We start from the raw sequence: 68,697 nt of genomic DNA, 5'->3' as shown, positions 1-68,697 counted from the left end.
GCATTTTGGCGACTCCACCCGCGACGCGCATCTCGGTGCTCACCATGCTGCGCGCAGCGTGCACGATCCCTTGCTCCCCGCGTGCTCGGTCCAGCTCGTTGTGCGCGGTCCCGGTGCGCGCGGTCCCGGTGCGCGCGGTCCCGGTGCGCGCGGTCCCGGTGCGCGCGGTCCCGTGCGCGCTCCCGGTGCGCGGCGCGCAGTGCGCATCCCAACAGCACCACCCAGCAGCGCGGCCGCGCTCTGCAGCGGGACGGGCGGGCGGCTCCCGGAGAGCACGGGCGGCGTGGAGACGAACAAAGCGCTGAGGGAGCGGCCGTGGGGGTTTGTGCCTGCTCCGGCCTCACCCGAGAGCGGCTGGTGTTGTGTTTCTCCCGGGAGGGGTCGCTTCCTCTTGGGCATCGCTTGGGAACACGAGCCAGAGCTCTGTGTGGCAGCGGGGGCCGTAGGATTTGAGCTTAGGGTGGGAGTGGGCATCACAGTACGGGGAACTGGGTGTCCCAGCGCCACCAGATCCCTGCTGGTGAAGCCACAGGCTCGGTGCTGCTCACAGCAGACTCCAGCTTGTCCGCTCAGGCTGGTTCACCCTGTGCTGAGCTGACAAAGTGCTGGTGTAACCAGTCACTCCATCACAGCCTGATCCACATCGTGGTACCAGGCACAAAGGACCCCACACGACACTCTCAGCATCATCCATCTCAACCATTCTTTGTGATTTGGAGAGCACCTGGCCCCCACACAGACCTTTCACTCCCTTCAGCCCCGGGGACACTGCACACCCCACAGCCCTGCACACGCCTTTTGCGCTGTGAGACGTCACCACAACGTCTCCAATCTTTTATTGCTGGGGTGAATCATTTACTGGGGCAGCCAGCCTGTCTGCAAAACCCTGGTGACAGCTGGTGCCAGCTGAGCACAGCCTCCTCGAGAGTGTTTTGAGGTGTTTACCCTGTCGTGTGGTGGGGTGATTCCCCTCCTTGGTCAGGAGAAGGCTTCAAACCTTGTAGCGATGCTGGGTCCGCATGGTGAGGTGACAGGGATGTGTAGGTGACACAGCCACCTGGACCAACAGCCAGGCTGTCTCCTGGGGCCATAGGAGGAGATGTCACTTCCTCACACCCCAGGGTGTTTTCTGCCTGTGACGCAATCCCGGGTGACTGTGCCATGCTCTGGGCAATCCTGCAGGGATGAGGAGCTGTGCTGGGCCCTGGTCACACCTCTCGGGCTCAATAAAATACCCCGGGGCAGAGCAGGCAGTCAGCCCCGCTTCCTCTGTGGGGAAATCGAGGCAGAGCCAGGGCTGGAGGAGGTGGGGCTCAGGGATGTCCCATGTCCTGCTCTGGGCCAGCTCGGGGGTCACCCTTGGAGCCATCCCCAGGATGGGACCGGCATCCAGCCCGGGTGTTCTGGAGGGGCTGGAGGTCCTTGTATCAGTGATGGGCTCTGTGATACCTGTCCCATGGGTAGCAAACAGGCTTTGCCCACCAAATTCCAGCTGCTTCAAGGTACATCCACACATCGGTGCTCAGGAACAAATTCTTTGCAGAAAGTGAGATTTTTGCTGCCTGACCAACAGCGGTACCACTGCACCAGGTGCCAAATTTTGTTTCTCCCACGGTGTGCGTTTCCCTCTGGATCTTGCTTGGGAGCAGGGCAGCATCTTCTCAGCCCAGCGTGTCCGGCAGCAGCCCCGGGCCAAGCCCGGAGCTCTCGGCTCCTCCCTGTTCCCCCCGCGCAGAGAGGAGCGCGGAGAGGAAATTGCTGCTGACGGAGCTGCGAGCGCTGCCGGACTGGGGATGACTAAGTTTGGCAGTGCTACCTGCTGGCTGTTTTTCCTTTTATGGAGGATTTGAGCGAGCCGCTGGAGCAATTCTCCGAGAGAACCCGAAGGGATCCACCCTGACCTTGGGGATGGGCACTGCCGGGTTGGGGAAAGGGTGGCTGGCGAGCAGGGTGGGTCGTGAGACGCTGGGGCGGCGCTCGGCTGGGAGAGGCGGGTTTGGACCCCCCTCGCCCATCCGGACGGGGCACCCGAATGTTTTCACTTTCTATTTTAAGGCGCTGGACTCTGGCCCCGAGCGGAGGCGCGGCCGCGGTGCCAGCAGGGGCGCGTGGCTGCTGGCACCCTCCGTGCCACCACCTCTGAGGCCACCCTGCAGCTCACAGCCATCCCACCGAGGCTTTCCCACAGCTGCTGGGGTGAGGAGAGAGGGTGAGGGGGATGTGTCTCTGCGGGGGGACACCCCACTGGAAGGGGACACTGCTGCAGGGGTGGAGGCATCACCTGCTCAGGGACCTGCTGCTGCAAGGTGACGGTGTTGCTGCAAAGGGACACTCCTCGGGTGTGGGGGCACAGCTCTGCTCCCCACAGCTGCTCCATGGTGCTTAGATGGAAACGGGGCAGCCCAGCCTCGGAAAGTCCCCAGCCGGTGAGAAAAGCAGAGAGAGAGAAACAAAAATAGCACCTTTCCAGTGACTGTGGCTTGCAGGGACAGGACTGGGCTTTGGCCAGGCCGGGCCATCCCATAGCCCCCAGCCCGTGTTGAGGGGCTGGGACTGGGTTCCTCAGCTGTGTCCTGCATTCTTTGCATTATTCTCCTTTTTTCTCCTCCTCCTCCACCCCGGGGACAGCTCTCAAACCTCTCCATTTATGGACAGGAGGTTAGGTCAAGTGGGAGGGTGAGGGGACGCCCGGGTCCCTGGGGAGGGACAGGGGTCCCACGTGGTGCTGGGAGCTGCCACCACCCCTGGAGGCCACAGCTACCATGATCTGTGGAAAGTTGAGGGTCACCTGGGCATTGCCCCTGGGATCTCCACCCTGATGCCCAGTGCCACTGGGACCCCCACCCAGGGTGGTGGTTGGGGTCACCCGTTCCCCCCAGGATGCAGGAGCACCACAAGCTGCTGCAAGCAGATGGGGAGAAAACAGATCCTGCAGGAGGGGAGAGATTTTTCCTCTTGTTTTATTTTATTTTGAAGCCAAAATCTGCCAGTTTGGGAGCTGCAGCAGCTGCACCCCGCCCCAGGGGGGAAGGCTGGATGTGTCCCCAGCCCCAGGCCACCGAGGAGTCACTGGGGCAGGGTGAGATGACTCCGAAGCCACTCCAGATGATGAAACATCCTGACTCATTCAAATCATTAATATTATTAAAAAAAAAAAGAAAGAAGTAATGACTCAGGCAGCAGTACTCTGCCATTGGGTGGTGACAAAGTGGCTGCTTGGGGTTAGGTTTTTGGGGTGGATTTTCCCCCGGTCTATAATAACACCTTGGGGTGTTGCTGACAGCAGTGAGCTGAGGGAGAGGCAAATACCCAAGGAAATGTGCTGCTGGGGATCCTCCCCCTCTGCCATGCTTTAAAGGATGCTTTAAAGGACAGTACATGCAAGCCCCTCCGAGCCTGGGATGTCCCAGGTTGTCCCCTGGCTGGGGAAGGACAGTGGCACCTTGTGGGGAAGGGTGAGATGAATGAGTATCAGCTGTTTTTTGGTGTTTTAACAGGCCTGCAGCCCCCTGGTCAAAACTCCGTCCCTGTGGGCTGGGGGGGCTGAGGGAGGGACCCAGGGAACTCATCCCTGCACCCTGTGGGGGCTCATCGACCCCTCCCCAGCTCCTGGCTGACTCAGCCGTGCGGGATTCCCACAGTTTCCGTCAGATGCTGCCTGGAGTAAATGGGGAAGAGGTTTCACAAGCCCTGGTAATTAATGCTAATTACAGAGCAGCGACATGGGAAACATTTCTTCCCCAGGTGTCCTTCCAAAAATGGTTTTGTGCAGGTGTGGCACCATCCTTCACTTGTCATTAGCTCTGCTCCGCCTGGGAGAAGGTGAAACCTTCGAAGGCTGGGACTGTGGGAACGGTGTGACGGGGGATGTTCCCCACGGCCCCGCGGGCGCCCGGCCCGGCTGCGGCTGCTGGCAGCTGGCTTTGGCTGGAGGGCAGGGCCCATGCAACCCCGGGTCAAGGCAATCCATGGGGAAAAAATACCCTCCGACCTCCTTGAGCAGCATGACTCCTCCTGGCAGCTGCTGGCAGAAAAATAAAGCCATGGAGAAGGGGCTTGGAGTCCTTTTTTTTTTATTATTTTTTATTTTTTTTATTTTTTGTGGCTTGCATTGGAGGGACAATGACATCCCCCTAGGACCAAGGGCTCATGCTGAGAGGGGTTGAGCTTCTCTGAAGCTTGAAAAACTTAGGCTGAAGGGGTTTAAAACCTCTTTTCATCTGTTTTTCTTCTCCTCACTGAGCTGCTCATGCTCAGACCCTCCAGGTGGGATGTATTATAAATAAGGAAGGGTGAAGGTGAGCTGGGAGAGCTGAGCTGCAGAGCCAGCTGGGATGGGCTGGGAAAGCCTCCCCTGCCCTAAAACATACTGCAGTGCATGGGCTGTAGGAAATCTCTACTTCCCTTTATCTGGATGGAGAAAAGAAGTTAACAGGAGGCACAACTGGGCAAGGTGTGGAGGAAGGGACCACTTTGTCTTCTCTGGCCACAGTGACCAATGGCAGAAATCCTGGTCTGGACTATCAGTGGCAGAGAAGTGGGGTAGAGGTGAGGAAACTCTTTCCATGCAGGCTGTGGTGTCTTCATCCCTGGACCCTGATTTTTGTGGAAGATTGAGCAGTGGGAAGCAGCTTGGAAGTGATGCAGTGATGCCGAGTGGTGGTGGTAACATGACCTTTAATGGTGACAATCAGCCACCCTGGATGGTTGCAGGGACTGACAGCTCTGTTGGTGTCCCACAGCCCCATTTTGTTGTTTAAAATTGGTCTTTGAATTATGGGATTTACATCTCCACTCAAGGATGGCTGTGTCCTGTTTGCCTTAAAGACTTGAGACTTCTGGAGCAGAGGGAGATGAAGAGGCTGGTCCTTTCCTGTTTGATGAAGAAGAGCATATCCCAGGCTGGAACATATTTATTTAGGAGTGGAAACAATGTCAGAAGACTTGGAAAAAGCTCACAGAAGAGGAAATCAGATGGGATTAAATCCACCCAGAGCTGTTTTCCAGGCCATTTCCATGCTTCTCCCAGTCCAGGGGCTGTAGGTGCTGCAACTCCCTGTCCCTTGGCCAGCCAGGGTGGGGACCTTGTGACAGAGCGGGGCTGGCAGGCAAAGCCTCATTCCCACTGGGCTGGTGAGCTGGGAAACCGGTCCAGGCACAGGAGAAAGCCTCCTCCTCCACAGGCTCACAGCGAGCTGTGACTGTCTGTGGGGTTTTCAAATAATCGTGACTTTGCTGTGCTGATTCCTTTTTGATGTGTGCAGACTTCTCCCTCTGACTTTCCCTTTGCAGATTTCCCTCGCAGCAAGGGGAGCTGCTGTATCCCAAGGGATGGGGCTTCTCCTGCTGCTCCATCCTCTCTCCTGTCTGAAGGTGGGGAGGAAAAGGGCCACGCCAACCCCAGTGCTCCTGTGTGCGAGCCAATTCCCCCAAGGATGGTTGCTTTAATGAGATGTCACAGCTAATGAGTCTGCTGGCAGAGTGCTCATGGAGAAACGTGCTGGGAAATGGTAACGCAGCAAGTCTCAGCCTTGGGACTGTGCAGCTTTCCAGGCTCTGCCCCATCCCAGAGATGGGAATCCATGGGAGCTGGGTGAAGGACCTTGTGCTCCACCCAGCTTGCTGGCAGAGCCCACTCACTATCAGGATGTGATTGGGTAAAAGGAATAAATTCATCCCAAAAAAAGTGGGGTGGCCAGCAACCAGCCAAAGCAAATATTGGGAGATCCCAATACACCAGGCACCAGTGCAGGGTTCATTAAGTGGGATTGGTGATTTATGGGAAGAAATTCATGCTTCTGGTGAGCTCATCCTGCACTGTGAGGTTCTCCTTGTCCACAACCCAAAAAAGAACATCAAGCTGCCAGCGGATCTGAGGCTCTCCTTTACAGCAGCTGGGCCTGAGAGGCACCTCAAAATCCCCCTGAGGAGTGAGCGTCCAAGTTCCCTCTATCCCAGTACATGGAGGCTGGGGGAGCTCAGAAATGTTTTCACTGCTGAGCACGGAAAGTTCTCTTGGAAGCAATTTATGCCCTGGAATCTGCTGGGAGTTAACACACAAAAGTAACAATGGGAGGTTGGGGAGGGGGCTCCTGTCCCTCATTGTTCCTTGAGCTGATGCACAAGGGAGGGGAAATACAGAGACTTTTCTCTCCCTGTGCCTGCCCCAGGAGCAGGGATTCAGGATGAACAGGGTGCAGGATGATCCAGGGCATCCATCCCATAGGAGGGCACCCCCCCAACTTGTACAGGGCAGAGGAAGGAGGAGATAATTTCTGAGGTATATTCCTGGTGAATTTAGGTTTACAAAGCGATGAAGGGGGGCAGAGGGCCTCAGCTGCTCTCTGGTTTCCGGTTTCTGCTGCCTCTTGCTCCAGCTGGTTACCGCAGACAGGGCCAGGTTTTGCCATTTAAGGCTGATTTCCCCAGGCTGGGCTGTGCCGAGAGCTGCCTGGGACAGTCCCTCAGTGTTAATTAAAATGTGTGCCCAGAGAGATGTGGGTCCTCTGCTCCCAGAGGGAGAACCCTCACCATCCCTTTGTCCCATGTCTTCTTTCACTGATCCCCAGCAGAGGAAAGAGCCAAGGGAAGGGGTCTGGGTTCATCTGTGGACTGATGTGCTCGGTCTTGGATGGGCAGGACAGAACCTTTCCTGGTCCCAGAGGTGGCAGGTTCCAAGCAGAAGGCTCTGGTCCCATTGATCTGGCCCTGAGTGAGGGACACAACCTGAGCAGTGCCAGGGTGGGGCTGCCAGGACTGAGCCCAGGCTGTGCTGGCCTGGAGCTGCCCCACACTCTGGGCTTCCTCATTCCTGTCACCACAGCTGGTTGCCTTTTTCTTCCTCTTGCTTGTCCCCATCTGCCCCACACTCTTGCAAAACACGAACAAGGGTTCCCAGAGAATGAGATGTGCTGTGCAGCCGTCTTGCAGCCTTGGGCAGTGATCTGGGAACTAAAAGGGCTCCTGCAAAGCCCCATAGAAAAATCACTCCCTGTTTTTCCTTCATGCTGGCTTGCCTCTTCTTTGGGCTGAGAAACTGTAGAGTGGCCACTCTTTGTGTCCATCTGAGCCCCTGGTGGCCTCTGTAGCCACCTGGCTTCCTCTGCTGCTCTGTGCTCCAGCAGTGGAGGAGCTCTGGAAGCCACCTCTGCAACCCCACACTGCTCTGGCTCTGGCATGGGGAAGGGAAAAGAGCAGGAATGTGGAAAACTTGACCCCATTTATCAGTAAAGGCTGGAGGAGGGAGAGGTGTGTTCATACCCCACCCTGCTCATGCCAGCAAGGGGTGCCTTGGGGACACCTGGGCCAGGGAGTCCCCAGGACTGTGCCATTGCTTCACCAAGTGCCACCTGCAGCTACTCGAGGTTCTAATGGCACTCCAGTGCATTTTTCAAATATTCTCAGAGCTGATAACACCTCTGCCTCTCCAGAGGGGCTCAGTGCCTGCCCAGGCACACATCACCCACAAGGGACAGCAGAGCGGGCACCCCAGGGTGACACAGGGACCAGAGAGAGCAGAGCTCTGCAGTTCTCCTCAGGAGCAGGAGGGAACCTCACAACTCCCTCAGCCACCTGAGTCCCACCACAAATTCTCTTTCCAGATCTTCACCCCACAGCCCACCTGTGGGATGAAGATGGATGTGACCTCGCTAGTCCCAGACCAGAGCAGGTGAGGAGGGAGCAGGGTACCTTCATGAGTCAGGGGAGTGACAGCCAGTGCCTGGCACCCAGGGCTTTGGTTTGCCTTTCTCCTGAGATCTTATCACCTGCCAGCAGGAATGTGTGAAATGAGCCAAACAAAGCACATGTGGAATAACTGTCTGAGTGAGGGATGGAAACTTTGGGGGCAATGGGCTGGGAGGGAAACGAAATGCAGAGGTGCCCCTGCACCTAGGCTTTGTGATGGTGCTCTCCTCCCATGCTCAGTCTGTGTGTGAGTGGACTCAGGATGATATCAGAGGGATGATATAGTTGCAAATTTTCTGGCTTCTTCCCAGGTTTGCTGCAGAGCTCGATGTGAGCTGGACCAGAGGGGCTCGTTGGGAGCAGCACCACCCTTTAGAAAGCCTGTGTTCCCTCTGTCCCCACTGCCAGCCCACCATGAGTGGCATCCCCCCACTGCTGCCCCAGCCATATGGACCACAAACAAACCTGGCACCAGACAAAAACCCCCTGGCTCTCCTCCCAGGCACCTGCTCTCCAAGGTGGGGAGAGAGGGATGGTCACTGAATTTCAATTCTGGTGGTTCTGTGAAAGGGCTGAGTGCTGTGTAAGCACTGAATCACCCCTGAAGGTTTATTTAAACTTGGAGGAGTGGATGGGGCATTGACTAGAGCAGGCCCCACTCCTCCGTCACTCTCTCTCTGCCTGGGGAGAGCCGCTTGAGTCACGGCTCGGCACCGGCTGTGCAAACAGAGCCGGGGGCCAGCCCGGGCAGGGATGGGGCTGGGACAGGGCCCAGAGCAGTTCCTGGGTTCCTCTGCATCCCTCCTTCTAGGAACAGGCAAACCCTGCCTCGCCCATTCATTCCCTGAGCATCCCTGCACCTGCAGGGACAGGAGCTGGCGCAGGTCTGGGGTCACTGGCAGGGTGGGGATCCCCACCTTTGGGTGCACCCACAGCAGCACCAGCACAGTGGTCAGACCCCTGTGACTTGCTGCTGGAGGTAATGGGGGCTAATGCCCCAAACCCAAACCAGAATTATCTGCAGAGTCACAAGTGCTTTACATCATCTGGTATAGTCAGGAGAAACTGAGGGCAATGGCCATCCCTGCTCTCCCTGCCTCTGTTTCTCACACAGAAAACAAAGGCAGCATTATTCCCACTCTCTCCAAGGTAGGAGAGGTCACCTCTGTCAAAGGCTTGAAGCCCCTAGATGGAAAGTGCCATTAGCCTGGCAAAGATCAAAGCGAATTTCCCGGCATGCTTGGGCAGCCCAGGATCTGTTTCATTTCCTAGGTACGAGTAGAAAACTGCACCCAGCTGCTCCCCTGCCTTTATCATTAGAGACCAAGAAAAATCAATTCTCAAAGTAATTAAGAAGCAGTTGAAAATGCACCATATGGCTTGGCATTGTGTCATATAACACCTGTGGGAGACTTTTGCCAGGACAGGTAACTGAACCCCCAGGAGCATCCTTGAGGGAAAGACCCCCCCTTGGAGGAGCATCACAGCCAAGGGGTCATTCAGTAGCATTTGGGTGGCAATGGGGGTGGTGTGAACAGGGCCAGAGGGTTGAGACATGCAGAAAAAACCCAGGGAGAATCAGCCTTTTTCTCTTCCCCTTCTGTTTTTAGCTGGAGGAAATATCCCCTGAAACAGATGCCAAGCCTGGCTGGAGGGGAGGGCTGCTCCACCACTCTCTGTCCCTGCAGGGAAGCTCCAGCATAGGTTTTAGCTTACACCTGTCCCTTTGCTGTGGAAGAAGAGGACTCCAGAGATGGCCAGGGTGCAGGGCTGAGGTTGGGAGCCTGGCTGGCATCGCCTCAGGGTCTGGCTGTGCCGGTGTAATCGTGCTGTGCTGCGGAATGACCTTGGGCTGAAAACAATTCCACGCTCGGGCCTCACAGGCTGTTGCTATCAAGGTCAACCAAAACAGCCCTGGCAGCACGTTTAACCAGTGGGGGAAGGGAGGGCTTTGCTCTGCTCTGGCCTGGCCACCGCAGCCCAGGGAGGGTGAGAGGGTGGCAGGGCTGTGGGCACCAGGATGGGGCTGGGCAGGAGATGCCAGCCGGGGCACCGCCTGATGGATGCTGACCCAGCTGCCTGCAAGGCTGGGAATGAAGCTTTGACCTCCTGCTGCCTGTGTGAGCTGGGGGACCCTAGGGACAGCATCAGGATCTGGAAATGCTGGCACAGGATCAGCTCAGGAATACACACTGAAAGGGCTGGGGAAGACATGGGGGCACAGAGAGACAAGGCTGGAGGCAGCAAGGACAGGCAGGGCTGGAGAAATAGGTGGGAAAAAATCTTCAACCTCTCCAGCAAAGTCCACTTATCAGGGACAGCAGGCTGTAAACCAGGCATGTGTGCCCTGCCACCACCTTCACTACCTGGACAGGGCTGGGCCCTTTCCAGCAGCCTCGGCACAACCTGGCACAGGTTGTTTGTCTGTGCCTTAAAAATGGAAAATGGTGAATTTCTAGAGTTTTCCAGCATGATACAATGTAATGATTTTCATTCCTTCCTGTGAATGGGAGGGATGGTCGATGGAGTTACCCCTTCCATGCGGATGCAGCAGATGAGGGGAGAACACCCTTGCACATGGAGGTCTGTGAAGGGAAAGGCTGTCCTCTCTGCAAAAGGACTGATAGATCAGAGAGAGCTCAAGGATCAATACAAAGGAGCAGAAACCTTGGGGAGGGGTGTATGAGAGTGGAGAATGATGCTTAAAGGGGGAGAGTCGAGTCTGCAGCTTGTCAGGGATGAGCTGGCATCAGGGATGCAACGCAGCGAGCCAGGGAAATGTCAGGGGCTGTTTTGCTTCAGGTTTAATGTTGAATATGTTCCCACAAAGGGGGAGGTGGGGGCTGCAGTGAGGCCCCTAACATCTCCAAAGGGAGTGAAGGGCCTGGGGTTTCTGCTTAGATTTTACCTCCTGCAAATTCCCATTACAGCTGATGCTGCAAGGAGAAAATTGAAAGAGGAAGGTGCTGAGATGGTCCCTGTGCCTGTGAAATAGGGGATGTGGTCAGCACCTTTCCTTCTTCCCCTTGGGGAGTGGGAAGGGAAAGGCAGTGCTTCAAAAAAACCTCCACGATTTCTGTGCGAGGGTGATTCAAAGAGACTCGGTGGTTTCAGAAGTTTCTACCTCTCTTCTCATTGTCACAACAGCAGGAGGGAGAGAAGGGAGGCCTGAGCACATGACAGAGTGAGAGATGGAAGAGCTGGCACTGAAGGGGATGTGCAGAAATCCAAGCGAAAACTCCAAGTCCAAAAACTCCCAGGAATATTTCCCCCCTTTGACCCTCCTCTCCCCAGAGGTGTGGCAGATGCCATCCCTGCACGGGCAAAGGGCTTCTGCTCTAGGGGAAGGGCTGGGAGAAGCCAGAGGAAAGCAGAGCTCACATGTTGTCCCGCAAGTGCAGCGATTCAAGCCCAGCCATATCAGCTGGCGAAGGGCAGGAGGATCCTCCCTCGGATAGTTTTGTCCAGAGTCAGTGTGAGCCGAGCACCAAGGACAAGCAGGGAGAGATGAAGCAAAACATGGGAACTTGGGAGCTTGTGATGTCTGCCCAAAGGTAACACAACAGCCAGGAAGCTTTTTGCTTGGTTCCCCTTTCTCTTCTCGCAGCTCTTGCAACATCCCAGAAGAGATTGGGAAGAGAGCCCCGGCCACAGCCAGGGAGTTGGCCTGGCCACCACACAGTGCTGAACATGGTGACCAGCTGGTGGCTTTGCTGTCAAGGTGTCTTCAGCCTGGGAGGAAGTGGTGGCACCCAGCCATGTGCTGGAGGCCACATCCTGCCATCCCACCAAGGCCAGACCTCACTGCCCCTAAAACCAGGAGACGCGAGGCCGGTGCTGCTGTCCTCCGGATGCTGGCGGATTGATTGCCCTCTGATTCAGTCCAATAATCAAGAGTAATTGCCTGGCAGTTCCCCCCCCCGCCTAATGGGCTGTCGCATCGTGGCTCCCCAGCCTGGCTCCACCCAACCTGCTCATGGGGATGCAGCAGAACATGGCATCCCACCCCTCTCATGCACACCCCATCCATCTGCCCATGAGCCCTGGTGGCCTCTCCACCTGGCCCTGACCTGATGTTCCCCATCCCAAACCCATCACCCCAGTGGTACTGCTGGACTTTTTCCTGCTTTATCAGCACATTCATGGACCACTCTTCCCAGCTGCAAGGGCCATCAGCTCTACTCATGCCTTGTGGCTCCCCTTATTTGACGTATAATCTTCTAATTAATAATCAGCCTTTTCAAAGAGGAATGCAAACATTAATTAATTCCCTGTGAGGCAGGTAATTAACACCAATGACTCCCATTTTACTGCGAGGGAAGCTGTGATAGACAGATCTTGCATGATCCACATCGAGGTGACAGAGGAATGACCAGGCAAAGACAGCTCCACTCCAGCATGGCCCTGCAGCAGCCCTAGGCTGGCTCCCCTTCCACTGAGGGCTTCCTGTGGGCACTCTCCTGGGCTCTCTCTTCTGTATCACTGTGGCCATCTCCAGGGAGGAGGGGATGGCATAATCCTATGTGGCCTGGCAGGACACACACATCACTGTGGCCATCTCCACGTGGTGGGGACGGCCTGGTCCCAAAGCGGCCTGGCAGGACACGGCCGTCACCATGGCTAACTCTGCCCTGTGGGATGAGGCACGGCCCTGGGGTGGCCCAGAAGAGCCCACAGCTCTCCTGGCCCTCTGTACCACTCCCTCCAGAGCACCCACCTGGGTGCAGCTGTGGTGCTGAATTTTGAGGCATCTTCACCAGGACAAGGCACTCCTGGGGAAGGCGATGCCATCCAAAGGAAAAGGGTTTTTCTCTTGTATTCCCATCCAGGCCTGGTGTCCCATTGCCTCCCATCCCCCCAGGTTACTGCAAATCTCCATCTCAACAAGCTGTTGCAGGTTCCTCAGGCTGCTCTTTGTTCATCCCACAGCAGGAGTAATGAACGGGGAGGGGGGGAATAATGCCTGGGTCCCCTTCAGTGAGACCCACACCAGCAGTCTGGGGAGGGAGCCCCATCCTCATCCTCACCGTGATCTCTGCAGCTCCCTGATGACAAAGAGCTTGCTGGCGTGCCCTGCAAGACCTTGACTGCAGGCCTGATTCCTGCCTCTACGATGCTGGACAAGGGGTATCCCATGGAGAACAGGCATTTTCAGCCTTTTTTTTCCCAGATAATTTTTTTTTTACCTGTCACTACTGTTTTCAAACGGCTGAGATTACACATGCAAGGTCCCCACGCTGAAGTCTGTGCGCTTCCAGCCGGCAACAGATTGCGAGTGGCTGCTGCTACTTTACTTACAGGACTGCTTAATTAACTTGATTAATCAGCCCGTGTTCGCACAACACACTGGAGACGCAAAGCCCTCTGGTTGCTGCTGCCTGCTGCTCTGCGGCCGCTGCCCTCGCCTTTATTCCCGACCGGTGTTGGATGGTCACAGACAAGAAGGGAATTGCAGAAAGGCAGCCTGGGCTGGAGCAGCCACGTCTCCTACTCCAGCAAGGTTTGGATCAGAGGACAGAAACAAATATTGCTCAAATCTGACCAAACCACTGCTCCTGTGATGTGCCCTGCCAGCACGGGGCAGGATGGAGAGCACGGGCCCCTGCTTGACTCGATGCCTGAGCCAGCGGAGCGTTCCCTTCTCCCAGGTCCCGTAGGCACACGGTCTTTAATGGTGCCCGGCGGCGCCGGCGGCGTTCCCGGTTGCCCGGGCGGGTCCAAGGGCCGAGGGCCTGCTGGCGGCTGGCAACAGCAGTATCGCCGCCGTTCGCTGACATCAGCAGTGAACTTGGCCCCGCGTCCCGCTCGTCCCGCTCCCGGCCGGGGTCACCGGAGCCCGCCCGGCCCAGGGGTGCAGGTGACGGGCGCTCCACGTGCCCCACGCCCCGCAGGCAGGGCGAGCAGCACCCCCGGGATCCCGCACCGCGCTGGCCCCGCGTACCCCCGGGGGGCTGCATCCGCCCGGCTCCCACAGAGACGGGGGAGAACGGGCCGGGACCCCCACCCGAGGGGCTTTGTGTGAGGGCTGGGGTGGTGGGGGCTGCACGGGGGCACCGGAGCACCGCGGAGAGCGGCGGACACAAGGCAGAAGCCCCGTCCCCGCTGCAGCCCAGTGACACCGGGGCCGCGCCCCCACCCCAGCCCCGTTCGCTTCCCCCCCACCCCAATATTGTCCCCCCTGTCGGGGCGGCGGGGCGGGGCGAGGTCTGGGGGGCGTGGCCAGGCGTGGCCAATCGGAGCGGCGCACTCCGAAAGTTTCCTTTTATGGCGAGGCGGCGGCGGCGGCGGCCCGATATAAAGCGCGCGCGGGCGGCGGGCGGGAGCCGCCGCGAGCTCTGCCTGCCCTCACCGCGCGCGCGCCCCGCTCCCGCCGCCGCCTCGCGCCCGCCCCGGCTCCGACCGCGCCAACTCCCCAAAGGTGAGAGCGGCACCGCCACAACGGGGGCTGGGGTAGTAATAGTGTTCGTGAGAATAGTAGCGAGCCGGTGTTGTTGTGGATATCGGTGTGATCGGGGTTGTTGGGACACGGCGCGCCCTTTGTGCGCTGGCGGGGTGGCGGCCCCGTAGCGCGCTGCCGCGTTTTAAGGGATAGAGACGCAGCTCGCGGTTTAAGGCCGGTTTTGGGGGTGATGCTTGCGGAGGGGGGGGTCGCGCTGCTGTTACCCGTGGGGCTAATCCGCCCCGTAAGAGGATTGCTGATGCGGACGGGGGGAGCGGGCGGCTCGGATGCTGTGTCCCGGGAGCGGCGGCGTGAACGGGGGGTGCGGGGCTTTGTCTGTTCCGCGGAGCCGCCCGTGCTGGGGTCGGGGCCCGGGGGCGTTGTCCCCCGTGAGGAGGGGCGCGGTCCCCCCCACCCCACACATACGAATAGTCTCGGTGGCTGTTGCTTGCGGGGAGGGGGCGGCACGCCCTACACTGGGCGAGGCTTTGGATCGGAACAATGCGGGGTTGGGGGGCGCAGGGGGACCCCCCCGTGTGCCCGGAGCGCAGGTGCAGTCGGGCTGCCCGCTCCGGTTCCGACTACACTTCCCAGGCTGCCCGTGCGGGGCGGCACATGTGCGGCAGCTGCCGCCGCCCCCCCGGCACCGGATTACACCGGCGCGGCCGGAGCCGCCGGTGCTGAGCCTGGGCGGGCGATAATTGCATAAGACGCTGGCTCTAATCCCGCCCTTGGTGCCGCCGGTCGATGGGGCAGAGCCCCGGTCACGCTTGACTAGTGGGCTGGGCGTGGTGGCCAGCGCTGGTCGTGCTGCGGTTCCTTGTAGAGGCTGGCTGAGGCTTTGGGGGCTGTGCAGAGGGGTCGGATCCCGCTGGCTGTGCCTGGCACACGGCGGGCACTGGGCGTGACCCCCTAGGCTGGGTGGGCGCGTCGAGCCCCGCTGACTGGCGCTGAGCTGAAGCTCAGTGGCGGGGCTCTAAGGAGAGCACCGGGCGTGACCGGCGGGGCTGTGCGGAGGTGTTAAGCCCAGCCAGCCGGCTCAAGGTGGGGCACCGGGCGTGACTGGCGGGGCTGTGCGGAGGCGTCGAGCCCCGCTGGCCGGCACACGGCGGGGCGCTGGGGTGTGGCGGCCACGCCCGCCCGCTCCGGGGTGTGGCCGCCGCCGTTCCCCCGACAGCCGGTGGCGGGCGAGGCGCGGCGCGCTCCATCCATTGCCTTTTATGGTAATAATGCGAGAGGGCGCAGGGACTTCCTTTGTCCCAAATCCGCGCAGTGCCGAAATCTGGGAGGCGTCGCCCCCTCTAGCGGGCGCCGGGTGAAGCGGAGCGGCGCCGGCAGGAAGGAAATGGGTGGGGAAGGCCTTGGCGGCATCGCCTGCGCTTCCCGCCATCGCCTTCCCTTCCCGCCTGCCGCCGCGGGATGGGGCTCGGCGTGTGAGCGGGGATGCTCATGTCTCCTTCTCTTCTCTCCTCCCGCAGCCAGCCATGGATGACGATATTGCCGCGCTCGTTGTTGACAATGGTTCCGGTATGTGCAAGGCCGGTTTTGCCGGGGATGATGCTCCCCGTGCTGTCTTCCCATCCATCGTGGGTCGCCCCAGACATCAGGTAGGTGGCTGGTTTTGCTTGTGGTCTAACAAAAGAGCGTGGTTTAGGTGGAAGTGGTTCCTCTAGAGGCAAGAAGCCCTTGTTTTGGCTTTGTACCATGAGAGGCCTGTGTGCTGCAGCACAGCTGGTGGGGAATGCAGCCTCCTGCAGAGCCTTTGTGTCGTGTGTGTTGGAGCAGATGACTGGATGCCTTTCTTGATAGGGATGTGGCAGCAGAGGGACAATAATTGGAGACTTAGTTTGGGAAAAGGGAGTTATTCACTTTGGAGCTGTACTTAACTATGTGGCCTTTGTTTTGCAGGGTGTGATGGTTGGTATGGGTCAGAAAGACAGCTACGTTGGTGATGAAGCCCAGAGCAAAAGAGGTATCCTGACCCTGAAGTACCCCATTGAACACGGTATTGTCACCAACTGGGATGACATGGAGAAGATCTGGCATCACACTTTCTACAACGAGCTGAGAGTAGCCCCTGAGGAGCACCCTGTGCTGCTCACAGAGGCTCCCCTGAACCCCAAAGCCAACAGAGAGAAGATGACACAGGTGTGTAGAACTCTGCAGCTTGGAGCTACAGAGCAGATAATTGCTGCAGGCCAGCTCTTCTCTTCCATGTTGTCCTCTCTCCTTCTTCACCACTATTCTCCCTTTTTGCCATCATTACAGGGTTTTCCTTTCCTGACCTGAGTCTCCTCTTTGCTGGACCTTGACAGGTTTTGTTTGCTCTTCTAAGCTGGCTTTCTCTGAGACTGAACTAGCAACTTGTCTAACTGCTGTTTCTGACTAGGCACACTAATCCATTTACAGCTCCTGAGTGACTGTCCTGTAGTTTACTTGGCATTTGTTTTGTTCCTTGCTGTGATACACGGATGGGTCTGTGGCAGTGGGATCCCTGCTTGGGCTGTGACCTGGCAGGTGTGGGTGGAGACCAGGTGAGATAAGCATGGACTTTGAGGGGGAGCATAGAGGTGCCTCTTATCTAGGGGCAAAAGTAAAACCACTTGCATGGACTTGGTATAGACATGTAGCAAGAACCCTGTATTATGCTGTTGACTCAACCTCTCCTTTTCTCTCCCTAGATCATGTTTGAGACCTTCAACACTCCAGCCATGTATGTAGCCATCCAGGCTGTGCTGTCCCTGTATGCCTCTGGTCGTACCACTGGTATTGTGATGGACTCTGGTGATGGTGTTACCCACACTGTGCCCATCTATGAAGGCTATGCCCTCCCTCATGCCATCCTCCGTCTGGATCTGGCTGGCCGTGACCTGACGGACTACCTCATGAAGATCCTGACAGAGAGAGGCTACAGCTTCACCACCACAGCCGAGAGAGAAATTGTGCGTGACATCAAGGAGAAGCTGTGCTATGTCGCCCTGGATTTCGAGCAGGAGATGGCCACAGCTGCCTCTAGCTCTTCTCTGGAGAAGAGCTATGAACTCCCTGATGGCCAGGTCATCACCATTGGCAATGAAAGGTTCAGGTGCCCAGAGGCCCTGTTCCAGCCATCTTTCCTGGGTAAGTCCAAGTTTGCTAGGATACTCTGTTGTCCCTTAATGTTCCTTCTGTGAAGGGTGACCTGGAGACCATGGCAGTGAGGTTCCTTATTTTATTGCTGGTCTGTAGCAAAGCTTGTGCTACCCACAAGTCAGCCCCACTTCCTACACAGCTCAAAGCTGTTTGAGGAGCTTGGGTCAGTGGAGCCAGTGGTTGAGTCTGTCCCAGCCATGGCTCTGTAGTGCCTTCCTGCTGAAACAACTGCTGGTCTCTTGGTTGCTTGTAGTATCTCCTTAGGCTTCCTTGACTCTGTCTGAGCCCTTGTTGACTTGAAACTTCTGCTTCTTCACAGGTATGGAGTCCTGTGGTATCCATGAAACTACCTTCAACTCTATCATGAAGTGTGATGTGGATATCCGTAAGGACCTGTACGCCAACACAGTGCTGTCTGGTGGTACCACAATGTACCCTGGCATTGCTGACAGGATGCAGAAGGAGATCACAGCCCTGGCACCCAGCACAATGAAAATCAAGGTAGGATGGAGTTGGGGGAACATCTCAGCACCCCTGTTAGGCTGAAATACACAGCATGTGTAGAGGGATGACGGTATGCTGGAGTCCTGCTGCAAAAGATACAAACCATGTCTGTCTGGTACAGCCTTAATGGCCTTGGGCTGGACAGGATGGCACCCACCCAGCTGCATGAATAATGGGATTAGAGTAAAGACTGGCTGCATAGGAGGGAGGTGGTTGTGTGAGGCTGTGTCTTGATCCTGTTTTGGACTTCATGGTATCTTAAGCAAGGTTAGATAAGGGAATTAGGCAGCTCCATCTTGCAGGGCTGTGCGTGGGCTGTGAGCGTAGCGTGCTGCTGTGTCTGACTGGTTCCTCCTCTTCCCTGCAGATCATTGCCCCACCTGAGCGCAAATACTCTGTCTGGATCGGAGGCTCCATCCTGGCCTCCCTGTCCACCTTCCAGCAGATGTGGATCAGCAAGCAGGAGTACGATGAATCCGGACCCTCCATTGTCCACCGCAAATGCTTCTAAGCCGGACTGTTACCAACACCCACACCCTTGTGATGAAACAAAACCCATAAATGCGCATAAAACAAGACGAGATTGGCATGGCTTTATTTGTTTTTTTTTTGGCGCTTGACTCAGGATTAAAAAACTGGAACGGTGAAGGTGTCAGCAGCAGTCTTAAAATGAAACATGTCGGAGCGAACGCCCCCAAAGTTCTACAATGCATCTGAGGACTTTGATTGTACATTTGTTTGTTTTTTTAATAGTCATTCCAAATATTATAATGCGTTGTTACAGGAAGTTACTCGCCTCTGTGAAGGCAAAGCCCAGCTCGGAGGGAGTCCACCAGTTACAGCTGGTGTTAGGTTATAATTGCTTGTCTGTAAATTATGTAACCTGACAAGTGTCTTTTTGTATCTTTCCGCCTTAAAAACAAAACACACTTGATCCTTTTTCTCTTCGATTTGTCAAGCAAGCAGCCTGTGTTCCCCAGTGATAGATGTGAATGAAGGCTTTACAGTCCCCCGCAGGGTCTAGGAGAAGTGGTGCCAGTATGTGGGGGAGGGAGGGGCTACCTGTACACTGACTTAAGACCAGTTGAAATAAAAGTGCACACCATAGAGGCTTGACTGGTGTTGGTTGTTGATTTTCTTTCCTTTTCGTGCCATTTTTTGACAGTTGCTCCCTGCTCTCATCTCACCCTGCCAGGCTCCACAGCTCTGCTATCAGGCTGGGGGGGGATGCTGGTGCTGTGGGGCACAAGGCAGATGGCTCTGGGTGATTATGGGGAGGGGTAGAACTGGGCCTGCCAAGCATGTGGGTCTCTAAGGTTGCTTTGGGCTGGAGTTCTCCAGATACTGCCAGTGTGTGCAACAGGGAGCTGCTGGAGGCTCTGGGCTGAATAGGGGATTAATTCAGCTGCACCTTCCCAAATGTTCTGTATGTGTCTCCCTCGGTGTTCTGTCTTGTGCTGGACTGATGGAAGCAAGCAGGGTGTGCTTATGCCATAATCAAAGCAAAGCAGCTGCCTCCTTCCTCCACCAAGACTCCTTTGACTAGTGTGCAGCTCTGCATGGGGCAGTGTCCTTGCTCCAGGTGTCAAAGCTTGCCTGTCCTGCTCCCAGTTTGCCTTGGGAGGAAGGCTGGGTTCAGGCAGGGAGGCTCATGCCCTGACAGTGTGGTGGCTGGGTGGAGCAGCTTTCGGGTGAAAGCGAGAGAAAGTCCTGTGAAGTGGAAAAAACTGACTTCAGAGAGCAGGGCTACTGGAGTGCTGCACGGGTGGGGCTGGGAAAAAGGTGCAGGGAGGAAGGAGGAAGCTTAGGTTTCCAATCCAAGTACCTGCCTCCAGCTCAGCCTTTGCCAGGAAGGGCTTACTTTGGCCTCACTGTCTCTACCCATCCTTTGAGCTTCCAAACATTCAGCCTTGTTTGATCAGCTTCTCTGGTTTTGTGGAAAAGAACAGGGATGACCCTTACAGAGTTGAGACCCTGCTGGGTACAGCAATGTCCACAAGCCCCCAAACCTGGAGTCACATTTGTGGAATGGAGATAGAGAGGATTGAGGCTACTGGGTCAGGAACCAGGAAAAGCCAAGCCAGGTAACACTCTTGCTAGCTCAGGGAGACCAGACCTGGGAGTGTTTTCAGAAGTGAAGCTTCCCAAGGCTCTGCCAGCCTTGTCTGCCTTTGAAGAGCTAATAGCTGTGACTGTGTCATGCTTGAAGCACATGAAAGGCAGGGAACAGGCTCTAGTTCCTCTTTAATCCTCTGCCTGGCCTGTTCCTGCTCTGGCATTGTACTGTACTCAGGGCAGACCTGCCGGTTTCTGCCCCTCATCTCCCCAGGTTCCCTTCTGAGTGCAGTGGGAGCCTGGCAGGGCTGGAGGTGCAGACTCTGGGCTGAGCTGATGAGTACTGGAAGCACCAGTTTGCAAGAGAGGAGGTGAAACAGGTTGGAGCAAGGTCCAAACTGGGTTTATAACCTGAGGTCTTGGGGAAATGGTGTGAGGAGGAGGCAATGGCAGCTCCTGGGGAGGGAGCTGGTGGGAGCAGGGAAGGAAAAAGGCCAGCAGCCAAGAAGAGATGACAGCAATAGGGAAATTGGGGTGCCTTTCTTCAGCCTTTTCTGGAATGGTCACTGATTGCTGTAGGAAAATGTGCTGAGACACAAAGAACAGAAGAAACCGGTGGTGGTGAGAAACCAGTGAGCAGCAAAATGCCCGGGGCTGAGGGCAGCTCAGGTGGGCAGAGGTGTGAGGACAGGGAGACTGGTGCAGAGCTGCTGGGCACAGAGCAGCTGGGATGCTTTTCATGCTCCAGAGCCAACTGAGGTACACTGTTAGTTAACACTTTGCAGGCCTTTTTCTCCTTTCTTCCCATTTCACTTGCTGTTTTGGGTAACCAGCCCTTGAATACACTGAGGCTGAGCCTTCCACAGCCCTTCCTGATGTCTCTTCATCATGAGGCCATGGTGTGCACAGCCACTCTGCAGGCTGCTCCAGCAAGGCTCCATTTATCCCTCCTCTGGGCCATTACATGCTGGAGAAAAGAATGTGGTGCCGGGCAGGGACAACTGCAAGGATTACTCACTGCTCCCAGCTCCAGTGAGCACGAGAACAGGGAACCAGAGTGGTTTTCTGTCAGGAATGTCAAGTGCTGGAAGAGAGGGGACTTTTTAACCACAGTTTTTCTGCTGTGGAGTTTCAGACAGCTCAATTCACCCCTCACTGTTTCACAGAGGTAGGGAAATGCTGAGAGGCCTGTCAGGGAAGGCAGTAGAGGAGACATGTCCTGGGTTTTTTAGACTCAATGAAGTTGTGTAGGGAATGTGGGGAGACCAGGAGCTTTAATATGTTCACCCATGGTCCAGGCTGAGCATGTCCCCCTGTCTGGCTTAGCCATGTTGATCCAGGATACCTCAGGCTACAGAGATGGCTAGACTCGGCTCTAGATCCTTCCAAGTCACCCAGCCTTTTCCTACCTCCCTGTAGCTGCCCCAGGAGAGATGGCTCAGTTCAAGGAAGCTGAGCAAACATGTTTTATACCCTTTCTTCCCTCAGAGTTCCCAACTTTCCCTCCTGCTGGAGACAGTTGCTGGCACTTCACCTGCAATTAGCTGATGACCTGGAAAGTCACCTCACTGAGCTGCTTATGGAATCAAGCCACCGCCGGGAATTAGTGATGTCCTTGGCAAAGGAGATGGTTGCAGCTCTCGGGATTTAGCCCTGAAGGGCCTCATTGTCTCTCAGCTGTGTCAGGGACAGTTGACCAGAAACGGTCTCTGGGTGGGGAGGGTCCTGTTCTCTCATTAGTGAGCATGTGCTCCTCCAGGAGAGGTGCCAGCTGGCTGTGTGCAAAAATCCCAGGGAATCTCAGAGCATTCGAACTAAACTGGCCTCCTTGCACAAGTCCCCTTGGAGGATGCAAAGCACCAGCTTTAGAAAATGACCATTCCAAGGTACTCGTTCAGGGACAGGTCTGTGGTATTGGCTGTCCTTAGGGCAGGAGCAGTCTTGGTCTCTGAGGTTGTTTGCAGGACTGCTGACCTGGAGCCTGTCCTGACTTGCATTACACCCATCTATAATCCACTTTAGCAGGCCTTACAGTATTAAACCATATCAGGGATTGAGAATCACTTCCAGCAGTGGAGCTAGCAATCTACCCAAGCACACCAAGTGCTGTGGCTGCTGCAGCCCAGTTGGGCTGACAAAAAGTTATTTAGGCTGTGTCAGTCTTTAAAAGAATCAGAGGAGAGAACTGAGGCAAGACTTTCCAGAGGAAAAAAAATAAAATCCCCAGGACAGACTAGCCTTGAACATTGAGATATTTTGTTTTATACAGAGTAAAATATCTTGATAGTGATATTAATTTGTTTGCCTGTCTGGACTGGGACAGCATGATATGTGCCTGCTTTGTTTGGGCTAGGAAAACGTGTATTGATTGTAAGATGACCAAAGTCTACCCACATGAAAAGCATTCCTGAAGTGAGGAACAGCGAGGAGGGTTTTCCTCTATCACAGTCTGGTCTCACAGGGCCATGAAGAGAAGTGCCAGAGTTCAGTGTAGATGTTCAATCGCTTCCTCCTTTACTGCCCACTTCTGCCTCATGTTCAACCTCCGTGTCTGATCTGCACCAACACACTGCTCATTTATTTGGTGGATCACAAGTCCAAATGCAGCTCCTCTTACAAAGCCTTGTTTCTCCTCAGGAACCCCTTACACCTCCCTCTGTTCCCAGTACTTATTTGGGGTTGTCAGCTGCTCTCTGGTCCCTGTACGCCGCAGGGCTGGAGGGAGCCCATGGGTACTCTAAGCACCAGCTGCTCCAGCCACCCTGCTCTCTGGGCAGGGCCTTCCCTCTGCCTTTGGGACTCACTGATGGTTTTATTTATCATTTGCATTGGAAATGCAGGTCTCCTCCACCCTGGTCTCTGCCTTCCCTGGTGACTGCAAATATGGTAGGTTGGTATTTTTCCCAGATGTCAAACGAGTCAGTCTTGACTGAAAGGCCTCCGGATTTAATTTGTGATTACCTTTTATTTAAGTGAAACACATGACAAACAAAGCAGGTACAGATCCTCTACAGTGGTTCTCCCTCATCTAAGAGTTAAAAATGGTTTTCGTCTTTGACTCCAGAGCTCTCTCACAAGCCTAGAAGCAAAATACATAATCAAGACTTGAGGCACTTGCTATTTCTAAGTGAAACCCCCAATTTACCCTTAATGTAATTCACGGCCTTAAATGGCAACAATCAAGCAGGAAGAAAATAGCAACTTATTCATCTTCCTTTATGGGTCATCTTTAAAACACATTTTCTATGAACAAAATTCCTGAAGCATACACGTAACTGGAAATTCCAGGGCTCTGGTCCTGTCTGTACTTGAGATTTTGGATAGGAGCTGTGTGGAGCCACACTGCTGGAGCCAGCTGCTCTCCTTGGACATGGCTGTGTGCAATGTGGTCACAGCAGTAGTTGCAGCAGCCCTGGTTGATTCTGCAAGGCCCTTTGCACATCAGTGAAGGGTAGGATGGTGATACTGGGAAAAAATTCTTCCCCATGAGGGTTGTGAGGCCCTGGCACAGGTTGCCCAGAGAAGCTGTGGCTGCTCCATGCCTGGAAATGTCCAAAGCCAGGTTGGATGGGACTTGGAGCTACCTGGGATAATGGAAGGTGCCCCTGCCTGTGGAAATGGGATGGAATGAGATGATCTTTTAAGCTGCAATCCAAACCATTCCAGTGTTCTGTAGTGTGACCAGCAGGACCAGGACAGTGATTCTGCCCCTCTACTCACAGCTGAAGAAGCCACACCTCAAGTGCTGTGTCCAGTTCCAGGTCCCTCAATCCAAGAAGGCCTTTGAGGTACTGGAGTGTGTCCAGAGAAGGGAAAGGGGCTGAGGAAGGGTCTTGAGCACCAGGAGCGGCTGAGGGAGCTGGGGAGGCTCAGCCTGGAGAAAAGGAGAATAAGGGGGGACCTGCTGGCTCTGCACAACTTCCAGACAGGAGGATGTAGTGAGATGGGTGTCAGGCTCTGCTCCCAGGGAACAGCGGACAGGATGAGAGGAAATGGTGCTAAGCTGTGACAGGGGAGGGCCAGGCTGGACATCAGGAGAAATTTCTTCACAGAAAAGCTTGTCAGGTATTGGAAAGGGATGCCCAGGTGGGTGCTGGAATCACCGCCCCTGGAGGTGTTCAAGGAAAGCCTGGACATGGCACTCAGTGCTGTGGTCTGGCTGACACGGTGGTGTTCCGCCAAAGCTTAGACTCGACGAGCTCAGAGCTCTTTTCCAACCTGAAGGATCCCGGCGTTTTCTGACTCCATGGAGCCGCCACTCCCACCATGGCGGCGCCGCCCTCAAGATGGCGCCGCGCCGCGGCCGCGCCGCGCTCAAGATGGCGGCGCGGGGCGGGCGCTGCCACGGAACCGGGTCATGGCCGCGCCGGAAGAGCCGTGAGGCGGCCGGGCCGGCGGGAGCGAGCCCGGGACGCGGCCGCTGCGAGCGGGGCCCGGCGAGGCGGTGGCGGCTGCGGCGGGACCGCGCGGCTGCCGCCATGTTCCGCTGCGGAGAGGTGAGTCGGGACTTGTGGGGCTCAGCTCGCCCCCCGCTTCCCCTCCGCACCGGCCCCTCGGGGCGCCGGTAACGGGGCTGCTGCGGGAACCGGAGCCCTCAGGGCGGGAGCCGGGCTCGGGGGCAGGGAGGGCGCTCGGCGGCGGGGCTCGGGCGGCGGAATCGCGCTCGCAGGGTGTCTCCGGGGGGCTCAGGGGGCTGTGAGGTGGAGCAGCCCCGCTTCCCCTCAGGAGCTGCCCTGGCGTTAGTGCCGGTTTGGGCTCCGGTTTCGCCGTTAAGGTGTGAGTGTGTTGCACAAGAGCTGTGGGTGATGTTGGACTGCAGTGTTGGTGTGTGTCTGTATGTGTAAACAGATATATATAGCTGTATATATATGTATATATGCATGGTTATATAACTCTTAAGGTTATTGGAACGGGTGGCGCTTGGAGGAAGGATGTAGAAAGAGATTGCTGTGATATATTTAGGAGAGGATCATGGACAGTCACTTTTCCAGTTGCAAAGTAAGTAGAACAAATGGAAATGTTAGCCAGTGGTGAAAGGCCGAGTGAAAGTACCATGGTTTTGTATGAAGTTTTGCAGTACCTCCATATTCTCCTTTTCTTTTTCCTCTGTTTTTTTGGGTTTTTGTTTGTTTTTTTTTCCACCAGGAGGTTGTTAGCGAGGAGAGTGAGGAGGAAAGCAATGGAGTCAACTTGATGGAGTTTTCAGATGAGATCCTTCTGCACATCCTCAGCTACGTCCCTTGCACAGACCTGGTCCTGAATGTCAGGAGAACCTGCAGGAAACTCGCAACACTTTGCCTTGACAAGAGTCTAACACACACGGTTCTGCTTCAGAAGGACTATAAGGTGGGTTCTGCTTCTTCTGTTAGCTGTGAAGACAAATCTGACTGCTGGAAAACAATGCCAAGAAGTAGAACTTTCCAATGTGCATGGATAAATAGACTGCTCCTGAGCTCTGAAGTCAAATACACAATAGGCTGTTTTCTAAAAGCATTTATTTTCCAGGATGCTTTGTTAGAACAGCTGTGTGCTCCCTTAGTTATATAAAATACTGTCAGTGGAGACTTGACTTCTCCATAATTCTTGAAGCTAAAATGAAAGTAAACATGACCTTCTGTTTGTAACTGTGGTTGTGTAAAGTTACCATTTTCTCAAAATATGTTTTCCATGTTGTTGTGCAAAAAAAATCTTGTGTGTGTTGCTGTCAGGCATGCAGTCAGCAAAGCCAGAAGTTGTGTGCATATTATAACAAAAATAAAGCTTGGAAAGAAAAGATGATATATTCAATGGGAACTGTATCAGTCAGTGCAGGCAGGGGAAAGCCCGCTATGCTCATTTCCAAAAGAGGAAAGTGAATGGAGAAGAATGGAAACATTCTTCTTTCAATTTGAGTTTCTGCACATAGTCAGTTCTGCTGAAATAGCTTTGCTCTAGAAAATGGAGGTGGTTTTCCCTTCCACTCTCAGCTCCTGAACTGTCTGTAATGCAGAGCTGCAGAAGCAAAAGGAAGTGTAATCCTAAGAGGCCAAGGCATGGCAGACTGAGCTGCCAGCAGTGTGATAATTCTTAGGCTGTGCTGCCCTCCCCAAACCTTTGCCATATAATCCAAGTGCCAGCCACTCTTATCCCCATCTCCAGCTGGGAAACTGAGTCAGTGCCCACCATTGCCGTATCTCTCACTGAATGTGGTTTTGTCTGGGTGCAGGTAAACAAAGACAAAGTGAAGCAGCTGATGAGGGACATTGGAAAGGAGATCTACCAGCTGAACATGGCTGGGTGCTACTGGCTGCCCAGCTCCACTATCGACCACGTAACACGGTGCAAGAACCTGGTCAAGCTGAACCTGTCCGGGTGCCACGTCACCTCTCTGCGGCTCTCCAAGATGCTCTCCACGCTCCAGCACCTGCGCTCCCTGGCCATCGATGTGAACCCGGGGTTTGATGCCAGCCAGCTGAGCAGTGAGTGCAAAGCCACCCTCAGCCGCGTCTCGGAGCTGAAGCAAACGCTTTACACACCCTCGTACGGTGTCGTCCCGTGCTGCACCAGCCTTGAGAAACTGCTGCTTTACTTTGAGATCCTCGATCGCTCGCGGGAGGGGTTTATGCTCTCTGGGCAGCTGATGGTGGGCGAGAGCAATGTGCCCCATTACCAGAACCTCCGCATCTTTTACGCCAGGCTGGCTCCTGGCTACGTCAACCAGGAGGTGGTGAGGCTGTACTTGGCAGTACTGAGTGATCGGACACCTGAGAACCTCCATGCCTTCCTCATCTCTGCCCCCGGCAGCTTTGCGGAGACGGGAGCCACCAAAAACCTCCTGGACTCCATGGCCAGAAACGTATGTCTGGATGCTTTACAACTGCCCAAAGCCTGGATTAACGGCTCTGGGCTCCTGCAACACTTGAAGTTCAACAACCCTTTCTACTTCAGCTTTAGCCGATGCACCTTATCTGGTGGGCACCTGATCCAGAGGGTCATTAATGGTGGGAAGGATCTTAAAAGCCTGACCAGTTTGAATCTCAGTGGCTGTGTTCACTGCCTGGCCCCGGATTCCTTGTTTCGGAAAGCAGAAGATGACATTGACAGCAGCATTTTGGAAAGCCTTGTAGTGTCTTGCTGCAACTTGAGACACCTGAACCTCTCTGCAGCTCACCATCACAGCTCTGAAAGCATAGGGAACCACCTGTGCCAGCTCCTGTCCAGACTAAAGCACCTACTTTCATTAGCTCTGCCAGTCTGCTCCATCACAGATGTTGCTGCAAGCGCAGAGAAGCCTCCCACCACACCTAATTTGGTTCCCCAAACATTCGGAAGGAAAGTTCGGATTGGGATACAGACATATCCAAGGAACTTAGGGGATCAGGCAAATCAGAAGATCGAGTCTTCAGTGTTTTGGGCTCTGATGGGAAGCCTCCGATTTTTGGAAACCTTGGAGATAATTGGGTCCAGTTTCTCCTCTGCCATGCCCCGCAACGAGCCCGCAATTCGGAACTCGTTGCCTCCCTGTGTCCGGGCACAGAGTGTGGGGGATTCAGAGGTGGCTGCCATTAGCCAATTGACTTACCTGCAGAGCCTCACCTTAGCACAGCTGCCAAATATTCTCACGGGCTCTGGGCTCGTCAGCATCGGGCTGCAGTGCCAGCACCTGCGGACTCTTTCCTTGGCCAACCTGGGCATGATGGGCAAGGTGGTCTATATGTCTGCTCTCATGGACATGCTGAAACACTGCAAGTGTTTGAGGGATCTCAGGTGAGGGGCTGCCCTTGGACATCTCCCATTTTGTTTGTGGATCTCCAGAAATGCGATGTGTGGTTTATTGTGGCCACTATTAAAAGTGTTCCGGTCCAGAGTAGCTGCAATGGCTTGAAAATCGGGTATTTTCCTTCCTGACTTGTGGAGAATGAGAAGGCATTGCATGCTGTCCTTGAGGGCTCAGGATATGCCCTTTAACCAGTGTTTTAGGAGCAAAAATTGCTGTGACTGCTTTCCTTTTAGATAAGGAAGAGTGCATGCTGCTTATTTGGGAGCTAGCAGCTTGTCAGGGCTGGTTAAATGCTACTTGCCTTTGCTGACTTTTTGGCTTTGTGTACATGCACACCTCTTAAATTTCCAGGATGGAAGGGACTCCTGCACTGTCTAGATAATGTAGAGTTTTCTTTGGGTTTCCCAATGAGATATTTGCCTGCCTTGGATTGGTATGAAAGTCTCACCTCTTTATTTTTTTATTTCATTTCTTTATAATGTACTGAAAACATTCCAGATTTAGAGTTTGTCTTGTTGGTGCTCTTCTCCTAGTAGGATTTAAAGGATCCTACCAAGGGTCTGATCCTAAAGAGTGCACAAAGAAGCTTCATGGTAGCCCAGATGTGCTCGTGAAAGGAGACTGTGATGGTTTCCTTGCACTAGTCCATATGAACACAAATGTTACCACTTTAGAGAGATGGGAGACAGCAAGGTCACAGTTCTGTTACTGTGGCTGAAATTACTGCTCATCACCTGATACTGGTGCTTGTGTGCCTGTCCCTGACCCATTGCAATAGTTAGGGGAACTAGGGGCCTAAAGCACCTCAGGAGGGTTTTAATTTTCCACCACTTCCCATTTATAATGGGGGAGGAGTGTGGTGGTCTCTCATCCAAGGGGTGGCAGCTGTTGGGAATTTGGTTGCTCAAGGTCTTGGGTTACATGAATGTGTCTTTAACCTTGAGGAGAGTAAATTGCCATGGAGGAACTGAGGGCTAGGGAAGGAGGTTTGGGTGTGCAGTGTTGCTTCATCCTAGGCCCTGTAGCTTCCTGAGGCTTTGAAATGGAGGCCAAGAGCGATAGAGATGGGAGGCAGCTTGGAGCCTGGAATAAAGGCTTCAACAGGGCTGTCTCCTTCTACAACATTTGGGTGGAAGCTGTCACTCTTCTTCCCTGAGTAAAGTCTAAGGTTTTGTATTGACTTAAGATGGTTTTAGAAATTGGCACTTCCTCCTGATAACGTAGTTTCCTTTTGATTTGACTAATTGCCTGCTGTTTCCACCCTTTTTTCCCTTCCCAGTTTTCCAGGCTGAGGAACAAGTTTAAGGGGCTATTCCGAAGCAACATTGCCATCTAGCGAGTGCAGGGCAGCATTGCAGGCGTGGTTGCCGTGTCCCAGAGATTCACCTGGATCCTGGAGATTCTGTGCTTTTTGTCCTAAATTTACAGTGCCCCAGTAGTGACGCTGAAAAATTGAAGAGACTTCCCATTCTCTTAATTTTAACTTATTACCCAAAGTTCAGATATGCTCTTAGGATCTCTTCAGGCAGTGCTACCTGATAGCAGTCACAGACTGAGACTGAAACAGAATTTATCAATTAACAGGATTAAGTTGCTGAGATACCCCTGCATACTACAAAGCCTATGCAGAGATTACCCAGATCAAGTTGGGCCCGACAGCTTGTTATCACCTAATGGATTAACCTTCTTGGAGCTCTTGGTTTTCCTGACCCAATGACTGAGATTCCCAAGTGCTCTGTAGCCTGGTAGTAAATCTGCACTAAGCAGATGAACTCTCCTAGTGGCACGGGTCTCAAGCAGGTTCAGCTCCCTGCAGGCTGGTTTCTGGGAGGAAAACCCACTTCTGTGGATTCTGTGAGGAACCTGCCCACTTATGCTGCTGGTTAAAGCACAGACCCCTTGTTGGCCAGGTATGGCTTCACTGTGTGAATTTATTGTCCTCCTGGATCACCCTGATAGAGCATCCTGTCTGTCTTCCCTGAGCCAGGTGTTTAAGATAAAGGTTGGGTTGATGATGGTTGTTCTTCCTGTGGGAGAGCAGTAGCTCTCATCCTTTGCCAGGGCTGGTTGTGGTCACTGTGTTGGCCCCAGCTCTGCATCAGCCTGTGTGCACTGTGTATTTTTCATGCCTGCTCCTCCCCAGGCAGTAAACTAAAGATATGACCATTTTGGGCAGTGTTTGTATAGTGGAGCAGAAGGTCCCTAAATCCACACCACCTGCTTGGTTGATTTCAGGTACAGAAGCCAAGCTGTGCTTTTAAGACCAGAATGGATCTGCTGCTCAGACCCAAGGCTCGTTTTACCCACCAAATTTTATCGGAAACTTGCAAAACCAGGGTTACTCCAGAGTTACTCCCTGTGGGCGCCGGAATTCTGCAGTTTAGGGCCATTCTGCCTATTGTGCTCTTATCCTTTAGGGTCAGAGACACTGCTTGATCCATTTGCCAGTCCCCTCATGAATGTGCTGTGTCTTTCCCTCTTGTCTGAGAGCATCCCAGGCATGAATTGCCCATTGAGTTGTTTTTGTTTATTCCTGCAGGCTGGAACAGCCGTACTTCTGTGCGGGCGCCCAGTTCTTCCAGGCACTGAGTCACTGCTCCTCTCTCCAGCGGCTTTGCATCGTCTCCCGGAGCGGGACTCTGCAGTCTGATGCAGTGATGTCATTCATGGCCAACTGCCTTGAGGTCATCATGTGCCACATGTTTATGGGAGAATCTCTTACCGTTTGCAAAAATCTCCAGCAGTCCATTGTCCGGAGGTGAGTGCGGAAAGGGGTGGATGTGGGATTTCTGAAGCTGTTGGAGATTTATCTCCATTCCCTGCTTGCCAAGGTTTATATGGCTTGGAGCTCTTGTTCCAAGGAGCTAATAGGTAATGTGTAACTGCTTGGCACATAAGCCAGCCTCTCACTTTAATAAGAGTGAATCAGTGAAATGTTTGAAGGTATTATATGAATTTTTGATTCCATTCCCACTCATGTTCTCTGCAGTTCCGCTGGCCGAGTTGAAGTTCTGGATGCAAAGCTCCATCATAAATCAAATGGCACTTTTTGCGTAAACAAAACATCTGCCGACATTTTAAGTACTGAGAGATTTGACCTTGAAGCTTTCCTCCTTTCCCACAAGTGACTAAGATAATTCTCTGTCCTCTAATCACTTGTAAATGTCACTTACTGATAATCCCCTGGCAGCGCAATTCAAAGCCTTTAAAGGGTTGTTGTGAAGGTTTTTTTCTTTGGAGGGTGCGTGAGGGGGGAGAATTGGTACAAACTGCCTTTGCACGTTTGGCAGTTCTTAAATGCATTTTGCTTGGCCCCTTGCAGCGTTCTGAAGCTCACGTGGTGGGAAACGTTTGTGTGTGAGCCGTGAACTGCATTTGAAAAGAGAGCTTTTAATTACGCTTGGCATTTGGAAATCTTCTAATAATGGCAGTCATCTTACAAAATATTTCCCATACAGCAGACTTTCCATTATTATCTTTTTTTTTTTCTATAAGGCTATTTCCCCGCCTTCAGTCTGTTTTCTTTGTCACCTACTGTTGCTGTGCCCTGTTAAGCTCTAATAAAAATTTCAAATTGCACGATGCTATTAGTGCATCCTAAAGGGTGCTCCTCCCCCCCAGCCTTCCTCCAGCTTCAAACTAACTTATTACACTTGGCTTGTTTCCGTGGATCAAATCCAGGGAAGGCTGTGACTATATTAGCTCCCTACCAAACTGCTCCTGAGATTGTTGCTGCCTCTGAAAGCCTCTGTGTCCTTCTGGGATAGGGATTGTTGGAAACATCTGAGTAAATTCCTTGTGATGCGACAAGGATTCTTTGAGTTTGTTTTACACAGGGCTTCATATCTGTGAAAACATTACTGGGCTGATTTTAGTTGTGCTTTGGGGATCCTTAGAAAGAACCAGAAACCTGCAGTTCATGTTTTTTATTTTCCCTCCCTTCTGAGGTGCCGTTGCAGTGCTACCCAAAATTTTAATGTCCCCATGCTGGGCAGAAATACACCATTCTGCAGTTTTTTCTCCCTCTTTTTCTTTGTCATGGACTGATTCTCACTACATTCTCTACCTCTTTATAATCTAAACCCTGGGAACTTTCTAAAGAGCAGCTGATGCCTAGTGGAAATGTTAAAAACTATTTTTATATTTAGCTACAGTTCTGGCTGTCAAACTTATTTTCTTCTTTTATATTTTATTAATAGAGACACTTGTATGAAAATGGGGTTTTTTGAAGGTTGGGTTTTGGAGGTTTTTTTTGCTGAAGAGAGCATCTGCTCCCACTGCAAATTCTACACCTGAAGTCATAATTCTCTGTGACATTGTAATTGGTGGCTCTGGAAACGATTTTGATGTCACGTAAGATTATGACTTCAGGAGGACGATAAGCAGTGGGAGCAGATGCTCTCCTAAGCAACAAAGATCCCGTTCTCATGCAACTGTCTCTAGTAATAAAATGGAAGAAACAAAATACAGAAAATGATGTGTAAGCAAAGCCTGGAGTCTTCCACGAGCCATCAGCGAGTCTTTAACCACGTGACTTCTCCAGCGATTCCATTCTCATCCCTGCACAAATGTGCCTCGGGATGGGGTCAAGAATTGACTCGCTCTTGACTGCATTTTGTCTGCTACTCCGAGGCAGAGAGATGTGCAATAAAATCTGTGTGTGAGCTTAAACCTGTGGGTAAGGCTCCAATTCACACAGCATGGCTTCCTCTCAGTGTGCAGCTGGTGTCTCTTTAATCCAAGTTTTACACCAGGCAGCAAGTTGGGAGTTATCTATCCTTGTGCCAGAATGAAATGAGGTGATTTATGCTTATTTTTTTCCCATTTGTTTGAAATTTATGTGGATGCTGCGTGAAATATGGGGAGTGGGTGGGAAGGAGGAGGTGAAAGGAGGGACCTTGAGCCTTTGTTTGCTCCCTTTCTTGAGCTGGGGCAATTGATCCATATTCTTTAGGTCCCACTGAGGGTCAGAGTTCCTGTTTTAGGGCTGCGGTGAAGGTATTGTTTAGGCTCAGATATAGTTTTGAACAGCAAGATGGGGCCAAAGTGATTCACATTCTCCCAATGCCTCTAAAAGAGAGAAGAAATGTGAGTGCGAATGGGAAAGACCCAGGGCTGGGCAGGCATCAGAAGGTAGAGCTGAGAGGGCTTGAAAATGCAATATAGTGCAGGACAGTCCTTTTTCAAATGTGGGTGCACAGGGAGGTTTGGGTAACAGAAGAGGCAAGAACCTATTTGGGGAGAACAGCCTGGTTTCAGCTGTGGAATTGTACTGGAAGACGGTGAATATACAGGGTGTGGTGATGGGAGCTTGGGAATTAAATCTGCTGCACCACAGCAATGGCTTAAAGCCTGAACTGCTTCTCAAACTCTCCGTTTTTACTGTAAAAGGAGGTTAGTGTTATGTATTTCAGTTCCACTGGCCTGAAAAGAGAGGTTGTTCTTATGTCTCTTAGTCTTGTGACAGCTTTGAACCAGACCCTGTGGTGTCCAGCTTTCTGGTGAGCAGTTTCTGGTTGAAGTTTGCTGCTATTTGGGACAAACTAATTCGTGTATTTGAGTCATTAAAAGCCTCTGATTCAGTTCTGGCTCTTTTGCAATGAAACACAATAAGCAGAACAGGGCTCATCTGGAGCCTCATCAGCAAACAGGAGGCTTGCAAGGGCAAGGTCTCCTCTGAGCTGTAGAGAAGACTGTAAAGATTGTTTCCCTCTGGGCAGATAAATCATTGCAGTGTTTTTCTTTATTCTTTTTCCTTCAGTGTGAATGGGAGGGGGGAGCTCCTTTATGGTTCAGGGAGATACTCTGCACATAAGAAGGGCGTAGTGGTTGGAGTGGGAGATGTGGCTTGAGTGATCCCTGTCCTCTTCCCTGATCTTCCTCAGGTTTCACATGTGACGTTGGTCTAGTCTCAGTTTCTGTGTAAACTGACATTTTTTTTCCCCCATCACATGGTGCTCAGCTGCTGCCACACTTCAGATAGCAGCAGATCCAATGAACACAATGTTTTCTATTTTATGCTCGAACCCAAACTTTGCTGGAGTGCTCAGCTCCAAGCACATGTTGTCCCTGTTTAAATAACTCCTCTGTTCAAACCACTGCAGCATTAATTCCACAAAAACTAAAATACCACAATTTGAGGCCCTGTGGTTGGAGGTTCAGGCGTGACCCCAGACCTGCTGCTGCTGGGCCAAGATACTTCTTTGCAGAAAAGGTAAATTTGCTTTGCCATTTTGAGCTGCTGTGCTGAGATCACTTCTAAATTCCTGCACAAACCCGTGTGTCCAAAGGCAGGTCCAAGGGGATGAGCCTTCCAGGAGCTTTCCCAATCTTTTCCACAGTGTTATTTTGTGGAAGAGTCAGTAGATGGAGCTGTGACCCATGGAAGGTCCCACCATTTACCAGCGGGCTGCATGCTAAATAATCGTATTTATATGCCGGTATGTCTCTGCCCCAAAAATCCTGCGGGCAAGGAATCTGGATGACTTCAGGCTTGCACAGCTACATGGTGTGGTTAGCAGGCACTTCACAAATGTGCAGAAGTTGATTTCCTGGTGCTTTCTTTGCCATCAGAAAACAGGCTGGAAGAGGGGATGGGAAATGCTTTGGCAAATATCCCCTTGGCTTCAAGGACAGATTCTTATTTTCCACTGTGTGCCTTTAGAATTTTGTCGGTTTTAGCTGAAGTGTTTAGATAGCTCCTATCATTGTAGTGATTTCAAGGACTCTACAACACCAGACAATATAAGCCAGTGAAAAGTCCTTGGAAAAAGATTGAGGAAGCTACAATAAAACAAAAACAAACAAACAAATCTTAAAAAAGTCAAAGCAAAACAAAAAACATCTGAGAACACGGCATCATTAGGGATTCTTCATAAAGAAGTGGGGAAGTGTCGAGATGTAGAGGTGAGCTGTGGTTTACAGAAATGGAATCCAAGGGAAAAACCATGGTACACCTGGAGTGTGTTTTGGGGTGTTGGGTGGGCAGTTGGGCTCAGCTGTTCATGTCTCCCAAAAGTGCTGTTGTAAATTCCTGGAGTCTGGGAGCTGTTGGGAGATGGTGCAGAGGGCTGGGGCTGTGTGGGGTTGTGGAGCAGCATCCCCCCAGAGCTGTGGGGTCGGAGTGGGGACGTGGCAGTTCTCTCCTAAGCTCTCTGCCCCTGTTCCCCAGCCACACTGGTACCTCTCTCCAGCAAATGGCTTTGAAAAGCACCCGAGCAGCTCAGCACTGGTGAGGCCTTGAATCCTGTTCAGTTCTGGACTCACCACTTCAGGAAGGACATTGAGGGGCTGGAGTGTGTCCAGGGAAGCATCTGGAACACAAGTCCCTGGGGAGAAGTTGAAGGAGCTGAAGGTGTTTAGCCTGGAGAAAAGGAGGCTCAAAGGGATCCTTCTGTCTTTCCATAACTCCCTGACAGGAGGGTGCAGTCAGAGGGATGTTGGGCTCTGCTGTTCCTTGTTGAGGAACAAGGGACAGGACAAGAGGAAATTGCCTCAAGGTGTGCCAGGAAAGTTTTAGGTTGGATATTAGGAACAATTTCTTCACCAAAAGGGTTCTCAAGCACTGGCAAAAGCTGCCCAGGGCAGGGGTGGAGTCTCCATCCTTGGAGGAATTTAAAAGCCATGAGGAGTGGCAGCTGGGGACATGGCTGAGTGGTAAGCATGGTGGATGAATGGTTGGGCTTGGTCTTAGGGGGCTTTTCCACCCTAAACAATTCTGTGATTCTGTGACTCAGATCACTCTTGGGTTAACCAGTGCTAGAAAGGGCAGAGAATTTTTCTCATTTAGGACAGTGTCACTGTTCTGAGGATCCAAACTCAGAGGAAGAGAAACACAAACTTACCCTGCCTCGTGCCTGTGTCAGGTATGAAGCACTGTTTGGTTTGAAGTGACTTTCATAAGATTCCTGCCACTTTCTAGGAAGAGCTTTCAGCCTAAATTAGATCTTCCTGTTCAGTCTTCTGTAGCATTACCTAAATTTCCCTGTGCTTGTTATTGTCCTTTTTTAATGTGAAACTCTTGGCTGGATCTTCCCTTTTTCTTAAACTGCTGATTCCAGTGGCCCTCTGTGCCTGTGAGAGCTGTGAGCTTGCTGAAGGGATGAAGCAGCCTCCTGGGATTCAGTTGCAGAAACAGGGCTTCCAGGTGGGAACACGAGGCTGAAATTGAGTATTGCAAAGTGCTGAGCGAGCCAGTCCCTCTCCTGGCATTTAGCACAGGACTGAGTTAGCACAGATGAATTTTTGCTCACCTCAGGGCTAAGTATTCCCCCTTACCCTGGATATTCCTGCAACATTCTGCTTGCCTGAATTCTCATTGTGGTCTCAGCCTCATAAAATCCCTTTTGGAGACCCCTTTTACTCTTAGAGGGGTTGGAATGGGTTCTGGGGGCAGTAGATGATTGCAAGATCATCTTTGAATTCAGCCGAATCCTGCAGCATCACTCCCATGCTGCCCACCCGACTGCTGCAGTCCTACTGACACTGCAAAAAGCTGCTGTGAGCACCTAGGGCTTATTCAAGATTTTCAAGCTGGTTTTGCATCCCCTCAGCACCTTCTCTTCCTTCTGACCTTGAAGAAGTCCCTGTCTGTACACTGCTGGCTTTGCTGCTGAGGTCCCAGAGCCGCTGGCCGTGGCTGCTGATCCCACCCTGCCAGCCCCAGCCCCGTGCAAGTGGGATTGCAGAGGACTTAATGTATCACCAGGCTGGTGTAGTGAATCATTAGCATCCTGCTCAAGCTTTCATTGTCTGTTTCATTTCCTGCTCTTGGAAACCCCTGAATCATTCTGTCACAGACTGAATAACAAACTGCATCCTTGTCGGCTTGCGTTGCCCAAGGATTCCTTGGCGGGCTTGGCGAAGGTTGAATGCATGAGGTGTGGCCCAGACACCTTTGCTGTTACCAGGGATGTTGTTTATAGGTGGGTTTAAATACTTTACAAGCCAGCAGGGCTTATGGGACCATCCCCAGTTTGCCATATTAATTTAACTTCTTTTGGGGGTACTCACAAACCCCCTTCTTTAAATGCATTCCTGTGGCTGACCCAAATGCCTCGTTCTAACTGCCAGCTCATGTGTTTTGAAAGGAATTCAGTTCTGAAACCTTCCTCAGCGGGCAGATTGGTTTCTGCATGAAATAACTTTCAAGGATTGTCCTCTCTCTCTTGGCTGAGAAATAATATTGGAATAGCACTGTCGTGCTTTCTCTTCATGAGGGTGTAAAAGGCTGAACGGAAGCATTAACTGCAGCTTTAAAGCATTTCCATAGTAAAATAAATCTAATTGAGCAGTTATTGCAGTAGCTTTTTAATTTGTGGAAGAGATTAGGAAATAACTTTCAGCTTGCTCTGGCAGAGCACTCCCCTAGGACGTGTCCTGGGCGCTCTGGCATCGCTCTTTGGGTTCTTATTCCCTCCCCCTTTAATTGTCCGGTCACATTTGAGTGATGCAGAGTTCAGCTGGCAAAATAATGTAGGAACCTCAGTCTGCAGGCGTGTTTGATACAAACCTCAGTTCACAGAAGGAGTAGCAGAGTGCCATTCATGCCTTACAGGGAAACCACAGTAGAGAGATGTAATTTGCCTCGGCTCGGGATGAGTCTGATGTGTTATTGCTCCTTCCCTGTGGCTCAACACAGTGGCAAAGGAGGAAGCTTCATTGAGGATAATGGGAGAGTTGGCAGTGATGTGTGTGAGTGATTTCCAGAGTCCCATCTACACCCCTTGGTCTCAGGTTGGAGACTGCAGTGATGGGACTTAGCGTGGAAAAATCAGCAGCTTTGGGAGAATGTTGGTTTGTCTACATAGACATGAAGGGATAGAAGATACCCCTAAAGGAAAACACTTTATAGCAAAAATATCTCATTGTGTGGAGTTAAGAGCAACCAGAGGAATCTGAACATCTTTCCCTGGGAACTTTTCAAGTCCATTTCTGAGGTTTGGAAATAAAGTCTGCTTAGAAGGGCTGGGAGGGAGAATGGCACTAGAGAATGGATCTGCTTTAGAGTCAGTCGGGGAGAGTTTGGGTCCCCCTAAAAGGCTTCTGGGGGATGAGTGGGTGGCAAAGATTCTCCCTGCTCCCAGGGGAAGGGACCTGTGAGAATTCCACCTGCAGTTTCTTTGGCGAGGCCAAATCTTTGGAAGATGCTCTGCAGAAGCTTCTTTGGCAGTCACTGTAAGCAAGGAGAGATTTGCAGCTCCCTGGTTCTGAGGTCAGGGCACGGCCAGTGGAACAAATCTTAAGTGTTTGCCTGGCCTTCCCTGAGAAGATGAGAAAAGTGTGTGTGTGTGTATGTTGGGTCATGCTGCTGCCAGCTGCTCCAGCTTGTCCTGGCATTTCCTCCATTCCACTGTGCCATGCTTCAGGAAGGGAGTTTCCAGGCTGGCTCAGGTATGCTGGCTGAAGCTTTCAAGACAGATGCCACACTTGAACTTCTAGGTGTGAGCAAGTCTTCTAGTGAAAACAGGCTGTGCCTGGCAGAGGATTAACAGGGCTTTGTGTGTGTAGGTGAGAGAGCTGCATACAGGGCAGAAAGTGAGTTGGTCTGAAACCTGTGCTCTTGACAAACTTGTGCCTCTCCAAAAACATCTCATCAGCCTGTGGGGAAACAGAGAGGGGAGGTGTGTGACTGCAGCAGAGACTGGTTTGCATTTGTGAGAGTTGTGCCAACCAGAGTCCACGTCTGCTCTGTCCCTGGTGTGCTCTGTTCCCCCAAATCAAACTTCTCATTTCCTTCCTTCCTTCCTCTCCTTCTCTAGAGCTTCTTTCTCCATAAGCTCAGCTTGGTTTGTGGAGGTCAGAGATCTGCCCTTGATCCATTCCTGATACACTTTTATTTCCTCACTTCATCTGCTGTGTGCTGCTTTTGTTGGCAGTGTTTAATTATCCCTCATTGCGTGCCCTCGGCCCTGCTTGCCAGCCTCTGTGAAGTGGGATGTGCTGAAATGTCAGATTTGGCTTAGGACTTCTACTTTTCTGTGGAAATGTCCAGGGGAAGAACATCCTTCAGCCCCAAATACTGCCTTATCCTTTCCTTACAAGTAAAGAAGTTTGAGCAGCACCTAATGTAGAGAGCTGTCACCTGCCAGGGTCTGTGGTGCAGAGGGTTGCAGGGGGGGTATAATCCATCATTCCAGGCTGCTGAGATTCCCCATGGCTTTGGGCTACCCTTTGGATCTATCAGGAGCTGGAATCTCCTGGGGACTCACTGTCCTCTCTGGAGAGACATGTCAATGTTTGCCAGGAGATAACTGCATTCCAGGGAGGGACTCTTTTGTCTTGCTAAAATCGAGGAAATCTGATCAAAGTGCAGCCTTGCTTTAGACTTTTTCTTTTTGACTTTGTCCCTGACCTACATATTGGATCCTGCCACAGTGGTTGGAAGTAATTGAGAGTGTAGTGTTAGGCTATTTACCAAGCTGTTCACTTGAAAATAACCTTACTGAGTCCAGTCCACACCTGTTCTGGGAGAATTCTGGAGACAAATAGCAAAGCATCATTAACCCTTTCATCCATATACAACCAGTTCAAGATCTAAGAGCAGAGAGATGCTGTACCTCTGCTGATGCCAGGAGGAATTTGTGACAGAGGATGTGCTTCACCATTTGTTTCCCAGCTCTGTGGATGATTCCAATCAGCTGCTGAGGCTGGGTCTTCTCTGTGTCCACATCCACATGAGGACACTTCAGAAACCTCCTCGTGGAAATTCTTGCTGGGTGGTTGTTGGTTTGGTGTTGATTCTGTTGGACTAAAGGTTATGCTGGAAAATATATTGGGGGTAGGAGGGAGGTGTTTTCTTTGTTATCCCAGTGGTTGTTTCTGATTAAAGGATCTGTTTTGAAGGGGCTGCTAGTCAGTTGCCTAGAAAACTTGCTTTCATTTAATTAATCATGATGAGTTTAGTCTGGAGGTTTTGTAGGGGAGAGCAGGCAAGCATATCCTTGGCTTTTTTCCCTTAAAAAAAACCAAAAAAACAACAAACCAAAAAAAGCAGGGCTTCATGTCTGAAACTGCAGCTCTTTTGTCTCCCCGGGTCAACATCCTTCTCTGTCCTTCGGGTTTTAATTTTACAAGCCATGCGTTTGCAGAGGTGGATGGAGTTTGAAGTCCATCCAGGTGTGGAATGAGGAAAGAACCCTCAAGAAGATTACAGGAGCTGTTCTGCAACTCATTAACTCACTCTCTTCCCCTTCTTGTTATCTCCTCCCCATGCCTGGGGCCTTTCGAAGCAGTGCTCTAAGTGCCTCTCACTTAATCTAGCCCACCTGGACAGGTGTATGAAGAAAGGAATTGCCTTCCGGGGAAGGACTAAAGGAGCATAGATTGCAGAGGGAGGCTGCTTTTGGGAACTGCTAATCCCAGTTTAACATTATGACAGCTGCTCGTTAAAATCAGGGTGTTTTTTAACAGGCAGTTAAAGGAGAGGCTTTGCACGCACATTTAACTGAGAATAATAGTGAACCATGTGTATTTGATTTTTTTTTTCTTTAAATCACGCAAATTGTACATGGAAAGAATTCTCCGGCGTCAACTTGCTGGGGTATGGAATTTACAAGGTTTGCAGTAACATACAGTTTCCTGTTGAGGGGTTGGAGAAAATCACAAAGCTTTCTTTTTTTTTTTTTCTCTTATTTTAAGATCAAGTTCAAACCCCTGGTATGAACCCAGCCTCTTTAGGAGGGACACTTACTGCATTGGAGTTTTTCACTTGTCTCGGTAGCAGTTCATCATGTAAACTTGTCTGGGTTCTTGTTTTTATAGCTACGTGTAAAGACTGCTTATAAACTACAATTTTGTACATGGTGGGAAGGCAGCACTCAGGTCCGGTTTGGGAGAGTCTATATACAAAGAAGGAAGCAGTTTTTTTCCCTTGGGGAGATGGGAGTTTCTTCCTTTGCTGAACTTCAGTAAACTTGGTCTATTAACATGATTTTCTCTGCACGACTGTGGTGTTGGATAAGAAACGAGAAGAGCTAAGGCAGAGCAGGGACTATCAAAGAGACATTTGGCTGTATTTCATGTGATTTCACTGCAGACTTTACCAGCTGCCTCCCAAATCAGTAGTTATTTGCTGGTTGATTTCTTGAGGGCAGTGCTGTGGAAGTAAGAAGCTGCACAGCTCTGACACAAGTCCCCAGATCCACTCGGGGAGCCGTGTCCTTTTCTGCCAGCCCTTAGGCATGAGGCATGAAGGGCAGGTCTGTGATGCAGAGAGATATAAAATTGCCCCAGGTAGTTCTGTTGCTGGAAATTCTTACTCCTGCAGCTACTTAGGTTCAGGCAAATTAATTCAACCCACTAAGACTGAGCAGCTAGCCTGGGAGTGGAAGTTTCTCTGCTGTGTTTTTGGCAGCTCTACTCCAAATGGTTTGTGGATGGGAATGTCCTTTCTGTCTCCCAGGAAATGCCAGTCTCTCGTGTAGCTTTCTTCAGCTGGCTGTATTGCTACCTGGGATTTTCATGTCTGTTTCTAGCAGCTGGATCTCCAGCCTTTCCTCACTGTTTGACAGAAATCTGGCCATTTCAGAGCTAGAGATGAGCTGGGAATCCTCCAGACACACACCTGTCTAAGTTTGTCGAGCAGAGATCTTCTCTTTGGACCCAACGCAGCTTGGTTCAGCCTCCAGGGACTGGTGCAGCCAGTGTGACTCTGCCTCCTTGTGACTGATAATGAACTGTTCCTTGTCACACCCTTCAGAGGAAACATCTCGGTGGCAACAGGACTAAGAGACACAAATATTTTTCATCTTAAGGTGTAACTCTTAAGAGTAATTATGCTACAGTTTTAACCCCCCCCCCACCCCAACAAGCTTTAAAAGACTGAACTCTTGTTAAACTGTACTGAATAATACCGTTTCTCTTCCTCACAGGTTGCTGTCATGTAAAGTACTTGCTGATGGGCACTTGGGCTTTTTTCTGTACGGTTCTTTCTACATTGTTTAATGGCTTTAACTTTTGCAAATCTCTTCCTTTGCTCTGCTGCCTGGATTAAAAAGAAGGCTGCAGTGTGTGAATGTGAGCACACTTAAATGCTTATCTGCACATCTGAGCTTTCTAAACTTGCCTATGCTCTAATTGCAGAGTGTAGACTCTGCATGCAGAACAACCCAGCCTGAAGTGATAATCCCAGGCTCAGACCCGAGGGAATGCCTGACATTGCTCTGGCCTGATTTTCCTAATGGCTCTGCAACTTGCCTCTGGTTTGCAGGTGGTTTAAATTGTTATCGCTGAGCACCTTGCCCAGCTTGGGCAGAGCTCTTGGGATCTCTGATCCTCGAAGAATACATACGTGTCTTGATTTATTTTTTATTAATTTCTCAAAACTTCTTCCTCCCTCCCGACTTTAGGTGCAATTTGGGCTTGTGCCAGCTTAGCAGACTCACTGCAAAGGGATGCAAACCCAGCCTGAACTCCCTGCTGACATAGAGAGGGATGAGTGGGAAACCTGGAGTTCCAGCTGCCCCTCTTGCCTCCTCTGAACAACCCTTCCTTGCCCCCATCCCGCATGATCAATACCCAGGCCATCCCCTTCCCTTGCACTGGAGAATTGGTATTTTTCCTTGGCTAATAACCTGTGTCTGATTTAGTTTCCAGGCAGAACGCCCTGCATTAAACGTTGTCATTTTCCCTCTGCTTCACGAGGACTTGACAGAGGTCATCAGAGATGTCCCCATGCGGCACTTGGATGAAATTACCTTGTTTAAAAGCAGAGTGGCCGAGGAACCTCCCAATTTGTGGTGGTGACTGTCACAGCATGGAAAGGACAAGTCAGTGTGAACCTATGGAGCAGCTTCTTGTTGGCCTGGGTTTCCCATCCTCGGCTCCTCACTGGATGCTGTACAATCACTTCAACCAGGTGCAATTGCAAAATAAAAAAAGCTGGTTCTTTGCAGTAGGGAAACATCTGTTGGATGTTGCTTGCATCTGAAAATCCTGTCTCAAAGGCTTGTGGAATCTGATGAGTATTTCCTTGCGGTTAATATGAATAGTTTTTGTTATTTTACTGAAGTTAAAAGGTAAGAGAAACTGACTTGATGCTCTTTCCCCTGTGTCCCCTGGTGTCTGTCCCAAGGGCCCCTGTGTACGTTGGCAGTGTGCTTTGTGGTTTTGGTGGAAATCATTCTTTGCTTCAGTCTGTTTTTGGCAAAGTAGAAGGCCTAGGCCAGCTCAGAGGCACAAAAATGTGTTGCTCAATTGAAGTGCATCACATCTTTTCTATGTTACAAATAGGCATTTATAGTCACACGTGCAGTCACAGATATTTAAAGGTTTTTTTTTTAATTTTTAATAACAAATTAAGGTTATTAACACCTCAACAGTGTTATGTTCCTGCTGATGCTGTTTCCATTGGTTTGGTGAAAGTTCTCAGCTCATCTGGAAATCCTTGTCCTAGGGTAGATGGTGCCTACAGTGAATAAGTTGAGGCTCAGATCTGATTTATATGCAGTCTGTCTTGCAGTGTAGATGGGAATGTAGTGTTCCAGTTCTGTCCTTATACCCCATGCCTTGAGCTCATGCTAATTTTAGAGATGTTATGAAGTATTTTCACAGTGTGATTTCAGTCAGCTTCTCTGCTCCACAGAACTTCCTCAGGCATCAGTAGTGGTCTGGATCACTTTCATATTGCCTTATTTACTGAGCACTTTTAAAAGCATCAGACAGCTGTACCAAAAGCCAAGTTACAAATTCCTGGAGCTACATGTCTGGGTGGCAGAATTTTCCTTGGTAGCATACCAGGTCTGACTTCTGCAAAGCAGCTGCTGACCAGAGCTGTCTGACTTCACCCAAATCCCAAATGTGTTGAGCTCTGCTCTTCTGGGGAGGCCCAGAGTCGTCCAAAGATGATGTGCCCATCTCCTTGTCAGCATTTTCTACTCAAGATGCCCTCTCCCAAATGGTCTTCTGTCCTCAAGTGTTCAGAGGAAGCCTGGTCTGGTGGGATAGATTTGAGAACAAAATGCATCTCCCAGCATTGGAGGACTTTCTGTCCTTACTTTCCAATCAGCCACGTGTGAACCTGCCTGGAATTCTGTCCCACAGGTGTAAATCTTGAGCGAGGCTGTGGTAACCCTGGTGCTCAGAGAGGTTACAATAAAGGGCAGGTAAGTGTCAGGCTCTGCTAGCACAGGTCTGTCCCTTGCTGAGACCAATCCCTGGTGGTTTGCTGTCTTTCCTGAGGCTCCCTCTCTTCCCCTCTCAGAACAGAGAGCCAGCACAGCCTCTGGAGTGCAGCTGGCAGCAGGATGGTGAGGCCAGCTCCTGTTCCCCTGGGAATGCTGCAGCTGAGCTGTGAGCACTCCCTGAGTGTTTGAGGCTCTGCCTCAGCTTCAGCTCCGTGCAGCTGAGTGTGACGAGCTGCTGCCCCTCTCCTGCCACTGTTTTCCCACCCACTCTCCTCAATGAGGCCGTTCTTTCTACCTCTTGTCATATTATTCACCTGTCTGAATCCTCTTCTCCCTCTCTTCTATCCCTCTCCCTCACTTCGGCACATCAGATGTGATTTTTGGCAGGAACACGAGCTGCTGCTCTGTCCAGTTGAGGCCACTTCAGCTCTGCCTGGTTTTTGTCTGCGTTTTTTTCCTAGGATAACTATCGATGACTGGGCAGAGGGTGTTCGCAAAGCTGTTTTCTCCTTGTTGGAGGCATTGGCAAAGTTGCTTTGTCCTGCTTGTGCCGCTGGCCTCAGGGCAGAGGGAAGGCAGAGAATGCAGAGGCAGCTCTCTGATGCCTTAGGGGACCTGTTCAGTCCTGTGAAGGAATCCTGATGTTTGGTTGAGTGAGGCCATTCCCACCCTCAGCGGGATTTCCCCTGCATAAACACTCTGTGGCATCAGCAAGAGCTTGGCAGTGCTGCCAACTCACCTCTTCCTGCTCTGCTGGAAAACCTGGAATGGGGGACAGTGGTGTGCAGAAACCAGCTGTTGCTTGATTCTGGTGTTAAACCTTTGCTCTTGGGGTTGCAGTCACTTGATGGAACATGCTGCACACTTGGCTTGGCACATCCATGTCCACCTGCCTCGTGTCCTGCTGGATGGGAGCAGCAGCCAGGGATGTTTTATAGCACTGTTATTCTGTTGCCAGGGATATGATGTTTGGGCATCTGTATTCACACAAGTGGGTCACAAGTCCTGATGATGCTACCAGTTATAACCAGGGTTAGGAAAAAAATCACCCACAGGTGATAAAGGTAGCATCCTAAATAGTAATTAAGAGCTAAAATCTCCTTCCACCCCCAGCTCCCCAACTCTGGGCCAGTGCTTGATATCTCTACTACAAATCCTCTTATGGTGAGTGAGAATTTCCGCTGCTTTTGCACTCCAGGCAGGATTCACCAGATGTTAATAATGTGCTTATTTTCTCTAAGTGCTATTTTGGCATCGGTGTTAATTACAATTTATATTCTGCAACATTTACACTGGGAAAAGAACCCACCCTAATAGTACCCAATTGGCAGAGCTGGGCTATTAAACACAGCTCCATATGTTCTGAGCAGAGCAGTGGATGGGACTCGGAGCCCACTCAGGGCTCAGGCTCCAGCAGGCAGCTGTAGAGAAAGAGAGGGAAGCAGAGAGAGGGGTGTTTTGCTCCTGGATTTTATTTAATATTAAACCCTCCCCCCCTCCTTTTCTCTGTCCCTATCTCTCCAGAAATCTCCCTCCTGCTACCTGTGAGCATTTAAGGAGGTGATTTCTGAGCCTGCTGATGCTGCTGTCCGTAGTCTAAAACAAATGAATTCAATTCCAGAAGGTGCCCTTCTCGCAAGGAGTGCCTCTGCAGGATCCCAGTCCCTGCTGGTCTCTTCCCTGCTGCCTTCCAAAGCAGACCTCCAATCTTTGGGAACTGCAGCAGGAATTTTTGCATTGACCACACCAAGGTGTCTGTGGTTCTGATGGAGAAGGATATTCTGGGACAAGTACTGTTCTTGTGTAAAACTCTTTGTAGTTTGCTGCTCTGCTCACGTCCAAAGTTCTGTTTGGCAAAGTGGCATTTGATTCCTGTAGGCCGGGGGGGTCTGGAGTGACACTGGTGTGTGGGGAATTCAGAGGGGAATTCAGAAAGTCATCTGTGTTCCCCTGGGTTTCTTAGAATTGTTTCCTCAGCGGTTTGCAAAGCTGATTTCACGCTCTCTTTAGGAAATGGCAGTGCATCCACTGCTCTGTTTGGAGAAGGGGCTGTGTGGTGACAGTCTCTCCCTTCAGGAGAGCTCTGACTGTGGTCACTCCTCTGTCAGGGAGAAGGAGAAGATGGGAGTGAGAGGAGTCATGGATCTCACTCTGGAAGCCAGACACACATCCTGAGGCTTGGCCTGCTTCCTCACTTGTGCAAGGGGAGGAGGCTCCCCAGGTGCTGAACCCTCCAGGTGAGGTGTTGCTCACTGGGGAGCAGAGGGCAGACCTGGGGCTGGTGTGGACTGAGAGCAGCAGAGCCACAACCCTGCTCACTTTAATTCCCATCACTGCCTCCTCCTCTGCTGGGAATGTGGGATGCCAGGGAGTAGAGCAGGACCCATCCCCTCACACTGATGTTCAGAACTGTGGCAGCTCTGGGACGATGGACAGGTGCATGGGACCGTCCATGTGAGGTGCTGGGTGCTTTCTTCCAGCAGGGCTTTTTTAGGGCTGTAGAAATTTGGGACTTTCCCACTGGCAGAGAGTGAACCAGTGCAGTAGGGTTGTTTCACCTGACTAAGGAGATGCAATTCCCTCTTGGCTGGTCCCAGCAGAGTGTCCAGCCAAAGCTGGGAGAGCAGTGCAGGAGCTGTGCTGGGTGTTGCAGAGCCCAGTCTCCTTCCACTGCAGCTCTCCTGCCTCTTTGAGATGCGCAGGCAGCCGGGGCACTCCAGCGGGAGAATCATTTCCATAGAAACCAATTGGGATGTTGTACGGGGAATAATGATTAATAGTGATGGGATGTTGCCTCAGGCCCTTTTCATTTTTTAGGGGGCAGTGAGGGACAAACTGGGGCACAGGTAGGGGGACAGGGAGACTGGAAAACTAATGGAAACCATCTCTTCCATTAATTTCCAGGGCAGCTTCCCCTCTTTTCCTCCTACCCAGCCCCCCACTGCTGCTCCCAGCTTTCGTCAAATTTTCAAAATGGCTAACCTGGTTAGAAATAATCATAATAATAAAAAAGGATGGATGAGGTCTGACTACTAACATTGTTGCTGTTAGCAGCAGGATTTCAGCCATAAAACATGAAGCAAGGGAGGCATTGACCTTTCCGCTGTTTGAAATGAATGGAGACATCAATATCTATTGTTTTGTGGCATTGACCTCTGACGCTCTCGGTTCGCCCTCCCCTTTCTTTTTTTTTAATTTCCCCCTGACACTCGAGGAAAGGGGTCAGTCTGTACCATCTATTGATCCCGATCTTACTTGGTGATAGGGAAATAATTAGAATTTTAAAGATCTCTGCTGTACCCTGGTGAAATACATACACAGAGGCACAGGCTAAGCCCCCACTTGCCATGTTGTGTTCTCCCCCCTTCCTTGCAGAGATCCAAAGCTCTGAGATCTGAAGGAGGGCAGATCAATATAGGTTTAATCATGATGGGGGTTTTATTTCAGTTTTTTAAATGGTAAAGTGTAACGTTTTATGTTAATGTTGTCGGAGCCTGGCTGCCTGGTGCCTTGTTTTATTTATTCTTTTAAGTAGCCCCTTCTTTTGTGAACTTCATCTATGTACAGAGAATGTGAAATCAGGCATTGCTAATTAGCTGTATGACAATTAAGTAATGTAGCACAAAACCATTAGGACACTGGATTTGTTTTTGAAGTTTATCCTTTGAAGTGGAAGCTGCAACTCCCTGCCCAAGGCTGCTGGGGAAAATGTTTTTCTATCAAAACTTTCTTTGAAAATAAAATGTCAATGTAAGAGTCCCTATTTCTGTCGTCTCTCCCTCTAAACAGCGGGTGGAAATTGTTTCTCCTTGTAAAAACTGCTGGCATTGATAGAAAGGGGAATTCAGGAAAGCATTAAATGGGCAGTTGGTCTCCAAACACCCTCAGTTCTGGTAGAGATGTTACCAAAAATGCTTGTTTAGCTGATTGAAAGGGAACAGTGCCATTCTAGGAGAGAAGACCCGGCTCACGAGTCTGGAGATGGCAAAGGGAGGTGGTCCTAAAACTGGGGGTTCATCTCTGACAGCCCAAGTGCCATCAGGGTGCCAGTCTGGTCACAAATCCCTGCAGGCTCCTGGGTTTGGGCTGCTCCGTCCGTGCGCTCCTTTGACACTTATGTTTGCATCTGGCCCTTTGTCCTCGTAGTGAGTCGAATTCTGAATGTGCAACTTTCATGTATGCTGGTGGCATGTAAAACTTCAAATAAAGAGTGAAACATTTCAAACCAGCTCTATCTCCTTGCCTCCTGCTTCCTGTTTCCCTCTCAGTGTGGAGACACTTTGGTCTGGATGCTGCCCAGTCTGCTCTGGGAGCTGTGGAGCATCACTGGGAGTGCTGGGATGAGCACTTTTGGGGTTTCAGCCCTGTTCTCTTGGGTCTCCTGGGTTTGGTGATGTTCTGTGGTGTTTGTGGCTGTGGGCTCAGCTAAAGAAGGAGCTACTTTGTGTTCAGGAAATGCTTCTCCTCCTTGGATCTCTGCGCATCTGTGCTGAACTGTGCTGATGTGGGACAGAACATTCAGTGCCAGGCTGCGTGAAGATTGGAGCAGCCTGGTCTAGTGGAGGGTTCCCTGTCCATGGCAGCAGGGCTGGAATGAGATGAGCTTTGAGGTCCCTTCCAACCTGAACTACTGTGGGACTCTGTATCCATTATCCCTGGGTAAGTGGCTCAAGGATCCACTTCTCTGAGCAGCCCCAGGCCACCAGCCACGCCTCACTGACAGCTCCAGCCCCTGGACAGCAGACAGGACCTGCACCACTGCTTTGCGGGATGCCAAGGGCTAAAATCAAGTGCCTGGTGAAATGTGAACTGGGATGGCCAAAATCCCCCCCTTGGCACCATGGATTTAGCTGAGCTGGGCTGGCTGAGGCTGCAGGAAGGAGAAGATGGGATGGTGGGAGTGGGCAGGATGGGCTGCTCATGGTGAAGGAAACTCCTCAGGCATTAACCTGCCTTGGCAGCAGCACTTCTACCCTGGCAGCCACCTCTGGTCCCTGGATCCTGGAGCTCTGCAGTGGTGGCTGAAAGGGCATTTCCACCCACATGGAGGAGTTGGATGTCCTGGAGCCATACAGTCCTGGGCTGTGTGATCAATGCTCAAGGAAATGTGTGTGCACACATTTGAGCTGTCTCTGTGTTGCTGTTCCTAGGGAACAGTACACAGGGAAGCCAGGCTTCAGCACCTTCTCTGAGTTAAGAAAAACCACAAAATAAACACAGAGGAAGAGCAGCTTGGTGCTGCTCATGTACTCATGTGCTTAAGTCAACTTGCCCCAGGTAGGTGAAATGGAGAAGAGCCCTCAGAATTGGGGTGTGATCAGCTTTTAAAAGGTGAGTGAGTCCTTGTGGTGGGACTGTAGGAGAGCCTCTGTGCTGGGATCTCTGCCTGCCCCGATCCAAGGTTTTATCCCAGAGGGGGTCATGGGCTCTCCTCTGTTGTTTTTCTGTTCTGGCAGGTCTGCTCACCCAGGCACCGAGTGGAGACCCTCCTTCCATCCCTCCTGTGCCTGTGTTTGAGTTATGGATTTTATTGTTCCACTAACATTTATCTAAATGTGCATTGGGGGGAGGGAGGAAGGAGATAAGGAGGGAGGAGGCTGAGGAAAGAATGTGCTTTTGGATTCTGCTAAGCCTCCATCTTATTGCTGGGACTTGCTGTGGGGTTTTGGAATTCATGATCTCAGGGGAGGGCTGGAAGAGCTGTGGTCAGTATGAAACGCTGGTGGGAGGAAACACAGGGATAGGCTGTGCAGAGCCATCCCTCTTCCCTTTTGGTACTGATCTCATGTCCTCTGCCAGCTTATCTCTTGGCAAGGAGGGACCTGACTCAGTTTCCAGGAAGAAGAACTGGAGTGGAGGTGTGGGAATGCTGAGGGTGCAGAGCCCAGCTTGGCACAGGGAGAGATTTTCTGCGTGGATGTCTCGGAGTGTTTCTGGGTTTGCCCTCACCTGCACAGCCATGAGGTGGGCACATGGAGTAGTGATGCCAGGGAAAGGGGGAAAAAGGCCCTGGTTCTTCCACCTGCTGGGACATTCCCTGGGAGGTCTCCAGGAATTGCATGGTAGGAGGAGAGGTCCTCTGGGTCTGTGCTCCAAGTGCAGCTTCACCCCCAGGTCAGTTTGGGAGCAGTTTGTGCATCCCTGGTGCCCACAGGGGAGAAGGGAGTATGGAGGAGAGAGGCCAGATGGCTTCAACTCCCAGAGGCTGGAGGATGTCTGTGGCCACAGGATGCAGCTGACAGTTTCCAAGGTGCTAATTTTGGGCTTGGTACTTCCCAGCCCCAGAGCTGGCCTCTCCCAGGGGCTGGCAGATGAGGCAGAGGTGGAGATACTGCACTGCACAAGGGAGAACTGTTGTGTGGGTGAGGTTCTGACCATGGGGAGAGGTGGAAAGTCTTGAGGAGGGCCAGAAGGAGAAGAGGAATGATGGTCAGGGCATGGTTGAGTTGTAGCCCTGTGATCCAACCCTTCCTGTGCTTGTTGTTTGCCATCAGAGTGGACTCCAGGATCCCATTACCATTTCCCTGGGCTTGAATTTGTTTTTTGGTGTGGTGGTGAAGGCTTGCATGGCGAGAGGGAGCCATGGTGAGTGGAGAAGAGAAGGAAAAGGATGAGCTTTCTTTTCCTAGGAAACACAAATGGATGGAGCAGTATTTCTGAACAAACAAAGTCTCTCCTCCCTGTCTCCTGGAAGCTGCATTATCAGAGCACCATCACTGTCCCCTCTCTTCTCCTTCCCCCCTCCAATGAACAGGAATTAAAAATACAACTAATAAAACCCTTTTACTTTCTCCAGCAGGAGGGGAAAAAAAAAAAAAAAAAAAAAGCAAAGCAGCCTTGAAAATGCTAAAGGACATAAAGGGCATTCATGAAAGGGTTGGATGGTGGTTATTGCAGCAGGGGGAAAAACATTATTTCACTGTGCAGATAAAAGGAAGTGGAAAAGCAGCATATTTATAGCTGGGGAGCCTGGATTCCTTGTTAAGCCGCTATTATCAAATTAATGTCAAAATGCATCAAACAGGCACGAGTGTTCTGGGCCCCTTATGCAAAGTGCTTGCAAATTGGTTACAAATACATTTGTTTACAGGGGACGAGGCAGGATCGAGCTAATTAGTCATTGTAGCAGGGCTGTTTTGTGTCTTTTTTTTTTTTTTAACATTTTTTTGGCAATTACACAAACAAGCTGTTTTGAAGTATAAATACACGCTGCATTACAGCCCCTTTAAAGGGGAATCAAATGGGAATCGTGGGATGCAGAGGGCTCGGTGTGAGTGGTGTGGAGCATCGTGGTGGAGCATCGTTCTCTCCTGCCTGGATGCAGCAGGAATGCCACACTGGGCACTCAGCTCTGGGTTGTGGTGTGGAAACCCATCCCTGGGCATCGGGAGGATGGATGTGGGTGGGAAGGGAACCACTTGGGTTTGGGTCTGAACCCCCTCATATGGGGCACGGTGTTGTTTTCATACAGGACCTGTGTTAAGGTTTCAGCTGCCCACCTCTAGCATGGGAATTCCCTTTGGGCCTGGGATATTTTGGGGTGTTTTTGGGTGCCAGCAGCAGCTGCCAGCTCAGGGTGTGAAGCACCTTGTGCCCAGCTGGTGGGTACTGCCAGTTTTGGGGGATGCTTGGATGTAGAGAGCATCCCATGGATGCTTGAACAAAGGAATCTGGAGTGAGCTCTCCCAGGTGAATGTGTCCTCAAGGCTTCTTGAACAAAACCACAGGCTGCACCTCCCAAACCCGTTAATGAGGAAGGGAAGCAGGGGAGCTTATCTGATCCTCAGTGTGGGAATGGTTGGGGAATTTGGTTGGGGGGCAGATGGAAACTTCCTGCTGCCCTGCATCTTAATACACCGAATTCTGGGAGTAAATCACACCTCTGCCACTCAGGGAAGCTGCTAATTGAATCTGCTCTGGTGGGAGAGGATAAAGCCAAGAGGCATTTACCACCATTATTTTTAATTTACTAAGAAGGAGAAAAGAGAGAGGAAGGAACAGGTTGTGCCCCTCTCATGTTGGAGGCCCTGACATTTCTGGGCAGAAGGTGCAAAAACCCCACGGCTACTTCTCCATTTGGATTTGTTTGTGGTAATCTGCCCTTCAGGCTGAAATAACCCTTCTGAGCAGGTCCTGCACTCCCAGAGGTGCTGGGAACATTGAGTTTAATGCCATCATAAAACCCTGTCATGGGTGGGAACAGAACAGGAGAAAATCTCAGAGGACCAAGAGCAGTGGAGAGTGCAGGGCTTTCCCCAGCCTCCTGCAGGAGCTCGATGTTTGCACCAGGTTTTATTCTTTTAAAACTCAAGGTAACATTTCTCTTCACCTTGGACCTGCTTTCCAGTGCTACCTTCAAACCCCAAACCCCTCGTTACCATTGTTTTGCCTTGTTGGCTTTGTTGGGCTCATTTGCCATGGGGAGTGTGACCCACTCCATTGGGATCAGGGGCTGTGATTTTGAGGAATGTTTCCATTTCCAGGATAATCCTACCCCTGCCCTACAGGATGTGCAGGAGCACAGCTCAGCTGGTCAGCAAATGTTGTGATCAGGCTCTGCCTCCTGCCCAGTTGTTTCAATCAGGTCGTGTCTCTCTCCATTTACAGCAGGGCTGTGGTGTGACTGTCAGCTCTGTGATTGTTGGTGACCCTCCCACAGGATCCTGCTCTGCTTTGAGCACTCGGTGTTTCACACTTGCTTTTCTTATGCAGGGGTGTTCCAGCATCTCCTTGCTCTGATAGCTGGGAGCAGATCTGGAATGCTCTGGAATTTCCACCCTCTGTAATTACAGTCACTCTGGCCATCCTCTCCCTTGGAGAAGACTGTGGAGACCCATGGATTTGCTTTGATGGAAGGGGATGATGGGGCACAGACCTGTGCTTGATTTCCTTCTCCACTGTTAATTAACATAATGAAGGTGCAGCTTTTTCTGGGGTTTGTGGCAGTGACTTCCAGGCTGCCTGGCAAACCCCTCGGTTTCCAAAAGTGCCCAGAGTACCCAAGGGCCTTCCTTGGCGTGTCCTTGGATGTGTCCCTCAACAGCCTTGGTCCCTCAACAGCCTCCTGTGCCATGGCCAGAGGGATGGAAGCACTGCCTTCAGTCCTGTCTCCTGCATTCCCCAGAGAACAGGATGTTCCATAGGATTGAGGTGTCCAGGGTTTCTTCAACACTTGCAATAGAGGAAAACATCACAGCTGTCCTGCCCTGGTGCTTGTTGAGCTAAAGGGAAAGAATGAAGGCATTTCCTCGAGGCTGAGGGACAGGATTTGGGTGTTGGCCATGGAAGTGATGGTCTCTGAGGTGGGAGCGAGTGCTGGGGTGCAGAGCCCGGGAGGGGAGCGTGCTGCACGACAAGGCTGCGGAACCCAGCCTCCTCTTCCTCTCGCTGGGAATCCCACATGGGCAGCACGAGGGCTGAGCTGGGCTGTGGAGGGATGTGGCCTCTCCTGATAAGAGGCTCTGGTTCCTGCTGCTGCAGATTTACAGCCTGGGAGCGGGCTCTGGGTGCTGTGCTTCACGGGGCTGATTTATCACAGCCCGGGGTGGCAGCTGCTTCCCTCTCTGCTCCCCGCTGCCTGCACGGCGAGTTACGGCTGTGAGACTCAGCCAGGGTGAGGCAAAGGCTCAGCTGAGGTCTCCACACGGTGGGACACAGATGGGAGCAGGTCTCTCTGTTGTCTGTGGCTTGGAGAATGTCCCCATTGCAGCACGGGGAGGGCTGGGACCATCAGGCTCCCCAGGGAGGGGCTGTCCCATGGCAGCAGGGATGTTTCCAGCTTTCAATCCCCGGTCCCGCATGCTGGAGCCCACCCAAGTGACCCATGTGGGAGACCCAGGACCATAACCAGCCCCACCAAGCAATGCCTGTGCTGCCCAGTTGTTTTCCATGTGTCCCTTTGATTTGACAGTGCCAGGAGGGGTGAGCTGCAGTGGGTAAGGAGGGGGAGGATGATGAGGAAGGAAAGGTCAGATGCCATCACTGCGCTCCCAGCTCCTGCCTGGGTGAGCTTCCCGGCTCCTCTGGTTTGTTTTAGAGGCAGCATGGGGGCCCCAGATCCCTGCAAACCCTCCTCGCTCTGGGTTTTATTGGCATGTGGAAATAGTTTTGTCTGGTTTCAGATCTGGCTGATCACTGACTTTCCTGCTGCCCTCCCCCCGAAAAGGGCTGACAACCAAGGGCGACCCAACCGCACTCATCTTCCTCCCGCTTTCTTCTTTCTCCCCACATTGTTCTCCGAAATCCCAGCTGCTGCTTTTCCCTCCTCCCTTTCCTATCCTCTCACATCAGCTGGGATGGATCTATCTGTGTTTTGTATAAAAGCTCTTTCTTGTTGTCTGTGCTTCTCCCCCCATCCTGGGGCTGTTGGGGTGCCCCATCCTCTCCTTGGGGCCGTGCAGGGACAGGAGCTCTGGCCACCCTCGTTGTCACCCCCAGGCTGGCAGTGGAGCAGGGGGAAGCCTTGGCAGGGGTTGAGGGCATCTCCAGAGTCCTCATTTTGCTTCTCTGACAGAGAAACTTGGCAGATCCTGGGGCCAGAAGCACCACATTCCTCCTGTATGTCTCACCGGTGAGGCACTGAGGTGGGGGATTCCTGGTGAGCCAGCTCCTGTAGGGTGGGACGGGATGGGATGGGGCAGGGCAGGTCTCCTCGTGTCCATGGGCTGCTCCCTGATCTACTCAGGCTCGGGATGGTGCATTTCTGTGCCCGTGCCTGGCTGCAGCTCCCACCAGCCCAGCCCAGCTGCATTCAGGCAGATCCCAGGGGACCCTCTGGCATCAGCAGGAGCCTCCACCCTGGGGAGCTCCTCATGGGGACCCCAGCCCTGGGATTCTGGGGTGTCCCTGGCTCAGTTGGGGGTGGATGCCGAGATTCCTTCTGTGCTTCCTTTGGGTCTTGCCCCCCAGGGCTGGGAAAGGGGGCACAGCCAAGGCAGTGCACAGAGACCAAGCAAGGGCTGGAGGGCCATTGGTACCTGGAGAGACTCTTGGTGTGAGCTGGTCAGGGAGTCCCCAGTGTCCCCCTCACCATTCCTGCCCACTGGCTCCCCTTCCCAGTGCTCAGTGGCTTTTTCCACCTCCAGTCTTCCCACCCAGCATGACAAAGGTCCCTGGGCAGCCTTAGAAGGGAACAGGAATCTCTCCTGGACTTCTGAGCCCTGGGCTTGTTCCCTGTTCCCAAACCCCTGCCATGTCTCCCCTCCTGCCAGAGACACTGGCTGCCCCCCCTGCCAGCGTGCAACAAATCACTCCCTCATCAAATCTGGGTGAAACATCGTGGATTAACTCACCAAGACTGCACAGGCTGTCCCAGCTGGGATGGAAGTGGCTGCATGCTGAGGATCATCCTGGGATGTTCCTGAGGAACATCCTGGGAGTCAGCAGGGACCAGGTGAGGGTGAGGAGCATCTAGAGGAAGGCAGCAGGTAACACCCACAAGCGAGTCCCCCTTTTAGTAGGGAAAATCTGTGGGCTTCATCCTCCTTTGGGTGGGCTCTGGCAGGCTGGAAAGCAGCTGGTGTGGGTCTGGAATCTCCTTCTTCCCCATGGGACTGCGCCTCCGAGTCAGCATCTCCCGAGGTGATCGCTTTCCTCCTTTCTCTTTTTAAAAATAATTTTAAATGCATGACTGGCAATTCAAGAGAAAACAGAAGAACAGCTGGTATTGCTGAGGATCTCAGCCCAGCCAGAGGAGACGTGTTCCTTTTGTGGAATCAAACATCCGTCAGGGAACAGTCATGCAAATTTATTTCGCTTTTCTTCTTTTTTACCTGTTCCATTGATCCGGAGCCTGTAGCAGTTGGCTCATGGAGAGACAGGTTTGTTAATTCAGGAGCCTTGCAAAGCCTCAGTGGGTGAGGAGGGGACTTTGCCAGAGCTCCTGGTTCGGGGGGATGCTTTGTGCTGTGTCTGGGGACCGTGGCACCGAGACACAGCCCTCCAAAGGAGAGGGGAGAGAGGTTTGCTGTGTCCCTGGGCACTGTGCAGGCTTGGAGTGGCCCTGGGAAGGCAAGAGAGTGGCTGCCAGCTCTGCCAAAGCTGCTTCCCACCACGGGAGGGGACAAGGACACTTGGTCACACTGCTGGGACAGTCACCACCAGCCCTGAGGAGTAAATGTGAGTTAAACCCTTAAAATCACAAGATGGGCTTTAAAATATCCAGCTGTGAGATTGTATTTGATTTTATCACTATTATTAGGCTCTTCAGTCCATCTGGATGTTTTCAGGAATCACCTGCCAAGCTCCTCTTGGCAGGTGGGAGGTTTAGGGTCCTGTCACTTCCAGCAATTCATGTTGAGGAGAGGTGACTCCAGCCTGACTGCTGGGATCCATGGCTGTGCCTGTGGGAAGGTGTCAGGCTGCCCTGCGTGGTCAGAGCCTCCAGAGGATCCCAGGTGGTTTGGGTTGGAAGGGACCTTAAAGATCATCTCTTTCAAACCCCCACGTTGCTCCCTGTCCTTAAGCCTTCTCCAGCAGTCTCATCTCCTGGGAATGAAGAGCAGATGGAACTGCCTGGGGAAGGGCCAGAGGCTGCTGCTCTCACTGCTCTAGGGGATCTTCTGCTCCAGGCAAGGGAAGAGCCAAACCCACCTTGGAGCAGGAGCAGGTCCAGTGTCTGGAGCCTGAGAAGCCTCTCTGTGCAGTCCCTGTGGATTCTCTGCATCCCTGCAACTCTGCTGTTCTCATTTCCTGCTGGAAGCATTGCTTTGTCCTCCAAGAAAATTTCTTTTTTGCTTGGATTGAGTGTTTGGTATTTTTTCCCCGCAAAGCCCTTCTCTGTGTCTCTTCACTGCAGGCAGCAGGGCCAAGCCCTTGGCTGATGAGTCCAGATGAGTTCAGACACCTGTGGGTGTCCCCACCACTGTCCCCAGCACGTGGGCTTGTGTGGCTGTGGAGGAGCCTGCAGCTGGCAGAACCAGGGAGATGCCTCATTAAAGCAATTTGGGAGATGCTCATCCGCACAGAAATCTGAATTCATTCTGCTCTCGCTGCCTCTCCTTCGTCTCCTCTTCCTTGAGCAGAGGAATTCTCTGGAAGGGAAGCTCAGGGATGTCCAGGGGCTCTTGGCTGGGAAGGGAGCGGGTGGAAACCCAAGGCTCCGGTGCCTCCTCCACATCCCTGCGGCCGCGGGCGTTCCCGGCACCGCGGATGTGAAATAATCCCAACGACTCCTGACGATGATCCTCGCTGTAGTTCCAGGTATCACCTCCTTTCCCCGGGCTTTTCCTCAGCCCAGCAATGTCTTGTCTGAATAACTCACCTAAGAATTCAGGATGGCAAATAAATACGGGATAATTGCTAACAGCTCGCAGGCAATCCGCTGCCAGAGCACGGCTAAACTCACGGTGAATTATTAATCCGCTATGAATTATTTGCCCGGCCCTGCTACGGAAGAAAAGCTCCTTCCCAACCTTTGCCTGATGAATGGGCTGGGGGCAGCTCTCTGGGTGCTGACTCAGCCCTTTCCCAGCTCCCTGCCTGCTCCTGCAGCCCCTGGGTAGTTCCTAAAGCTCTGGCTGTCCTTCAGGGTGGGTATGAGGATCTCACTCCCAAACCATCCTGTGGCTGCACAATTCCATCTCTCCGTGGCGGTCACACTCTGCCTCCCTCTGTGAGATCTTTGGTTTGGGGAGGTGGAGAGGGCTCCTTGCTGTTCTTCCAACCTACAAGCCCTGGAAAGAGCTGCTGATGCAGGGATGGAGTCACAGATGGAATCAGAGCAGGGATGCAGGCTGGAGACTTCTTGGGGGATCCTTGCTGGCTTTAATGTCACATTGCTGTGAAATGATCCATGGTGACATCCTTCATCCCTCTCCATCCATGAGGATGTTCCTCATCCCACCTGGGCCAAGCCAGGTGCTGGGAGCTCTCTCCTGCCCACGGATGAGGGGTGATGGCCTCCGTGGGCTTGTGGGATCCCACTGCCCACTTCTCCCCCCAGGAAACAGAAAAATGACCCTCAGAGGTGAGGAGCTGCTGGCCTGGGCTCATCAATCTCCATTTGCATCCGAAGAAGAAGGAAAAAAAAAAGAGATTTAAGAGCAAGATCAATATTGAAAGAGCCTGTCTTTTTTTCTTTTCCCTGTGCTCCTCTGGGAGTGGGAAACTCAAGGCAGGTACTGGGAGTAAATCCTCCTGGCTACCTGGATGTAAATCAGGAGGGAGGTGATGGATTTATGGGAGTCCAGCCTGATTTACACTCCTGTGTCTGGTCCCCGCAGGTCGGCGTGTGGCCCTGGGGAGGTGAAGTGCTGGAAGGGGATGGAGCCACCACCACCTCCAGCTGGGGCGAGGTGGGACTGGGGCTGGTGTGGGGGTGACTTTTCTGTGCTTTGTCAGCCCAGTGCAGGGAATTTAGGACGTCTTTGCCTCTTCCTGCTGGAGTTCAGGAAACACCCGCTCGAACCCAAGCGCCAAAGCGAAGGAATGCCCTGCTGGGGACTGACTTTGTAGCTTGGTGGGGAAAAAGGCTTTGGAGTGATGCTTTCCCCCTCCAGCCCTCCTCCTGTCACATCCCAAGAGCAGGTGAGACTTGCTGGTGGCAGGGTTGGTGTATCTGTGGAAGAGGAGAAGACTCTTCCTTCGGAAAATCCTCCTCTGAGAACTTTGGGAGGCCCGGGGATGGTGATGGGGGAGTTGTCCCAGCTCTGGGGCTCCCCTCTCCAACCCTCCCGTGTCCCTGGCCGTGGCAGGGCTGGAGCAGGCACCGGGAGCTCTTGTTATTCCTCTCATGCAGCAGGAAGGATTTCTGCGAGTGCCATAAACCATCACGTGGGCAGAGCCTGGGTGAGCTCTAATTGCTTCTATTTGCATAACGAGGCGAGGCTCAGCATCCTGCTGATATTTGAAAGAGGAAAATCAAAATCAGTTCTAGATAAACAACTCCCCCCTCCTTCCCCAGCCCCTGCCCCCCACTCCTAATTTGTGCATTTTTCCCTCCCCTTAATGCAGGTTTTTCAGGTCTTTGGTCTCCTCAGGAGCAGCGAGACCACCCCCTGGGACCCCTTCAGCCAAACCTGGGTGTCCCTTGGCCCTGGGAGCACCCTGGGCATTGCCAACCCTTGCTTGGCCCCCATGGCTTTGGGCTCTGGAGGGGCAGCTCTCCTGGTTGGGGTTCCAGGGGGTTTCCGTGCTTCTCTCTGCAGGGGGATGGTGCCTTGCTCACTCAAGGCCAGGTAACAAACACCAAGCAAAAATGTGTGGTGTGCCTTCCTTGGGGGATGAGGAAAAGGGGCTCCTTCCTCCTCCTCTTCCTCCCCAGCATGAGGGTTGGTGTCCTCTGAACCCTTCTCTGCCCTTTGAGGGAGAAGTGCTGACTCCAGATGTTTCCCTAAATGAGAACCTTCTGCAAACAGTGATGGATTAGATTAGATTTTAGGAAGAAACTCTTCCCCATGAGGGTGGTGAGACCCTGGCACAGGGTGCCCAGAGAAGCTGTGGCTGCCCCTGGATCCCTGGAAGTGTCCAAGGCCAGGCTGGACGGTGCTTGGAACAACCTGAGATAGTGGAAGGTGTCCCTGCCCATGGCAGGGGGTAGAATGAGATAATCTTTGGGGTCCCTTCCTTCTGGGACTTGGTTATTTTTGCTTTTTTGGCCCATCCATATTCAGGGCCCCTCAGCCTGAAGTGGGGCTGGAAGGATGGAGCAAACCTGGCTGCTGGCATTCACTGCTCCCTCTGCTCTCCTGCCTGTGCCAAGCATGTGGCTGGGGCTGCTGCCTGCATCCCTGTCCTGGGCCATGAGAATTCCCCCTTCCCTTGGCCCTTGTGGTGTGTGAAAACCCTCGGTCATGCCAGTGTGCCCAACAGCAGTGGGGCAGCAACATTTCCCCCAGCCCCTCCTCACCCTCCTGGTCCCACAGAAGCTGCCTGGGGCAGGATGGAGAAAAGGAGAAGGATCCTCAAAGGTGGGAAGAAATCTCTGCTGCAGGGAGATGGGGTGGGGGAAGAAAAGGAACCAGAGGAGCAGGAGACACCTGGTGCTGCACATGGGGGCTGTGTGTGCACACAGCAATTTCCCATCAGCCTGATGAAAGGACCAGGAGCTCTTGAAGCTGAAGCCAAGGTGAGTAACCTGTGGCTGTCCCAGGGCTGCTGGGGGGAAGAACTCTTTACTCAGGAGCAGCAGGGGTGCTCTGCCAGGAGCTGGGACGTTCAGCTCTTCAGTCACAGCTTGCCAGGAGGGGTTGGGTTGCAGCATCCCACCTGTGCTGGGAGGAGGGATGCTGGCCAGGCACCTCCACCCTCATCCCCACATTGCTGGTCCAGGGGGATGCAGGATGGAGAGGGTTTCCCTCCTTGCTGGGTCTCTGTGGCTGAGCTGGGAGTCCTGGCCATGGTGGGGCTCCCCAGGGCTTCAGTAGAGGGAAACACAGCCCAGGTTCCAGCTGGGAAACTGGGACTTTGTGCTGGCCTGGGCAAGGCTTCCCTATCCCAGCCAAAGCTTCTCTGGTGCCTCCTGCCCCAGCAGCAGGAGGATTTTTCCTCCTCTCATATGGAAAAGCATCTCCCACCACCATCACACAGCTCCTTTTGCCCTTCCTGGGATCTCACTTGCACCTCCAAATTTCCAAGGGCTTCCTGGGCTCTCTATTCCCCCCCTCCACGTTGCGTTTGGGATTTGTATTTCATTCTTATTTATCTCTCCATAGGTTTGTCCCTGTCATTGCTGCTGTTCCCAGCTTTCCAGCAGGTTTGCTCTGCAGAGAGCTGCAGGTTGGCTATGAAATATGACAAAGCGTTCATTTAAATGCACACCATGATGTCGGTGAGTCCATTAGGGGAATTAATTTGAATGGCTGGCGTTTAATAAACAGCCTTGTTCCTCCTCTCCACACACAGCCCCCACCCCACCACTGCTGGCAGCTTGGTTAAAAAACCCCCACATGTGGATATTGGAGGGAGAGGGGAGCAGGTATCGGGGTCTGGAGCAGGGAATGGGGGGGGATAATAAGAGAGATCTGGTGTTATATGAGGAATTGCAGTTTGTTTTGTTCACAGTAAAAAAAAAAGCACATGTGGAAGGGGTTTGGGCTCTCAGGGTGTTTGGTGCATGGAGAAAACGGGGAGGGGGCACAGGGAGGACACGCTCCGGCCGGAGGGTCCCAGCCTGGCTCCGAGCACGCCAGGCTGGGGGGAAGAGAGGGGGCTCAAAGGATGTTGCTCCCCATATGGTGTGTATTACAAGCTCCTTTCTAGTTGTAAAGATTAATTTAAAGCCTTTCTCACCTCCCCCCCATCCCTCTTCCATTGACAAATGAACATCTGGGCTGAATGCTGCCCAGATCCTAATCAAAGCATTTTTCCAGGGCCGTTGTCTGCCTTTATGGCTATCTGCTCTTCGGATGCTCTGCAGTTCCAATGCACTTGGCAATTCAGCCTGTAAATACCCCTCCCCAGGATTTATGATTGGGGATAATGTGATTTTTCTCTTTGCCTCTGGATTCGTTTGTTTGGTTTGGTTTAATGACATTTCCTTGTCTCTGCATAAGTGAGGGCACGCAGGGAATTCTCTTCCCTCCCCTCTTTGCAGGGAGTTATTAGCAATGAACAAAACTGGCTTTTTTGGGGGGCTGATGGGCACACATCAAGGGGGCAAATCCAGCCCTGAATTCCTGCTGAGCACCCCTGGTCATCCCAAACCATCTATTTTTCCTACAGAAGCTTGTTTTTCAGGATTTTTGAGAAAGCAGCTTTTCACCAAAGCAAAGCTGAGCCCTTTCCACAATATTCAAGGGCTTCTTCATCAGGGAGAGGCAGCACAAGACACAGCCCAGTGTGGAAAAGCTGTTTGCTGCCCAAAATGGGGTTCAAGAAGCCAAATGAGGTTCTTGAAAACTGGGGAGTGCTGTTGCTCAGATCCCATTCCCACCACACTTGATTTTCCCCCTGCAGGCTCCATTTTGGGAGTTAAAAGTTTAATATATAAGACCCAGCTAAGATGTTGAATGTTTTTTGTAGTGTCCCAGGTGCTGTAGGAAAGGATGTAGGAAAGGGGAAAAAGGCAGGAAAATCCCTTTAGGGCAAATATAGGGAGTTGGAGGGGTTGTGGTGTGGGGTTGCTGTGTTGATCCCTGTCCCTGAATGAGGAGAGAGCTGGGAAACACAGAGCTGATGGGTTTGGGGTATGTCCTGGGTGTATTTATTCCTGAAGAAATCCAGCCTCCAGGACCTGGGCTTCCTTTGACAGGGCATGGAGACTGGTGGATTTCCCCAATGGATGCTTTCAGGAGGGTGTGTGAGTTCAGTCCATTTAAACCACCATGGAGAGGCTGTGTTTACACAGAAAGTGCAGGGGGTAACGGCACCAGTAATTAAAAACTCTCCTAAATGAGATAAAAAAAATCACTGGAGTGGAAAGTGCCTGGCTGTTCCTCCTTGGCCCTCCAGGAAAAGGTGCAGCCTGGATTTTGGTGATGCAGGGTTGAGTACCATCCATCACCGGGACCCTCCCCACTCCAGGGTGTCACTGGGGAAGCTGAGGAACATCACAGGTGCTGGGCTTGATTTTCCTAAGAAACTCTGGGTTTCTCACAAATCTGATGAGTCTGGATGAAGAAGGAAAATCCCTGAAAATGGATCTGGGATTGTGAAGAGCCAGAGCTGGACTCCTGAAGGGTGTGGGGCTGAAATGACCCCAGCACTGACCCTGGCTGAGGACAGCCACCCATGCAAAGCTCCAGAGGTAAAGAAACACCTTCCTGAGCATCCAGAGGAGACTTTGGGGTGAATTTTCATTTCTCTGCGTTTTTGATGTTGATTTTTAGAGCACTCAGCACTCTCTTTTTCCTCCCTTTCCTCCTGATTCCCCAAAAATGAGCAGTAAGACAGTGAAGCCTGGTGTCAGTCCATCCTGAGCCAGGGTATCCCCATGGGGAGAGAGCAGCCCTGGCAGCCCCGGGGCTGAGGCCAGGGGGATTTGTGGAGTTTCACACCATCCATCCCTGGGTCACCTCAGCGGGGTGAGGTGAGAAGGAGGACTGGGTGCTGAGGGGCATTGTGGCCGAGGAGGCTTTTTGGGAAGGGAGAGGAGAAGGCGTGGAAGGTGCTGGGGAGCCTTCCTCGATGTCCCCAGGGAGGAGGAGGCGATCCCCGGCAGCCGCGTCGGGAGAGGGCGGCCGGGGCCCCGCTGCCGAGAGGGGATTTGCAGCTGAACTCTGCTCGGAAAGTCGCTCCCAGCCTTTTCTCCTTTCTTTCTGGATTTAAGGCAGCTTCCAAATTCCTGCGCAGCCAAATCCTGCCTGGGACTGCCAGGAAACCCGGCCAGCAGCAAGTACGTGCCGTTTCTGTACCCACAGCACAGCCAGGGCTGCTGCTGTCCTGCGGCTGATGCTGACGGGACGGAGCTCCAGCCCTCCCGAGGATCCCGTCCCTTCCCTGTCTGCCCCCCTGCCCCGGCTGCTGCCCGGGGGTCACCCCTCCTTCATCACCGCCTTTTTATACCCCAAAACACCCCATCCCGGACTCCCCAAACCTTAACATCCTCCCTCCCCGTAACCTCCCACCCAGCCCATGGAAGGAACACACCGCCTTCATCCCAGCGGGATTTGTGATCCCAGGGATTCCCAGCGCTGCCTGCCATCGCTCTCGACAATCCCGTTTGTTTTGGGGCGCTCCTTCCTCATTTCTTTCTCTCTCAGTCCCTCGGGAGGGTTTTAGGGGAGCACGGAGGTGCAGGGGGCAGAGCCCCGAGGTCACAGTGAAATTTGGTCTCCATGGGGAATGTCGGGGAAAGTGGGATCGGGAAAACCCTGCACTGCCGTGCAAGCTCCTGAGCACCGCAGCATTCATCCCCGCATCCCTGAGCGCTTGGAATTCCATGGAATCCACCCCAGCGTGACCCCAAAGCAGCCGTGGGAGAGCTGAGAAGGGGCAGCGCTCGCAGCATCCTCCCGGCCGCGGCGGGGATGCGGAGCGGGCTCCGGCCAAGCCCACCCGTGGGACTCCTGAGCTGCTCTTTCCACCGGTGACTCATGGAAAAACCACTTGTTTTGCAGCGGCTCTCAGCATGTCGGGCGATCCTGCCCCCGTGCCTCTCTCGTCTGTCTTTGTTTTAAAGGATCATTGGTATGAAAACATCTGGGACCCCGACCTTCCTGAGGAGCTCGCTCACCTGAAGGCATTTTCCCCTCTGGATGTGTGCGGGGCTGGCTGTGCAAGCCTGGGAGGCAGTCTGGTCACGCTCCCAGGGTTGAATTTTTTGGGGATTAGTATTTTTGAGTGGCTCTTATACAACGGCGTTGGAAGCTTGGAGGGTTTCCACCGGCTCCTTGCGTGTTGTTTTCCACACTCCTGCCAGCAGCACCAGCTGCACGGGGCCCCCCCAATTCTCCCCAGAAAGGTTTGTGCCACAGCCTGGGGTGATGGGGCTGGGGACTCATCCAGCCTTGTCCTGGATGTCCCCAGTGTCCCCAAGGCCAGGCAGGACATGGAGAAGTGAGACCTCGCTGTGTGGCTTGGCTTCTCGATGCCTCGTAGGAAGCAAGCAGGGTCCCTCGGTAGATTTGGGTTAAAACACTCAGAATGGGAATGATGCTGATTCCCAGCGAGTTCCCAGCACCACACTGCTTCCCAAACTCTCACCTTTCACCGCTTTTTCTCCAAGTCCTTCAGAGGGCAGAGATGGAGCACGGCCCTTTCCCAGTGGGACCGGCTCATCCCAGACACGGCTGCAGCAGGAGTCTGGGCCAGCTCTGAATTTAACTGAATTGGCTCTTTTAAAATGTTTTTTCTTGGAAACAGGCATTGAGAGGGATGTTCTGTGGTGCTCCCTGCTGTGTACCACACCTTCACCCTTTCCTCAGAGAGCACTGACCGTGCCACTGCTCTCTGGAAAGCACATCAGCAATTGTTTTTTCTTTTTTTTTTTTTTGAGGGGGGGGTGATGTTTTAGTTTGGAATCTGACATGGAAAATCATTTCCAAACCCCCAAATTAGAAACAGAATAATAATACAGAGGCTTGTTTTGGAGGAGGTGGTGTGTGTCATCCCACAGCAATGAGAAACTTGTGCTGGAGAGGAGCAAAGAGCTGTGATTTGTTTTTTTAACACTCCCCAAAGGACTGATGTGGCTCTGGGATGCTGCTCCTGCTCCCTTGTACCCATGGATGGGGAGGGGAGAGTTGCTGTGGGCAGGGGGTGTCCTTACATCATGTGAGGGGCTGTATCACCCAATATCGTTGTTCTTACACTCGGTTTTGTGGAGAAAAGGGAATTGTGCCGTGTGGTTTTCTGCCTTGCCCTTCCCTAAGGAGTTGGGATGGAGAGCTGATGTTCAGGGCTGGGACAGGAGCCAGTATTTTGCCATGCTGGGCTGGAGGGAGGGATGAGCAGGTGATGCTTTCTCCTTGGGATTTTCTATTTTGAATGCTGTGGATTAGAGGGAATTCACTGCGAGTTGCTCTCCCTGTGGTCTCTCTCTCCCAGAAAACATCAAGTCCTATGAAAACTGAGTCGGACTCAGAAAGAGAAGTCATGCTGAGGCAGGAGCTAGTCCTGCCTGAGATGGGCTCACTGGCCACTGCAGCATTGCCAGAACACCCTTAAAAATAACATATTTTTAAAAATTGTGACATTTAAAAACATTTAAAAAAGGTTTCCTCATGTGTGGGACCGGTGGTTGCTCGGCCAATTTAAAGGCTGAATTCCTGTTCAGAGGAACCTTCACCCCTCTCTTGCTCTCTCCCTGTTGATTATAACACATTCTACACCCCAAATCTGTGCCCAAGCCGGGGTGCCCCATCTGCCTTTGGGATGTCCTCAGGACACATCCTGGGGGGGACAGGTCTGCATGGAGCCATTCCCTGGGATTTAATAAGACACTTATTGTATGTTAAATATCAAGGGCTGATAGGAAACATGTGTCCCGAGGATTAACAGCCGTGTAAAAGATAAAGCCACGAGTTAAACCTCCAAACAGCGTGTTTCAAATAACCCTTCAGGCTGCAGTCTGCACTATTGGGGTAACCAGGACTGGGATGGGGAAGGTAAAATGTGTACTGCTCCAAAAGAGTCCTTGGGATGGGCTTGGAACTGGGTTTTCTCCCAGCAAGGTGATGCCCAGGGATGCCGGATCACGCAGGGGTGACATCAGCTCCTGCTTCTCCCATTTCTTCCTCCATTTCCACCTCTCCCCCTTCTTCTAATGTGTTTTTTTCCTATTTTTTTTTTTTTTCCCAGGCCCCAGTTTCTCCCCTGTCGAGGCAAACGCTTTGGCTAATTAGCAAAACGTGTCAAAGAAAATGATTAATGTCCCAGGAGGAGGCTGAGCTGCCTTTGTGCCAGCATTGCCTGACTTGTGCTCTTAAAGGTTTTATTAAAAGATAAGGGAGCTCGTGACGGGTGAGCAAAGCGTGTTAAAGGGTCGGAGAAGCAGGGGATGTGGGGCAGATTGGGGTCACCCTCGGAGGGAGAGGCCAGGGCTCGTGTTTCCCTGCCTCTGTGCACCACCGTCACCGCGGTGTCTGGCCTTGGCAGGGGAAAAGACTTTAAAAAAATGGCTGAATGGCTCCTTTATTCTTCCAGGGGCAGGTAACTCAATCTCCTCGGCTGGGCCATGAATGTTGCAGTGTTACTGGGCTCTGTGAGAGCGATGCTTTAGGGGGTCTTGGGCATCCCAAGGTGAGGCTGGGATGCTGAGGATCGGGCAGAGCCAGGCTTGTGCCCAGGACGGTGGTGGCAGCAGGGACAGAGGTGCTTGGGTAAGGGTTTGATGGCCAGAGAGGTGCCCATGGTCAGGATTGAGCCCAGTGGGACAGCCCTGACCTGTTTGCTGTGAGTTGAGACCCCAATCCCAGCTCCCTCCTGGCCATCCCAGGGCCAGGTGGGCAGCAGGGGCACAGGAGGGAACCAGAAGCAGGGTCCCACTGGGCTTCTGCCAGGACCATGAACCACAGCACCCAACTGTCCTCATCTCTCTAGGCTTTGGACATGTTTTCAGCAACCCTCAAAATATTCTTGCAAACCAAACCCCTTAAACCCCCCAAAACCAGCAGCTCTTGCAGGGGGGTCTCGCAAAAGTCAAAAACTTCTCCGCAGCTCCACTGTGGGATCACATAAACCAGAGGCAGCAGTGCCAGAGCATCCTTTTGCCATGCCAAAATCCCGTCTGGAACAGCAGCCTGGGAACAGGGAGAGGGTGAGAGTGGTGGGAGAGCCATCAGCAGCACTCTGGTTATTTTATCAAACCCAGCAGACATTGATGTCTGCAGCCACAGAGGCCCAAACCCCTGGATGCACATCAGAGGGGTTTTGGGAGGGGGCACAGCTGGCAGGAGCTTCGGGAGGGGCTGCAGGAGCTGCTCCGTGAGGTTTTCCTCCAGCAAACAGACCTCTGGGCTTAATAAGCTATTTGTAAAACTCACAGTGGATAAACAAGAGGCCGTGTGTCAGGCTGAAGGCGGCCTCGCAGGGCTCCGCCGCGCGGGGTGGGACCTCAGCACAGAAATATTTTCAAGATAAACAGAGGAAAATGAGTCCTGGAGGAGGCCAGAGCCGCTGGCAGCAGCACGCCGCTCCTCTCCAAGATTATTTCGGGGCAGGAACTTGGCTTTCTGCACACTGCAGCTTTTTTATTTTCCCTGCCTCTGAAGGGAACCTCGCGTGCTGCTGATTCAGAAATAAACCTGAGGAGGGGTTGGCACTGAAGGCAGCGGTGAGGAGATGTGCAGAGCCCGGGGCTTGCAGGGGAGTTTTGGGGTGAGGGAAGGAGCTGGGATGCACAGCTGCTGCTGCAGATCCCCCTGGTCAGAGCTGCCTTCCCTGGAGAACCCTTGGGCTGAGGTAACAGTGTTGGGTTGGGGATGTTCAGCCTGGAGAGGAGAAGGCTCCAGGGAGATTTTAGAGCCCCTTCCAGTGCCTAAAGCGGCTCCAAAAGAGCTGGAGAGGCACTTCAGACAGGGGCCCGCAGTAACAGGACAAAGGGGAATGGCTTCTCACTGACAAGGGGCAGAATTAGATTGAATATTGGGGAGAAATTCTTCCCTGTGAGGGTGGGAGGCTCTGGCACAGGGTGCCCAGAGAAGCTGTGGCTGCCCCATCCCTGAAAGTGTCCAAGGACAGGTTGGACAGGGCTTGGAGCCGCCTGGGATAGTGGAAAGTGTCCCTGCCTGGAGGTAGAACAAGATGGTCTTTAAGATTCCCTTCAGCCCAAACCATTCTGGGACTCTGTGACTCCAGTGTGAGCAGCAGAGCTGCCCTGCCTGGCTGCTGGTGCCTCCTGCCCTCTGTCAGCTCCTCCACTCCCCAGCAAAGGTAGAGGCAACTCCGTGGTGTCCCAGAGCAGGACATGGGCACTGCCCTGGGAAATGGGCTGGGATTCATCCTTCCATCCCCTCTATCCCCCCAGACCCACTGTGCTCTTCATCCTCCCCACCCCCTCCATCCCACCACCCCTGGGCTCCGGGGCTTTGGTGCTGGTTTCCTTCTCCTCTCTTCTGTGCCTTTAAACTCCAGAACCGTGGATTGACACCCAGCCTGGGGCAAAGCTGGACATCGGGCACCAAGGCTGGGACCAGCACAGCCTCAGCAGCCCACATCTCCCAGCGTATCTCTCCCTCTCTTCCCAACCCCCAGCAAATTTAATTAAAAGTCATTCAGATTCCTTTGAAAGAAAATGTCATCCGTCGACACAATTACACTTTAACTAACCAAAGCTGTTACAGTTCCTATATATATTGGAATCAGGCTGTCGTTATTAGTTCTAAGTAAGTAATTTATTCCCATTATTGTGTTCAAATTACAGGATATTACCCCCTGGGGAAATAATCCTGTTATTTGAAATGTAAAAAAGAATTCACATGGACAACAATGGATTCCTAAATGAACCCAACAACATCCCCCAATCCCAGTGTGGCATCACTTGCCTCAGATAGGGAAAATATTAAGTTTCTTTTAAACAGGTCCTTGTCTCTGCCCTTTCTCTTCTCCTGCTGCAGGTAAGGTAAAATGGGCTCCTCCTCTTCTTCAAGAGCATCAATTTATTGAGGGAATCCTGAATG

At 52.3% G+C, this 68,697-nt stretch overlaps 2 protein-coding genes and 1 long non-coding RNA gene across 5 annotated transcripts; all 3 read left to right on the top strand.

The window, feature by feature from the left end:
- The first annotated feature begins 14,012 nt into the window (after positions 1-14,012).
- Positions 14,013-18,877, top strand: ACTB (actin beta). The gene is made up of 6 exons (XM_015642872.1): positions 14,013-14,104; positions 15,604-15,732; positions 16,034-16,273; positions 16,807-17,245; positions 17,577-17,758; positions 18,129-18,877. The coding sequence occupies exons 2-6, from the start codon at positions 15,610-15,612 to the stop codon at positions 18,270-18,272; spliced, it is 1,128 nt and encodes a 375-aa protein (XP_015498358.1). The 5' UTR covers positions 14,013-14,104; positions 15,604-15,609; the 3' UTR covers positions 18,273-18,877.
- Positions 18,878-24,233: 5,356 nt separating this feature from the next.
- FBXL18 (F-box and leucine rich repeat protein 18) lies at positions 24,234-47,927 on the top strand. 3 transcript variants are annotated; one of them, XM_015643099.3, is made up of 5 exons: positions 24,234-24,312; positions 24,962-25,162; positions 26,022-27,562; positions 30,115-30,333; positions 42,164-47,927. In XM_015643099.3, the coding sequence occupies exons 1-5, from the start codon at positions 24,295-24,297 to the stop codon at positions 42,318-42,320; spliced, it is 2,136 nt and encodes a 711-aa protein (XP_015498585.1). In that variant the 5' UTR covers positions 24,234-24,294; the 3' UTR covers positions 42,321-47,927. The 3 variants fall into 3 exon arrangements, with proteins under 3 accessions (XP_015498585.1, XP_033373732.1, XP_015498584.1); XM_033517841.1 differs by lacking the exons at positions 24,234-24,312; positions 42,164-47,927 and adding exons at positions 24,452-24,814; positions 30,565-31,767; XM_015643098.3 differs by lacking the exon at positions 24,234-24,312 and adding an exon at positions 24,460-24,814.
- Positions 47,928-59,169: 11,242 nt separating this feature from the next.
- LOC117245136 lies at positions 59,170-66,037 on the top strand. Its single transcript, XR_004499394.1, has 2 exons — positions 59,170-60,467; positions 65,879-66,037. It is a non-coding gene; the product is annotated as an uncharacterized LOC117245136 (long non-coding RNA).
- The last annotated feature ends 2,660 nt before the right edge of the window (positions 66,038-68,697 follow it).

Source organism: Parus major, chromosome 14, assembly GCF_001522545.3.
Source record: "Parus major isolate Abel chromosome 14, Parus_major1.1, whole genome shotgun sequence".
Lineage (NCBI taxonomy): Eukaryota > Metazoa > Chordata > Aves > Passeriformes > Paridae > Parus > Parus major.
This window is presented reverse-complemented; position numbering and strand designations above follow the sequence as displayed.

What these genes read in the sequence shown, in the direction of transcription:
- ACTB (XM_015642872.1), top strand. Translation starts at nt 15,610, where the DNA reads ATGGATGACGATATTGCCGCGCTCGTTGTTGACAATGGTTCCGGTATG. An exon ending in ACAGAGAGAAGATGACACAG is followed by an intron (nt 16,274 to 16,806) that starts GTGTGTAGAACT and finishes TTCTCTCCCTAG; the next exon opens with ATCATGTTTGAGACCTTCAA. An exon ending in CCAGCACAATGAAAATCAAG is followed by an intron (nt 17,759 to 18,128) that starts GTAGGATGGAGT and finishes TCTTCCCTGCAG; the next exon opens with ATCATTGCCCCACCTGAGCG.
- FBXL18 (XM_015643098.3), top strand. Translation starts at nt 24,788, where the DNA reads ATGGACAGTCACTTTTCCAGTTGCAAA. An exon ending in GTCACTTTTCCAGTTGCAAA is followed by an intron (nt 24,815 to 24,961) that starts GTAAGTAGAACA and finishes TTTTTCCACCAG; the next exon opens with GAGGTTGTTAGCGAGGAGAG. An exon ending in TGCTTCAGAAGGACTATAAG is followed by an intron (nt 25,163 to 26,021) that starts GTGGGTTCTGCT and finishes GTCTGGGTGCAG; the next exon opens with GTAAACAAAGACAAAGTGAA.